We start from the raw sequence: 72,089 nt of genomic DNA on the forward strand, positions 1-72,089 counted from the left end.
GGATCGATGTGGTATACCGGGGTTGACGTGCTGTCAGTGGATTGAATCAGGGCATGTGAAGCGTCTGTGGTAAACCATGGAAAGCTGTGTAGGTATGTATATTTGCGTGTTTGGACGTATGTATATACATGTGTATGGAGGTGGGTTGGGCCATTTCTTTCGTCTGTTTCCTTGCGCTACCTCGCAAACGCGGGAGACAGCGAAAAAAAAAAATAGATGTATATATATATATATATATATATATATATATATATATATATATATATATATATATATATATATATATATGTATGTATATATATATATGTGTATATGTATATATGTATATATATATATATGTATATATATATATATATATATATATATATATATATATATATATATATATATATATATATATATATATATATATATATATATATATATTTTTTTTTTTTTTATACTTTGTCGCTGTCTCCCGCGTTTGCGAGGTAGCGCAAGGAAACAGACGAAAGAAATGGCCCAACCCCCCCCCCATACACATGTATATACATACGTCCACACACGCACATATACATACCTACACAGCTTTCCATGGTTTACCCCAGACGCTTCACATGTCTTGATTCAATCCACTGACAGCACGTCAACCCCGGTATACCACATTGCTCCAATTCACTCTATTCCTTGCCCTCCTTTCACCCTCCTGCAAGTTCAGGCCCCGATCACACAAAATCTTTTTCACTCCATCTTTCCACCTCCAATTTGGTCTCCCTCTTCTCCTCGTTCCCTCCACCTCCGACACATATATCCTCTTGGTCAACCTTTCCTCACTCATTCTCTCCATGTGCCCAAACCATTTCAAAACACCCTCTTCTGCTCTCTCAACCACGCTCTTTTTATTTCCACACATCTCTCTCACCCTTACGTTACTTACTCGATCAAACCACCTCACACCACACATTGTCCTCAGACATCTCATTTCCAGCACATCCATCCTCCTGCGCACAACTCTATCTATAGCCCACGCCTCGCAATCATAAAACATTGTTAGAACCACTATTCCTTCAAACATACGCAGTTTTGCGCTCGGAAAGAACAGTCTCGTCTTCCACACATTCTTCAACGCTCCCAGAACCTTTGCTCCCTCCCCCACCCTGCGACCCATTTCCGCTTCCACGGCTCCATCCGCTGCCAAATCCACTCCTATGCATCTGAAACACTTCAATTCCTCCAGTTTTTCTCCATTCAAACTTACCTCCCTATTGACTTATCCTTCAACCTACTGAACCTATCAATCTTGATCTTACTCACATTTACTTTCAGCTTTCTTCTCTCTCACAATTTACTAAACTCGGTCACCAGCTTCTGCAGTGTCTCACCCGAATCAACCACCAGCGCTGTATCATCAGCAAACAACAAATGACTCACTTCCCAAGCCCTCTCATCGACAGCAGACCACATACTTGCCCCACTGTCCTAAACACTTGTATTCAACTCCCTAACAACCCCATCCATACATAAATTGAACAATCATGGAGACATAACGCACCCTTGCCGCAAAACCTACACTCATTGGGAACCAATCACTTTCCTCTCTTCCTACTCGTACACTTGCCTTTCATCCTCGATAAAAACTTTTCACTGCTTCTAGCAACTTACCTCCTACACAATATACTCTCAATACCATCCACAGAGCATCTCTATCAACTCTATCATGTGCCCTCTCCAGATCAATAAATGCCACATACAAATCCATTTGAGTTTCTAAGTATTTTCACATACATACTTCAAAGCAAACACCTGATCCACACATCCTCTACCACTTCTCAAACTACACTGCTCAATACCCTCCCATATAATTTCCCAGAAATACTCAACAAACTTATGCCTCTGTAATTTGAGCACACACTCTTATCCCCTTTGCCTTTGTACAGTGGTACCATGCATGCATTCCGCCAATCCTCAGGCACTTCACCATGCACCATACATACACTGAATACCCTCATCAACCAGTCAACAACACAGTCACCCCCTTTTTTAATAATTTCCAGTGCAATACCATCCAAACCCGCTGCCTTGCCGGCTTTCGTCTTCCGCAAAGCTTTCACTACCTCTTGTCTGTTTACCATACCATTCTCCCTGACCCTCTCACTTCCCTCACCATCTCGACCAAAACACCCTATATCTTCCACTCTATCATCAAACACATTCAACAAACCTTCCAAATACTCGCTCCATCTCCTTATATCTGCCACTCTTTCATCAAACACATTCAACAAACTCAACAAACCTTCAAAATACTCACTCCATTTCCTTCTCACTTCGCCACTATTTGGTATTACCTCCACATTAGCCCCCCTCACCGATGTTCCCATTTGTTCTCTTGTTTTACGCACTTTATTTACCTCCTTCCAAGACATCTTTTTATTCTTTCTAAAATCTAATGATACTCTCTCACCTCAACTTTGCCCTCTTTTTCACCTCTTGTACCTTTCTCTTGACCTCTTGCCTCTTTCTTTTTACATCTCCCAGTCATTTGCACTATTTCCCTGCAAACATCATCCGAATGCCTCTCCCTACTCTTTCGCTAACAATCTTAGTTCTTCATCGTACCATATATATCTTTGTATCTCCCGATCATTTGCACTACTTCATCGCAAATATCGTCCAAACGCCTCTCCTTTCTCTTTCACTAACGATCTTACTTCTTCACCACACCATTCACTATCATTTCTAATCTGGAAACTCCCGCCTCTCTCACACCACATGCATCTTTTGCAAAAGCCATCGCTGCTTCCCTATATACATCTCATTCCTCACCCACTCCCCTCACGTCATTTGCTCTTATCCTTTGTCATTCTGCACTCAATCTCTCCTAATACCTCCTCACACAAGTATTTTATCCAGGCTCAACTTACTCTTACCACTCTCTTCTCCTCATTATTTTCTCTTCTTTTCTGAAAGCTTTTACAAATCTTCGCCTTCACAAGGTAGTGATCAGACATCCCTCCTGCTGCCCATCTCAACACATTAACATCCAAAAGTCTCTCTTTTACACGCCTATCAATCAACACGTAGTCCAATAATGCCCTTTGACCATCTCTCCTACTCACATACGTATATTTATGTATATCTCTTTTTAAACTAGGTATTCCCAATCGCCAGTCTTTTTTCAGCACACAAATCCACAAGCTTTTTACCATTTCTTTTTACAACACTGAACACCCCATGTACACCAATTATACCTTCAACTGCAACATTTCTAACTTTCTCATTTAAATCACCCATCACTATAACCCGGTCTCGTGCATCAAAGCTGCTAATACACTTGCTCAGCTGCTCACAAAACACTTACTTATGATTTTTCTTCTCATGACCAGGCGCACTGGCACCAATAATCACCCATCTCTCTCCATCCACTGTCAGTTTTACCAACAACAGCCTAGAATTTACTTTCTTGCATTTTATCACATACTCCCACAACTCCTGCTTCAGGAGTGTTGCTACCCCTTCCTTAGCTCTTGTCCTCTCACCAACCCCTGACTTCAATCCTATTAATTTCTCAAACCACTCTTCCCCTTTACCCTTGAACTTCGTTTCATTCAGAGCCAGAACATCCAGGTTTCTTTCCTTAAACATACCACCTATCTCTCCCTTCTCATCTTAGACACTCCAATCTGAGCCTTTGAGGAGGATGAGCACTCCCCACCTGACTCTTTCCTCTGTTTCCCCTTTTTTTAAATTCAAATACAAGGAGCGAGGAGGGGGGAGGGTTCAGCTCCCGGCTCCAGCCCTCTTAAGTCGCCTTCTACGACACGCAGGGAATACGTGGGAAGTATTCTTTCTCCCCTACCTACCCCCAGGGAGATGTATAAAGGAAAGCGGCAAGAGGTAAAGAGAAATTACCACAGTCATACACACAGCATCACTAAACTATGAACTTAAACCTATGCAATGCACTGCAGGGGCCCTAAAGAAAGAAGGTTGAGCAGCAGGTCTATGTATGAATATACTGTAGTATATACTGTTCTTTGTGTCACATACAACTTGAGATTAACGCCCCACACCATTACCATAAAAAAAGCAATAAACAAATTAATGACCCCAGATTTGGAAAAGAAAAGAATCACTCAATATCCTATACCAATAATTCATCCATTCCACTTTATGCTTCATCTGCCCAGTCTTCCAACCTCTCAAAAGCAAATAAAACAAAAGCTGCAAATTACAAAATAGTATACTCAGATAAATCACTGGCTGCCTCTCAAAAGCAAATATAAAAAAGCCGCAAATCACAAAATAGTACTGCATCAATCACCAGCTGCTTTGCAACCACTAACACCAAAAACCTTCACAAATGAGAAACAAATCCTCCTACATGCAGTTTCACCTTAACATGCTTGGCAATCAATTCTATGAAACAGCAATGGGTCTTTCACCCTTACCACTCAATAAGTAACCACCAACCACCAAAGAAAAAAGAAAAACTTGCCCCTTACCTACTCACAGATCCCCTACCCAATGATAAATACAACATTGAGAAAATACATATACACAAAAAAAAAACCCCACGAAACTAATGACCCCCCAAATCAGTCAAATGCTCCAACTCTCCAAATGTACAATCATCACAAACCATGCTCCCCACACAAACATGAGCACTCACTCCTGCTTACACTCTGGACATCATTCATCACCGCAGCAGTACAAACACAGTATCAGCACACCTCAATACCCTTCATGCCCATGATGCAACCACCATAAAGAGACAGTTCACTTACTACTCAGTTGCCCTGAACTTTCAGCACATAGATGTATACACATCTCCACAACATTCTATGACCTGTGGTCCTGACCAGTGGACATGGCCAGCTTTCCAAGTGTTGCAGTAGACTTACATGAATAGAAGACACTCTTGGGAAAACAATGCAAGGTAAGGTACTGTAGTAATTCACACACACAAGCTGCTGCTCACATTTTCATTTACTGTTGGTACCCCATAGCTCCCAATTATACCTTCAACTGCCCCATCACCTACTCTCCCATTCAGACCACATCAAGGAGGACTTTATGATGCGAATCAAAATTTCTTCAGACCTCTCTCTGCCCCTCTCAGAACAGTTCCCGTCTTCCTCACTCCTCTCACTACCACATAAATAAGTAATAATCATATACCTCTTACATTCTATTTTTATTCTCATCCACTTAAATCTAACTTTCAACTTAACTGGATATGAAAAAAAATCTAAGGGAGTTCAACACTTTAATGAAGAACATAATGGTCATAAACACATGTAATCTATCTTACAACTTTTAATATTCAAAAGTATTTGTTCTAAAAACATACTCCAACATAAAATCATATTAGTACTTTACACTACAGCTAGACTTTGATATCCTTCTACCTTTCTTCCAATAGTTAAGTAGTTATACATGAATGAGCATGACCATGTTTCCCCTCTTTTGCCAAGTAATACAGAATGGGATGAGCATGCATGTATGTGAGCAGTAACCATTTCTCCCCATCCCTAAAAATTTATACCCCTTAAATGGCCAATCACTCCCACTCGAGAAATTATTCTGGGCATCACATACAACACACGACATTCCCTCCCTACATCACAAACCAACACAAGCAAAAAAAAAAAAAAAAAAAACTAAACACCCTTAGAACATTAACTGGTACCAGATTTAAACAAGATAAAGAATCCCTTAGTATCCTCTATTGACACCTCCTTTATTCCATGATAAACAATGCCTCACCTACTGGGTTATCAATATTACTAAAAGCAAACAGAACTGGAACACACACAACTGAGTGCTCAGAACAATGACTTGCAGTCTAGCAACTACAAACTCTCACCAACTACATAGAATTAATCCAACCAATCTTTTTTCAGCAACCTATACCCAGTTCTCTCTTCCCTTATGAACACAAAACTGATATTTTTTTTCTATACTCAATTGTTGTTCCCCAAATTAGTGAGACAGTGCCAGCAACAGATGACGAAAGGCCACATCTCACATCCATCCTCAAACTGTCATGTTGTGTAATGCACCAAAACCGCAGCCCCTATCCACATCCTGGCACCACAAACCTTTCCATGGTTTACTCCGGAAGCTTTACATGTACTGGTTTGGTCCAATGTTAGCATGTCAACCCTAATATACCACATCACTCCAATTCATTATCCTGTGCATACCTTTCACCCTTCTGCATGTTCAGGCCCTCATCACTCAAAATTTTTTCACTTCAGCCTTCCATCTCTAAATTGATATCACTAAAATGCTCCAAGAACAGATGATTTGACATCCGATGGGTCATTGTACTTTACTTCCAGTTCTACTGCCTCAAGGAATCAAGGTTACTTATGATAATGCAGTCTCCAACAAAACAATTCAAATTTTGTTTTTCAGGTATTTGGTCTCAGGGTAGTTTTTAACAGGATCCAACAGGCCCCACGTTTCCCTTATTTCCATACCACAGACATTGTAGGTAATGTCATGCCTCTCATATCATACGCTCCAGTATACAGCTGTCCTCCCCACTCTTTCTTAAACACCATCCCACTAGTAATACATTACTGTTCAACCACACTTCCAGGGTATGTACAAGCTATGCTTTCTTATGAACATTCTGGACATCACCCATCCCTGCAACACTACAAGCACCAATTCAGACTATGTGAAGCCCTCCATGCCCATGATGAAACTACCATTGTGAAGATGCTGAGCACTGCCAAATTACCAGTCATACACACAGCATCACTAAACTATGAACTTAAACCTATGCAATGGACATGGGAGCCTTCCTGAGCACTGTGGGGGCCCTAAAGAAAGAAGGCTGAGCAGTAGGTCTATGTATGTATATACTGTAGCTTATGCAGCATACTCTTGACATTCATATTTTCATACATAACATTATGGCTCATTTGCCATCCAAGCACGCACAGCTGTCTTCAACTATGCTTGGCCACACAAGGACCCTAACATCTGGCAGAATAACATATCCTAAAACCCTTCAGAGAATCCAAATCCCCTTCCTACTGCCTTTTATCACCTCTATTCTCAGCACCCAAACTGAGGAAAATTTCATTAAGGTCCATTTGTAAGCAAAAAACCTGAAAATCACATCAATGCTCTGACATGCCAATAACAATGTAAAACATACAGCACTTCATTACACAATTAGAAGAATGGTCCATCAGAACAATGTCAGCATCTCCAAAGTATTCTTCATTTACAGTTTTAAACCCAGACAGGCATAAATCCAGCTCATCCTCCAGTTACTTTGAACTGGGCACGCACTAAACAAAACTCCAACTGATCTATGTGTCACACACATGAAATTCACTCCCCACACCATTACCATGAAGAAAGCAATAAACAAATCAACGCCCCCAGATTTGGAAAAGAAAAGAATCCCTCAACATCATTTAGCAATAATTCATCCATTCAACATTATGCTTCACCTGCCCAGTCTTCCAGCCTCTCAAAAGCAAATAAAACTAAAGCTGCAAATTACAAAATAGTATACTCAGATCAATCACTGGCTGCTTAGCAACCACCATCACTGAAAACCTTCACAAATGAGAAACAGATCCTCCCAGGTACAGTCTCACCTCACCATGCTTGGCAATCAATTCTATGAAACGGCAATGAGCCTTTCTCACCCTTACCACTCAACCACCGAAGAAAAAATAAACTTACCCCTTACCTATTCACAGACCCCCTACCCAATAATAAATACAACATTGAGAAAATACATATACACCGAAAAAAATAGGCACACTAAACTGGTGACCCCTCAACTCAGTCAAATGCTCCAACCTTCCAAACATACAATCACAAACCATGCTCCCCACACAAACATGAGCACTCTCTCCTGCTTACACTCTGGACATCATCCATCACCACAGCAGTACAAACACAGTATCAGCACACCTCAATTCTCTTCATGCCCATGATGCAACCACCAAAGATATGGATCACTTACTACTCAGTTGCCCTGAACATTCAGCACATAGATGTAAACATATCTCCACAACATTCTACGACCAGTGGACATGGCCAGCTTTCAGTGTGTTGCAGGAGACTTGCATGAATAGAAAACACCCTTGGGAAAGCAATGCAAGTTTAGGTAATGTAGTAATTAACACACACACAAGGAGCTGCTCACATTTTCATTTACTGTGGGTACCCCATAGCTCCTAATTATATCTTCAACTGCCCCATCACCCACCCTCCCATTCAAACCACATCAAGGTGGACTATCATGTGAATTCAAATTGCTTCGGACCTCTCTCTGCCCCTCTCAGAACAGCTCCCGTCTTCCTCACTCCTCTCTACTACATGTATAAGTAATAACAGTCATATACCTCTTACATTCTAGTTTCATTCTCATCCACTTCAATCTAACTTTCAACTTAACTGGATATGAAAAAATAAAATCTATGGGATTTCAACACTTTAATGAAGAGCATAATGGTCATAAACACATGTAATCTATCTTACAACTTTTAATATTCAGTAGTATTTGTTCTAAAACCATACTCCAACATAAAATCATATTCGTAGTTTACATTACAGCAGTTTTAAACATTGAAAATAACTTGGAAAAATATGTACTTTGATATTCTCCTACCCTCAATTATTACAATTTCATCAGCTTAAATCCATTTGCAAGTTCAGTGCATTCTTAAGCTTAAGATAACTGCAAATTAAAAAAAAATAAAATACTGCAATCTTCAGAAGTCTCAATTTTTTAACTTTAGGAGAACCTTATTTTCTGGAATACCAACAGTAGCTTCTGCCTCTTGTAAAACATCATGCATAAGTCCTGCTGCCCTTTTGACCTGAAATTATTACAAAGATTTACTTTTCTAATTGGTGCAAATACATTTACCAATTTAAAGTAAAATTACAGAAATCTTAGGATTGGAAGCTCATGCAGTGTCTTTGCCTCCCTTTTCTTCATATTATTTGGCTGACATTACATAAGCACTGCTCACATTTTCTTTGTCATAAGCCAAAGGTGATTACAATCAAGGAATCAGGAGTGTCAGCTTTTGATTTGTTACAATGAAATTTGCAAGTCTCATGTGAAGACTGGAAGAACAGAAGAAATATTACAAGTAAAATACATACTGAAGGCAAAAATTGAAAAACAATATGGATATGTGGAGGAATGATGTGAGCAAGGGTACTGTAATGGACAAAGGGAGTACGAATATGTGAAGACAAATATGTGATGGAGTGACAGTAGTACCTGAACTTGGGACTGCATAGGGACCATCCTGCTTCAAATCATATGGGTTAAGTATTGTAAATCATTCTTACCAATTAACAAATAATATCCATATTTATTTATTTTGCTTTGTCGCTGTCTCCCGTGTTAGCGAGGTAGCGCAAGGAAACAGACAAAAGAATGGCCCAACCCGCCCACATACACATGTATATACATACACGTCCACACACGCAAATATACATACCTATACATCTCTATGTATACATATATATATACACACACAGACATATACATATATACACATGTACACAATTCATACTGTCTGCCTTTATTTATTCCCATCGCCAACTCGCCACACATGGAATAACAATCCCCTCCCCACTCATATGTGCGAGGGAGCGCTAGGAAAAGACAACAAAGGCCCCATTCGTTCACACTCAGTCTCTAGCCGTCATGTAATAATGCACCGAAACCACAGCTCCCTTTCCACATCCAGGCCCCACACAACTTTCCATGGTTTACCCCAGACACTTCACATGCCCTGCTTCAATCCGTTGACAGCACGTCGACCCCAGTATACCATATCGTTCCAATTCACTCTATTCCTTGCACGCCTTTCACCCTCCTGCATGTTCAGGCCCCAATCACTCAAAATCTTTTTCACTCCATCTTTCCACCTCCAATTTGGTATCCCACTTCTCCTCGTTCCCTCCATCACCTGACACACATATCCTCTTGGTCACTTTCCTCACTCATTCTCTCTATGTGACCAAACCATTTCAAAGCACCCTCTTCTGCTCTCTCGACCATACTTTTTTAATTTCCACACATCTCTCTTACCCTTACATTACTTACTCGATCAAACCACCTCACACCACATATTGTCCTCAAACATCTCATTTCCAGCACATCCACCCTCTTGCTCACAACTCTATCCATAGCCCATGCCTCGCAACCATATAACATTGTTGGAACCACTATTCCTTCAAACATACCCATTTTTGCTTTCCGAGATAATGTTCTCGACTTCCAAACATTCTTGGAGCCTCCCAAAATTTTCGTCCCCTCCCCCACCCTATGATTCACTTCCATTTCCATGGTTCCATCCGCTGCCAGATCCACTCCCAGATATCTAAAACGCTTTACTTCCTCCAGTTTTGCTCCATTCAAACTTACCTCCCAATTGACTTGACCCTCAACCCTACTGTACCTAATAACCTTGCTCATATTCACATTTTCTCTCAACTTTCTTCTTTCACACACTTTACCAAACTCAGTCACCAGCTCCTGCAGTTTCTCATATGAATCAGCCACCAGCACTGTATCATCAGCGAACAACAACGGACTCACTTCCCAAGTTCTCTCATCCACAACAGACTGCATACTTGCTCCTCTTTCCAAAACTCTAGCATTCACCTCCCTAACAACCCCATCCATAAACAAATTAAACAACCATGGAGACATCACACACCCCTGCCGCAAACCTACATTCACTGAGAACCAATCATTTTCCTCTCTTCCTACACGTACACATGCCTTACATCCTCGATAAAAACTTTTCACCGCTAACAACTTGCCTCCCACACCATATATTCTTAACACCTTCCACAGAGCATCTCTATCATATGCCTTCTCCAGATCCATAAATGCTACATACAAATCCATTTGCTTTTCTAAGTATTTCTCATACATTCTTCAAAGCAAACACCTGATCCACACATCCTCTACCACTTCTGAAACCACACTGCTCTTCCCCAACCTGATGCTCTGTACATGCCTTCACCCTCTCAATCAATACCCTCCCATATAATTTACCAGGAATACTCAACAAATTTTTACCTCTAATTTGAGCACTCACTCTTATCCCCCTTGCCTCTGTACAATGGCACTATGCAAGCATTCCGCCAATCCTCAGGCACCTCACCATGAATCATACATACATTAAATAACCTTACTAAACATATTTGACAATTGTTATTTGCACAGATTAACCATACATACTGCCCATGTGAAGAAGGATAAAGAGAAAATGAGAATTAAAAGTACAAAGAAGGGAAAGAAAAAGAGACAAAGAAAACTGACCTGCATGTAGTAGGCACGGAGAACTAGAAGGAAATAAGTCTCAAAGTATAAGACTACAACAATGAACAAGAGTGCTCCAAATGCTGCTGCTCCACTGACAAAGGTGGCCAGCATGATTATGAATGATAACCCAGTAACCAGTGCAAATACAAGTTGGATCAGGAGCAAGACCATCATAGGAATCATCAGATTTGTCATGTTCTGAAAGTAAGATTGGTTTTATGGTAAGTTATTATTGCTCTAACATGAGAATGAACATCTTAAGTTACTATTGCTCTAATCTGAAATGGAACATTTTAAATACTATTTGAAATAAACATATAATAACCAGTAAATTATATGAATTGGCATCAAGAAACTTGGAGACACGAGTTAAAGCAAACGTCTGTGTGAGGTGTACATTATATAAAAAATAATATATAGTCATTACCCAATCAGTTGGGCCAAAAATTTTAGAAAATGGTCACCTGAATCAAGACAGACATGATAGACCAACTTTTTTTGCACCTGTATCTACAATTGAAGATACAACCCATGTCCCAAAAGCAGCTCTGTTGCTAAGAAAACATTTTGTAACATGTAGAAATAAAAATTGGAGATATCATCAGCGCTATATGGAATTGAAGTAAATGGATTGGCTGAAAAGTGTTATACGAGGATAGTGAAAGACATGATTTTTAAAATGTCCTCTCTACTTAATCTCCCTGGTGCTGAAGTTTCAATGTCTTCCACCATGAAAACACTTCAACATTTTATTTGGTTCCTTAAGTATCCTTACATCATCCTCTAAAATTTCTGCCCATACTTCCTTTAGCCTGATTAGCTGTTTCTTGATTGACAACTGATGAATTTAGAGAAAAGTTTTGGATTCTTTCCTTTGTCTACAACATTCTTTTCAGAGCTTCTTTGTTCCCTCTCTCATTTTGCTGTACTCATTCCTTGCATTCTTATACCTTGCAGAAGCTAGCTGGCTGGAGTGTCATCTATACATTCAACAATATAAATCTCTATGCTCCTTTGTTTTTTAATACATTTCATTAAACAATTCTTTCCTGCTTCATTAAATTCCCTGTATCCAAAGCTTAAGGTACCCATCTCTACTCCTTCACTATAAATTTCACAAATTCTCTACAAAGCCCTGGTTCCTGGTTACCTAACTTTATTTCCTAACCAACATTCCTACAGGAATTATTGTGGTTTGTGTAGTTTCTAGAATTATATCACTACATCTCGTCTCCCCTCAGTATTTTTAATGCTCTGTTTACCACAAAATTCAGCATTGTGTGTTCACTTTTTCCAACTGGAGCATCACATATATTCTCAGTATTCATGGTAGAAGGCATGAAGATAAGAACTAGCACTGATGTATTATTCTCTCTCATAGTATGTTCACCGATATGTCGTTTTATTTAAGAAATTTCCAGTACATACAAAAAACCTGCATCTCCACAACTCCCTATCACCATGAGAATCTCAATTTCTCAAAGTCTAAATGCAACTGACACTCCCCATTATTAGTACTTCATCATTTCAATTATTAAGCATTTCACTGCTTCATGTTCCATCCTGAATGTTCCTTCACTGTTACTGTATTATATATGTTCTGGACCACTGCAATTCTTTAAGAGTATTATACAATAACACCACTATGCACTTCTTCCTACAGTTACTCTTCCCATTATATTTTGTCCGAATGGTCCAACTTCTACAATTTTCTTGAATCTTAAGGCTATCTTTTATCAAGATGGCCAATCCTTTGCCTTCTCTATCCATACTTATCATGATGTACCCTTCTGGGCAGAATAAGCGAGATCTATCTACCTCTATCTCTGATGCAAATTTCCTTTGGGAACTCCCTAAAGGGGATAGCCAGGGGAAAGGTGTTTCCATATCTGTTGAACTCCAAAGCTGCCTCTTAGCCTCTGGTGACTCACCCTTAACAGGCTGTTGATAGAGGGTAACTCTAGGGCAGAGTTTTCAGAAGCTCCTATCCGATGTTCCTTATGTACCTGTCTAATGTTCCAACCTACTACTTCTACCTAATGTTTCTATCTAACATTCCTACCAACTATATATATTTGTTGTTCCTACCACTTCGCCAATAGGCAGGAATAGCACGGAATAGCACACAGCACTCAACAGGAAAATCTAGAGTTGCTAAGAACAAGTTGAGTGGATCAAGAGTAGTGTCACAAGGAGATACTGTATGTTTGTGGACAGAATGCCAGCTGTTTAAGTGTGGGTGAGGCAGGGAAAAAAAGACAGCTACCTAGGTCAAAGGAGTGCAACTTGACAACTACTCAAGTGCTAGCTCACTACACAGTCATCACTAACCCTCCAAATACTTGGGCAGATAGTATGGATAATGTACTTACCTGGTCCATGTCTTGCTGCCTATCCATTACTACCTTGGATCTTTTCTCATTAGTCAGCTTTGTTTCCACAACTTTAACAATATCAAGGTGCACTTTCCTTTAAACAATCCTTTAATTCCAGCTCTTCACCATTATTTATTTATTTATTTATTTTCCTTTGTTGCTGTCTCCCGCGTTTGCGAGGTAGCGCAAGGAAACAGACGAAAGAAATGGCCCAACCCACCCCCCTACACATGTATATACATACACGTCCACACACACAAATATACATACCCATACATCTCAATGTACACATATATATACACACAGACACATACATATATACACATGTACACAATTCACACTGCCTTTATTCATTCCCATCGCCACCTCGCCACACATGGAATAACATCCCCCTCCCCCCCTCATGTGTGCAAGGTAGCACTAGGAAAAGACACTCAGTCTCTAGCTGTCATGTAATAATGCCCAAAACCACAGCTCCCTTTCCACATCTAGGCCCCACACAACTTTCCATGGTTTACCCCAGACGCTTCACATGTCCTGATTCAATCCAGTGACACCACGTCTACCCCGGTATATCACATCGATCCAATTCACTATTCCTTGCCTGCCTTTCACCCTCCTGCATGTTCAGGCCCCGATCACAAAATCTTTTTCACTCCATCTTTCCACCTCCAATCTGGTCTCCCACTTCTCCTCGTTCCCTCCACCTCCGACACATATATCCTCTTGGTCAATCTTTCCTCACTCATTCTCTCCATGTGCCCAAACACCCTCTTCTGCTCTCTCAACCACGCTCTTTTTATTTCCATACATCTCTCTTACCCTTACATTACTTACTCGATCAAACCACCTCACACCACATATTGTCCTCAAACATCTCATTTCCAGCACATCCACCCTCCTGTGCACAACTCTATCCATAGCCCACGCATCGCAACCATACAACATTGTTGGAACCACTATTCCTTCAAACATACCCATTTTTGCTTTCCGAGATAATGTTCTCGACTTCCACACATTCTTCAAGGCTCCCAGGATTTTCGCCCCCTCCCCCTCCCTATGATTCACTTCTGCTTCCATATCCACTCCCAGATATCTAAAACACTTTACTTCCTCCAGTTTTTCTCCATTCAAACTTACCTCCCAATTGACTTGAATCTCAACCCTACTGTACCTAATAACCTTGCTCTTATTCACATTTACTCTCAACTTTCTTCTTTCACACACTTTACCAAACTTAGTCACCAGCTTCTGCAGTTTCTCATATGAATCAGCCACCAGCACTGTATCATCAGCAAACAACAACTGACTCACTTCCCAAGCTCTATCATCCCCAACAGACTTCATACTTGCCCCTCTTTCCAAAACTCTTGCATTCACCTCCCTAACAACCCCATCCATAAACAAATTAAACAACCATGGAGACATCACACACCCCTGCCACAAACCTACATTCACTGAGAACCAATCATTTTGATCTCTTCCTACACGTACACATGCCTTACATCCTCGATAAAAACTTTTCACCGCTAACAACTTGCCTCCCACACCATATATTCTTAGTACCTTCCACAGAGCATCTCTATCAACTCTATCTTATGCCTTCTCCAGATCCATAAATGCTACATACAAATCCATTTGCTTTTCTAAGTATTTCTCACATACATTCTTCAAAGCAAACACCTGATCCACACAACCTCTACCACTTCTGAAACCACACTGCTCTTCCCCAATCTGATGCTCTATACATGCCTTCACCCTCTCAATCAATACCCTTCCATATAATTTACCAGGAATACTCAAACTTATACCTCTATAATTTGAGCACTCACTCGTATCCCCTTTGCCTTTGTACAATGGCACGAAGCAAGCATTATGCCAATCCTCAGGCACCTCACCATGAATCATACATACATTAAATAACCTTACCAACCAGTCAACAATACAGTCACCCCCTTTTTTAATAAATTCCACTGCAATACCATCCAAACCTGCTGCCTTGCCAGCTTTCATCTTCTGCAAAGCTTTTACTACCTCTTCTCTGTTTACCAAATCATTTTCCCTAGCCCTCTCACTTTGCACACCACCTCGACCAAAACACCCTATATCTGCAACTCTTTCATCAAACACATTCAACAAACCTTCAAAATACTCACTCCATATCCTTCTCACATCACCACTACTTGTTACCACCTCCCCATTAGCCCCCTTCACTGAAGTTCCCATTTGCTTCCTTGTCATACGCACTTTATTTACCTCCTTCCAAAACATCTTTTTATTCTTCCTAAAATTTAATGATACTCTCTCACCCCAACTCTCATTTGCCCTCTTTTTCACCTCTTGCACCTTTCTCTTGACCTTCTGTCTCTCTTTTATACATCTCCCACTCATTTGCATTTTTTCCCTGCAAAAATTGTCCAAATGCCTCTCTCTTCTCTTTCACTAATAATCTTACTTCATCCCACCACTCACTACCCTTTCTAATCAACCCACCTCCCAAGCTTCTCATGCCACCAGTATCTTTTGCGCAAGCCATCACTGCTTCCCTAAATACATCCCATTCCTCCCCCACTCCCCTTACCTCCTTTGTTCTCACCTTTTTTCCATTCTGTACTCAGTCTCTCCTGGTACTTCCTCACACAAGTCTCCTTCCCAAGCTCACTTACTCTCACCACCCTCTTCACCCCAACATTCTCTCTTCTTTTCTGAAAACCCATACAAATCTTCACCTTCGCCTCCACAAGATAATGATCAGACATCCCTCCAGTTGCACCTCTCAGCACATTAACATCCAAAAGTCTCTCTTTCGCACGCCTGTCAACATGTAATCCAATAATGCTCTCTGGCCATCTCTCCTACTTACATACGTATACTTATGTATATCTCGCTTTTTAAACCAGGTATTCCCAGTCACCAGTCCTTTTTCAGCACATAAATCTACAAGCTCTTCATTTCCATTTACAACACTGAACACCCCATGTATACCAATTATTCCCTCAACTGCCACATTACTCACCTTTGCATTGAAATCAACTTAACTATTAATCCAACAATATTTGAATATATCACTTTGTCAGACATTACCATTTCATAACACTTCAGCCATCTCTGCAATGCTGGCAGGGTTGCTCTATCCTTGTCACATGTAGCATCTTCAGTTTTTTGTCTTCTGACTGCGCTCTTAGCTTTTCTCACTATCTCCATTTGATACCCTAATGAATACCAATTCATCTTCAAAGTTTCCAAGGTTTCTTAAGTAACTACTGGTTAGATGAGAGTATCCAGCAATCTCTTAATAAGCTCTTCCTCATTCTTATTCCTTTCTACCATATCTGGTGTATGATTACTACCCAAGCCAAAAAATAATCGGTTACATACATCTATCAACCTCCCACTCTACTACCTTTATAATTTTGGTGCAACCCACTTTTTACACCCTGATCCTTCACTGTAGGAGAGTCAACCTTGGTTTGTCTAACTAATCTCTTTTTAGTTAGCAAGCACTGGTTCTGCATGCTCTGCACTTTTCAAAGTCTTTAATCAGTAACACAACCACATGACCATGACAGCTAGAAACTTTGTATGTTTACCAAGAGGACCCCAGAAGTATGCATCTGGCTCCAAATCTTTACAACCTGGGTAAATAAAAGCATTTACAAAGATACTGTAAACCTTAAATACTGATATAATCTCGTGTAAAGTTAGGAACTTTAGCTAGTTTAGAAAAATTTTTTTTCACCATAAAAGGAACAAATTTGAAGTCATGGCACACTCAAGTTTAAGATTCATCATCTTCACAAATTTCTTTTTCCAGTAAGTTTTACAAAATGTAAGCCACAATACCATATTAAGCCTGAAATGGTTAACAGTATTAAATTTCTCCGCAAGTGCAAATTGTCATGAGGAGACACGGATACATTTTGGATCCTCATCAACCAACTTCTACAATATGCCTTCCCTTGGATTCCATTCCAATATCTTTAAGATCCCTGACTTCAGTCAGATTCTGCAACTGCCGCAATTATCGGGACTATGGAAATATCATTGCTGTTCATAAGAATAAAGAGTTCATTATTTTTTCTTTCATACTTGATCACCACTTCCAGCATTGGCGAGGCTGCACTAGGAACAAAAGAAAGGCCACCACCATTCATGTCCATTCTCGTGCAATGCACAAAAATCCACAGCCCCCATCCATGACTGAGTCTCGCAGACATTTCCATGGTCTACCCCACATGCTTCACACAACCTGGTTCAGTCCATCGACATTCATTGCATGTAATTTTTTTCTTTTATGGAATTTTCCATATATAACCATAATATATAAATGGAGAAGTGGGAAGACAGTGACTACTGGTGGCCAGTAATAATCAGTTCTACCAAGCACTTTATATTGGTTCTGGTGCATCCCTGATTCTTAGTATTCAAAAAAATCTCACAATGACATGCCTAGCTACTCTGGACACTGCTCCCACGAGAATCAAAAATGCCCTGCTCGCAGCTGTAGCATATGAAGACATGATGACAGTTTGTGGAAACAAATCTGTAAATAGCAAGAGGGGCACTGGGTTCCATTTAAAGGTAAAACATTATCACAAAGTTTTAGTCTCAAGACTACTGTATACGCATCAGAACAAGAACAAATGAAAAATAAAGCTGATAAGTTGCTCTGAGTGGCTTCTCACAGCAAAAGACATGGGACTTGAAAGAGTTATAAAAGAAGAAAATGTTCTGCATCAAGATTATTCATCCCACTCTCCCCTACAGACAAAGCTGTTTAAGATGAGTATGCCCCTAAGAAAACTGTTGATCTGGCTATGTGGCACCAATGGCCCACTTGGCGATGTGGCACCAGTGACCCACCTGACCATGTGGAACCAATGTCCCACCTGACCATGCGGCACCAGTGGCCCACCTGACCATGTGGCACCAGTGGCCAACCTGACCATGTGGCACCAGTGGCCCACCTAACCATGCAGCAACAGTGGCCCACCTGACCACACGGCAACAGTGGTCCACCTGACATGTGGCACCAGTGGCCTGCCTGACCATGTGGCACTAAAGGCAAGAGGACTAACAAATTCATTCTCCACCAGCAATTCTTAGAATTAGGTTTCATCCAATCTGACCCACTGATAAACTTTGGAGAATTCTTCTCAGGGTCAAATCTACAAAGTTCATATTCTAGGTAAACTTTGTTTATGGAAATCAGTTTAAATAGCTACATGTGCTGAACATTTCATTGATGCCATAAACCACTGAAAAATCTGTGACACACACACATTTCCTTCAGTATAATTCTAAATACACCAGTATATATTCAAATTCCTTTGTTCAGGAAGCATTTACCATGTACAGGACAGATTTTGAAAACACACTCATTTGGCAAGTCACCCAAGATGTTTTATAGGCAAAATCAAAATAATGGTAAATGGTATAAGGCAGGATTTCTGTCATCCACTGAGGAGATACAATGACCTATGTATACAGCTAAATAGTACAAATGCCTTCCATTACATCACTTGTTCTGCTATCCTCTTAAAAGCTACTTCGAAATGTAACTGCAGAAACAGTGATATTCAAAATGAGACTATACCTCAAAACAACTCACCTTCGTGATACCAAAGATCATAAGGCTGCTGCAGATCATCTTTATGACACTCATTATCATCTGGGTTGTCAATAAGCCAGTCACTGGAATAATAGCAATATTAGGTGGCATGAAGCTGACTTTTATAACAGGTTACACTGCACATTGTGAGCCTAATACCTGTACCCAAATTGTGTGTTCTTGATTCCAGGAGCAGCCTCTCAAGCTAGTGTAAGGACAGAGTTAATTCCCAACTGTCATTTAGTCTTAAGACAGCCAGGAGATTCTGCCCAAATGACATGGTTTTGTTACTTTCTAACAGGTCATCAGTTATTCCATGGCAACTTTGATTTAACAGTTACAGTTACATGTCAACATAAAACAGTGATATGCTTTACAAGCTCACAACTAGTCTTATGTGATAACCTGAACAAAGTTACAAAAGCTTTTTATTCCAAGTGTGAAGCTTTTCCACTTGATACTCTGCAAGAACACTAAGATATGAACAGGTAACTGACTAATTTGTAAAAGCTAAAATCTACAGGTTATTCAGTACTAAAAACTATTAGTAAAATTATATAAAATATACTTTGGCCTTCTTAAGTTACTAAAACTTTAAAGAATGATAAATTTGGCTTTCAAAAAATATCTATTTCACTTTACAAGAAAAACTATTTTTATTACACAATTCATATTCAACACGATTCGTACATTTATGGCATTCTAATATGTAAATTGTTTACACACTGGCTTCCTTGAAAGAACATCAGTATCTAATTATGTCAAAAACTTACAAAACTTTTTATTTCTTCTGTTATTACATAATACATACTCCACTCAAGCCTTCTATATTTCTGGCATTCCAAGAAGACTTTTTAATCTTCAGTAGTGTGTTATTCCACCGGGCATGCCATCAAACAATTATTAAATTGGCACACAAGGTATACAAATATAACTACACAAATGAAGATTACTAGATCTGGCTGCTTTAGTCTCAGCATCTGCCATTTCATTACACTGGTACAAACATGTTCAAGACATCAATTGAAATCTGTATACAAGCTTATGCTTTAAAAGGATTCTTAAAATCCAATACTAGACTTCTGAGCTATGGGATGCATTGGGCTTGGTGTGATTTAGCTTAAGAGACTCTCTGGGAACAATACTGGATTGTTAAATTTAATATTTATTAAGTGGGAGATTCCTCAATTTCAGTGCACCATGACTATGCACCATATAGTTTTGCAGTAAGAATGGAGATTCTTTGGTTAGTTTTATCATACAAATTCATTGTTAAATAACCACATGAAAACAAAGCTTCTCATTTTGAGCCAACAATAATTATCTTAATTCTATTGTTTCATTTCTTTTTATTATAATTAATAGCCATTTCTCGCGTCAGCAAGGTAGCGCAAGGAAACAGACGAAGAATGGTCCATCCACTCATATACACACATATATATACATAAACTCCCATACACGCACATATACATACATATTCATTTCAAATTTTTTTTATCATACCTTGTCGCTGTCTCCTGCGTTAGTGAGGTGGCGCAAGGAAACAGAAGAAAGGCCCAACCCATCCACATACACATGTATATACATACACGTCCACACACACATATACATACTTATAACTTTCAACGTATACATATATATACATACACACACATACATACACATGTACATAATTCATACTTGCTGCCTTTGTTCATTCCCGTCGCCACCTCTGACACATGTGTCCTCTTTGTCAATCTTTCCTCACTCATTCTCTCCATGTGAACAAAATTTCAAATTACCCTCTTCTGCTCTCTCAACCACACTCTTTTTATTACTACACCTCTCTCTTACCCTTTCATCAACCTCCTCCGCACATCCCTATCTATAGCCCACGCCTCGCAACCATATAACATTGTTGTAACCACTATTCCTTCAAACATACCCATTTTTGCTTTCCGAGATAATGTCCTCGTCTTCCACACATTTTTCAACGCTCCCAGAACTTTTGCCCCCTACCCCACCCTGTGACTCGCTTCCGCTTCCATAGTTCCATCCACTGCTAAATCCACTCCCAGATATCTAACACTTCACTTCCTCCAGTTTTTCTCCATTAAAACTTACCTGTCTCTCAACTCTACTGTACCTAATATCCTTGCTCTTGTTCATATTTACTCTCAGCATTCTTCTTTCACACACTTTACCAAAGTCAGTCAACAGCTTCTGCAGTTTCTCACACGAATCAACCACCTGCACTATATCATCAGCGAACAACTAACTCACTTCCAAAGCCCTCTCATCCACAACAGACTGCATACTTGCCCTTCTTTCCAAAGCTCTTGCATTCACCTCCCTAACAACCCCATCCATAAACAAAGTTAACAACCATGGAGACATCATGCGCACCCCTGCCGCAAACCGACATTCACCGAGAACCAATCGCTTTCCTCTCTTCCTACTCGTACACACCCCTCACATCCTCGATAAAAACATTTCACTGCCTAACAACTTGCCTCCCACACCATATATTCTTAATACCTTCCACAGAGCATCTCTATCAACTATCATATGCCTTCTCCAGATCCATAAATGCTACATACAAATCCATTTGCTTTTCTAAGTATTTTTCACATACATTCTTCAAAGCAAACACCTGATCCACACATCCTCTACCACTTCTGAAACCACACTGCTCTTCCCCAATCTGATGCTCTGTACATGCCTTCACCCTCTCAATCAATACCCTCCCATTTAATTTCCCAGGAATATCCAACAAACCTATACCTCTGCAATTTGAACACTCACCTTTATCCCCTTTGCCTTTGTACAATAGCACTATGCATGCATTCCGCCAATCCTCAGGCACTTCACCATGAGCCATACATACATTACATATCCTTACCAACCAGTCAACAACACAATCACCCTCTTTTTTAATAAATTCCACTGTAATACCATCCAAACCCACTGTCTTGCCAGCTTTCATCTTCCGCAATGCTTTCACTACCTCTTTGTTTACTTAATCATTCTCCCTAACCCTCTCACTTTGCACAACACCTTGACCAAAGCACCCTATATCTGCCACTCTATCATCAAATACATTCAACAAACCTTCAAATTACTCGCTCCATCTCCTCATCACCACTGCTTATTACCTCTCCATTAGCCCCCTTCACTGATGTTCCCATTTGTTCCCTTGTCTTACGCACTTTATTTACCTCCTTCCAGAACATCTTTTTATTCTCCCTAAAGTTTAATGATACTCTCACCCCAACTCTCATTTGCCCTCTTTTTCACCTCTTGCACCTTTCTCTTGACCTCCAGCCTCTTTCTTTTGTACATCTCCCAGTCATTTGCACTATTTCCCTGCAAAAATTGTCCAAATGCCTCTCTCTTCTCTTTCATGAATAATCTTACTCCTTCATCCCACCAATCACTACCCTTTCTCATCTGCCCACCTCCCATACTTCTCATGCCATAAGCATCTTTTGTGCAAGCCATCACTGCTTTCCTAAATACATGCCATTCCTCCCCCACTCCCCTTTCGTCCTTTGCTCTCACCTCCTTCCATTCTGCATTTCAATGTATTCATACATATATATACACAGACATGTGCATATATACAAACGTACATATTCACACTTGCTGCCTTCATCCATTCCTGTCACCACCCAACCACACAGGATATAGCATCCCCCCCACCTCCAGCGAGGTAGTGCCAGGAAAAGACAAAAACGCCTCATTCATTCACACTCATAGTCTCTAGTTGTCATGTCATGCACCAAAACCACAGCTCCCTTTCCACATCCAGGCCCCACAGTCTTTCCCATCGTTTAACCCAGACGCTTCACATGCCCTGGTTCAATCCACTGACAGCACAACAACCCCAGTATACCACATTGTTCCAATTTACTCTATTCCTTGCATGCCTTTCATCCTCCTGTATGTTTAGACCCCGACAGCTCAAAATCTTTTTCACTCCATCCTTCCAACTCCATTTTGGTCTCCTGCTTCTCCTTTTTCCCTCCCCCTTTGACATACATCCTCTTTGTCAATCTTTCCTCAGTCATTTTCTCCATGTGTCCAGACCATTTCATCACAACCTCTTCTGCTCTCTCAACCACACTTTATTATCGGACATCTCTCTTACCCTTTCATTACGTACTCAATCAAACCACCTCACCACGTACTCAAACATTTCATTTCCAACACATCCACCCTCCTCCGCACAACCCTATCTATAGCCCATGCCTCAACCATATAATATTGTTGGAACCACTATTCCTCCAAACATACCCATTTTTGGTCTCCTTGATAATGTTCTCGCCTCCCACACATTCAACGCTCCTGGAACCTTCACCCCCTCTTCCACCCTGTGACTCGCTTCCATGGTTCCCAGCAAAAATTGTCCAAATGCCTCTCTCTTCTCTTTACTAATAATCCCACTTCATCCCATCACTTGCTACCCTTTCTAATCTGCCCACCTCTCACCTTCCTCATGCCACATGCATCTTTTGCACAAGCCATCACTGCTTCCCCAAATACAATCCATTCCTCCCCCACTCCCCTTTCATCATTTGCTCTCACCTTTTGCCATTCTTCACTCAATCTCTCCTGGTACTTCCTCACACGAGTCTCCTTTCGAAGCTCACTTACTCTCAACACTCTCTTCTCCCCAACATTCTCTTATTCTGGAAACCTCTACAAATCTTCACCTTCACCTCCACAAGATAAAGATCAGACATCCCTTCAGCTGCCCCTCTCAGCATATTCACATCGAAAAGTCTCTCTCACACACCTATCAAGTAACACATAATCCAATAACATCCTATGACCATATCTCCTGCTCACAAACGTATACTTATGTATATCTCTTTTTTAAACCAGGTATTCCCAATCACCAGTCCTTTTACAGCACACAAATCCACAAGCTCTTCACCATTTCCATTTACATCACTGAACACCCCATGTACACCAATTATACCCTCAACTGCCACAATACTCACCTTCACATTCAAATCACCCATCACTATAACCCAGTCTCATGCATCAAAGCTGCTAACACCTTGCTCAGCTGCTCCCAAAACACTTGCCTCACGATCTTTCTCCTCATGACCATGTGCACAGTCACCAATAATCACCCATCTCTCTTCCTTTCACTTTCAGTTTTACCTACATCACTCTAGAATTTACTTTCTTACACTATCACATACTTCCAACAACTGCTTCAGGAGTAGTGCTACTCCTTCCATCGCTCTTGTCCTCTCACCAACTCCTGACTTTACTCCCAAGATATTCCCAAACCACTCTTTCCCTTTACCCTTGAGCTTCATTTCACTCAAGAGCCATAACAATAAGGTTACTTTTCTCAAACATACTACCTATCTCTCCTTTCTTCTCATCCGGGTTACATCCACACACATTCGGACACCCTAGTCTGAGCCTTCAAGGAGGATGAGCACTCCACGCTTGACTCCTGTTTCCCCCTTGTATCAACTGAAATGTGAGGGGGGGGGGGGGTTTCCAGCCCCCTGCTCCTACCCCCTTTAGTCGCCTTCTATGACACATGGGGAATACGTGGGAAGTATTATTATTTCTCCCTTATTCCCTATTCTGTGGACATGAATACAATCATGCTGAAGAACTTTACCTTGTCATTTTAGAGGCAATAATTAGTAACTACTATCCAGTCCCAGGAAAGCTTGATCTCTGGAACTTCATGGGACGGAATAACCCTACTTCTTAAAATGTGTTTTATGTCCAAACCATTGAAAAACTACACTGATCAATAACCTCAGTCCTCTCAGCAGCAAAATCAAAGGGTTAGACAGTGTACATTTAAGCCTAAATAAATACTTTAAGCAAATTATGCAATTCAAATCAATAGGGAGCTAACCACAATTTATGTAAGAACTTGCATTTTTCAAGGATCTGAATGCTTGCAGGTATTCTAATACCACTATAAAGGATTTCATCAAAAGTTGTCACAATATCAGTGGTCAATGAATATACCTGGCAATTTTAGTCCAGTTTCAACCTAAAGAATGACTCTCAACCTCTGCATGGATTTTGTAGCTGCTCCCTTGGGACAGTGAGAGTTCTTTCAGAATGTTTATAAGACTATCATTCTAGGGTTTCAACAAATGGGGCCTATGTCACATAACGGTGTTAAAAAATAATGTCCAAAAAATTTTGCTCCATCCCTATGTGGAACAAGAAAGCCTTAAAATTACATAGAGAACTGCATACCTTTTAATTGATCTTTATATCCTAAATGCTTAGATATAGCTTGTTGTTCGCTGATGACACAGTGCTGGTGGCTGATTCATGTGTGAAACTGCAGAAGCTGGTGACTGAGTTTGGTAAAGTGTGTGGAAGAAGAAAGTTAAGAGTAAATGTGAATAAGAGCAAGGTTATTAGGTACAGTAGGGTTGAGGGTCAAGTCAATTGGGAGGTGAGTTAGAATGGAGAAAAACTGGAGGAAGTGAAGTGTTTTAGATATCTGGGAGTGGATCTGGCAGCGGATGGAACCATGGAAGCGGAAGTGGATCATAGGGTGGGGGAGGGGGCGAAAATTCTGGGGGCCTTGAAGAATGTGTGGAAGTCGAGAACATTATCTCGGAAAGCAAAAATGGGTATGTTTGAAGGAATAGTGGTTCCAACAATGTTGTATGGTTGCGAGGTGTGGGCTATGGATAGAGTTGTGCGCAGGAGGATGGATGTGCTGGAAATGAGATGTTTGAGGACAATGTGTGGTGTGAGGTGGTTTGATCGAGTGAGTAACGTAAGGGTAAGAGAGATGTGTGGAAATAAAAAGAGCGTGGTTGAGAGAGCAGAAGAGGGTGTTTTGAAGTGGTTTGGGCACATGGAGAGGATGAGTGAGGAAAGATTGACCAAGAGGATATATGTGTCGGAGGTGGAGGGAACAAGGAGAAGAGGGAGACCAAATTGGAGGTGGAAAGATGGAGTGAAAAAGATTTTGTGTGATCGGGGCCTGAACATGCAGGAGGGTGAAAGGAGGGCAAGGAATAGAGTGAATTGGAGCGATGTGGTATACCGGGGCTGACGTGCTGTCAGTGGATTGAATCAAGGCATGTGAAGCGTCTGGGGTAAACCATGGAAAGCTGTGTAGGTATGTATATTTGCTTGTGTGGACGTATGTATATACATGTGTATGGGGGGGGGCGTTGGGACATTTCTTTCGTCTGTTTCCTTGCGCTACCTCGCAAACGCGGGAGACAGCGACAAAGTATAAAAAAAAAAAAAAAAAAAAATAAAAAAAAATAGCTTTTTTGTTGAGAAATTGAAACCAACCATATGCCCAACTGATAATCTTAGCAGCCTGCAATGAAGATATATGTACAATACAGGAAATAGCCAAATCAACAACTAAAGGGGATAACATAATACTACCTATGGCAGCAATGAAGCAGGCCATCATAATATGATGCCCTGTGACACACCTTGTGGGAATACTCTCGAGTATTCATCAACCCATGCCTTTAATTTTCCATCTTTCAAAACCTGTTGTATAAACCTCAATATATGTATTTTTCAAAAGTCTTTTGTGGAAATGCCTTACACCACCACATGAAATATCATGAACTGTAAATACAGAGCATCTTAATGATACTTGGATATGAATAATCCCCACCTTATTGGAGTGGATCCAAGACTGACCAAAAATAAACGAAGAAAAACCTCACTGCTGCCTCAATGATGCAAGCCCTCACAGAAAACCATCATCCAGTTTCATGTCCTACAGGGAGATTATATTGTTCTTTTACTCTACACTCTACAATATACCTCTAAATAAGAAAGTTTCAGACTTTCACATGGTTTCGTTACATCTTAGGAGACCATGCGACTGTCTGGCAAGTCTTCCACAGAGGTTCACAACACATGCAGAACACTTCCTGCAATTTTCCAAACCTGTACTCTCCCTTAATGTTCAATGGAGAGATCTACATTATCGCTCAAAGGAAAGTTCTCTCTCTATTCCACAAAGGTATTCAACAATAAAACCCCTAGAGGACACACCTCTCTGAACATCAGAGGTCCAGATTACCTTGGCAACAGAGGCCCAGCCACCCACTGCACCAGAATAAACAAGTCTTCCCATTCACATCTGCCCAAGTGCTTAGCACAGAGAATGAAATAATTGGCAAATGAACAAGGAATGGGATAACAACGATTGTAAGAGCTCAAGCTCTTGTATATTCAATTAATGGTGAACTTAAAAACTAAACCTTGCCACCACCAACTATAGAATACATGCCAAAAAATTTATCCATATAAATGTGAATAAGTGGTTTCAAATGCCCACCTGTTTGCTTCTTAAATGAGGTTGGCGACAATTTCTACCAGTTATCTTCCTGTGCTTATGCTGTGTATTTCAGTTTTGCCTTGTCAGTGCCCTGGACATGCAATAATTACAAAGAGCCAAGAGATGTACCATTATCAGAGTGCCAACAAGCATACAGTGTCATTACATTTATTTCTCTGTTGTCCAACATTGACAGCACCCCATCTCAGGATAACCTTTGTGACAATCAAGAGCTCTACTTAGGCCTACTGCTTTCATTCTTGATCCATTACTGTACTATCACCTATTTGATCTTGAGAAAGCTTCACATTCATGTCTGTTACTTGTATGATCATTGGTGATACACAATTCCTGTGCAAGGAGTGTGAATTTAGGTTTTCTGAAACCATTGCCGAGACCATGCAGATGAATTTACACTAATATCCTCACATAAATTACCCTCAAAAAGGATACAGGTTTATTTGTATATTTGATAAAATATTAGTACAGAAGACACACAAAATCAAGACTGCTGCTGTTCATTTTTTGTCATAAACTGAACAGCAGCAGTCTTGAGTTTGTGTATGTCTTCTATACTAATATCTTATCAAATATACAAATAAACCTGTATCCTTACTAAGCTACACACAGCGACCCATTTATCACAACCTATTGTTTAAAGTTACACAATAAGTAGCATGTGCTACAGTTGTAGCTTTCACTGAAGGTCACAGGACAAAAAAAATTTAAAAAACTTCAATGCTACCATTTTCATTGCATCCAGTACAAGACATTGGATGAATAGTCAGCCGAGTGACATCTTGCTCTACTAATGACTTCCATGTCATTTTATATAACATTGTCAAAGTACTTGAATACTGTCTACTTTCACTTCCTTTTAGTTGGTTAACCTCTTTCTATAGAGTATCTTTTAGGGTTGCTCTAACATTTTTGTATAAAACCATTCTGGCAAGGAGTGGAATCAGGCAAGGTCAACTCATGATGTTGAAGGGGCAACACTTTAGATATGATACAAAATAATATCTATACCAAGCATGAAAATAAGATACATGAGCCAGAGATTATGATACTGACATTGCAATCTAACAGAACTAAGCTGAGGCTTCTAAGATTCTTATGGTAACTTACTTTAAATCTTCTTTCAGTCAATCAAGGCAATCAGGGTACAATAAAATCCATAGTTTCCTTAAGCTAAGGTACATATTTATCTATAAAAAATGGTAAAACTGGGATAAAGTACCAGAAGCTATTCCAGTTAACCCTTGTTCCATGGTCAAAAAGTGAACTGGTCAAACTGCAGAATCTAGTTGGAAAGCCATCAATAATGACTCCATAATGAACAAGGAACCTGGACATTGTGGCATACTAAATTCCTGGGTAAATCAGTTTCACCCAACCGTTACTGGTGCATTTAATTCAAATTCTGTCCATAACACATTGGATGCACATTAATACAACGGTCAAGTAAGTCACACCTTTGGCACCATGAATAGGCATTTTTCAGGGCTGCATACCATCGAGGTTTGCTTTGACATGTCACCTCTAATGCAAACTCAGAACCTTGTGCAGTTTGAGCAGTATTCTGTGTATGGATACTAACATACCAAATAACTAGCACCATCACAGCAGGTAAAAATGTTCATATGCAGATTTCATTTGAAAAGCTTGAGAAAGTTGACTTTCTGTTACAAGGCAGGGCACCCAAAAAGTACTGACCAGCAAGTGTTTCAATTCTCAGAAATGCAGCACAAACTAGTCTTTTCAAGCCCACACAAGAAATTAAAAGGTCTGTGGCAGTCTGACCTCATTAAAGGTTGGTTAATAAATTTGGTACCTGGCTAGGATATATATATTTATATTAAGCTTAATCGCTATTTCCCACGTCAGCAAGGTAGTGCCAGGAAACATAGAATGGCTCATCCACTTGTATAAATAAATGCCCATACATTCACATATACTTAACATATACATACACAGACATATACATACATACAAATACAAAGACATATACATATCTACATATGTACATATACTTCTTTGCCTTCATCCATTCTGTTGCTACCAAGCCACACAGGAAATAACATCGCTACCCTCCGCTTCAACAAGGTAGCATCAGGAAAAACAGACAAAGGCCACATTCGTTCACACTGTCTCTAGTTGTCATGTGAAATGCACCAAAACCACTGCTCCCTATCCACATCTAGGCCCCACAGACCTTTCCATGGCTTACCCCAGATGCTTCAAATGCACAGGTTCAGTCCATCAACAGCATGTCGACCCAGGTATACCACATCGTTCCAATTCACTCTATTCCTTGCATGCCTCTCACCCTCCTGCACGTTCAAGCCCCGATAGCTCAAAATCTTTTTCACTCTATCCTTCCACCTCCAATTTGGTTTCCTGCTTCTCCTTGTTCCCTTTGCCTCTGACACATACATCCTCTTTGTCAATCTTTCCTCATTCATTCCCTCATGTCCAAACCATTTCAACATAACCTCTTCTGCTCTCTCAACCACACTATTTCCACACATCTCTTACCCTTTCATTACTTACTTGATCAAACCACTTCACACCAAATATTGTCCTAAAATCTCATTTCTAACACATCCACCCTCCTGTGTACAACCTTATCTATAGCCCATGCCTTGCAACCACATAACATTGTCGGAACTACCATTCCTTCAAACATACCCACTTTTGCTCTCCGAGATAACATTCTCAGCAACACATTCTTCATCACTCCCAGAACCTTTGCCCCCTCCCCATACTGTGACTCACATCCGCTTCCATGGTTCCATTCGCTGCCAAGTCCACTCCCAGATATCTAAAACACTTCACTTCCTCAAATTTTACTGCATTCAAACTTTTATCCCAATTAACTTGTCCCTCAACCCTACTGAACCCAATAACCTCGCTCTTATTAACATTTACTCTCAAGTTTCTCTTTTCACACACTTTTCCAAACTCAGTCACCAACTCCTGCAGTTTCTCACTCGAATCTGCCACTAGAGCTGTATCATCGGCGAACAACTGACTCGCTTCCCTCTCATCCCCAACAGACAGCATGCTCGCCCCTCTCTCCAAAACTGCACTTACCTCCCTAACCACCCTATTCATAAACAAATTAAACCACCATGGGAACATCACATACCCCTGCCACAAAACAACTTTTACTGGGAACCAATCACTTTCCTCTCTTCCCACTTGTACACATGCCGTACATCCTTGGTAAAAACTTTTCACAGCTTCTAGCTAACTTACCTCCCACACCATACACTCTTAAGACCTTCCACAAAGCATCTCTATCAACTATATGATGACTTACCTCCCACACCATACACTCTTAAGACCTTCCACAAAGCATCTCTATCAACTATCATATGCCATCTCCTGATCCAAAAATGCTACATACAAAGCTATCTTTTTGCAAAGTATTCTCACATTCTTCAAAGCAAACACCTGATTGACAAATCCTCAACAACTTCTGAAACCACACAGCTCTTCCCAAGTCTGATGCTCTGTACATGCCTTCACCCTCTCAATCAATAACCTCCCATATAATTTCCCAGGAATATTTAAACTTATGCCTCCATAGTTTGAACAACCACCTTTATCCCCTTTGACCATGTACACTGGCACTATGCATGCATTCCACCAATCCTCAGGCACTTGAACATGATCCATACATACATTGAATATCCTTACCAACCAATCGACAACACAGTCACACCCATTTCTAATAAATTCCACTACAATACCATCCAAACCCGTCGTCTTGCCGGCTTTCATTTTTCTACAAAGTTTTCACTCCCTCCTCTCTTTTAAACAAACCATTCATCTTGGCCCTCTTACTTTGCATACTACCTCTACCAAAAGACCCTTCATCTGCCACTCCATCAAACACATTCAATAAACCTTCAAAATATTCACTCCATCTCATCACTACCTGTTATTACTTCCCTGCTTAGCCCATTCAACTATGTTCCTACATGTTCTCATGTCTCATGCACATTATGTACCTCCTCCTAAAGCATCTTTTTATTCTCCCATAAGTTTAATGATACTCTCTCACCCCAACTTGCCCTTTTTTTTTTTTAACCCTTGCACCTTTCCCTTAACTTCCTGCCACTTTCTTCTATACATCTCCCAGTCGTTTGCACTCCTTTGTTGCAAGAACCATCCAACTGCCTCTCTTTTCTCTTTAACAACTTTACTTCATCTTTTTAATCTGCCCACCTCCCACGTTTCTAATGCCACATGCATCTTTTGCACAAGCAATCACTGCAGCCCATTCCTCACCCACTCCCCTCATGTCATTTGCTCTCAAATTTTGCCATTCTACATTAAATCTCTCCTGGTACTTCCTCACGCATGTCTCCTTTCCAAGCTCATGTACTCTCACCACTCTTTTCCCCAACATTCTCTTCTTTTTTGAAAACCTCTACAAATCTTCACTTTCGCCTCTAATTTAGTGATCATACATCTCTCTAGATTCCCCTCTCACCACATTAACATCTAAAAGCCTTTTACACGTCTATCAATTAACACAGTCCAATAACGCCCTTTACCCATCTCCCCTACTCACGTACATATACTTATCTCTCTCTCTTTAAACCAGATATTCATAATCACCAGTCCTTTCTCAGCACAAAAATCCACCAGCTTTTCACCCTTTCCATTTACAACACTGAATACCATGCACACCAATTATCCCCTCAACTGCCACATCACTCACCTTCGCAATTAAATCACCCATCACTAAAACCCGGTTTCGAGCATCAAAGCTGCTGACACACTCAGCTGCTCCCAAAACACTTGCGTCTCATGATCTTTCTTATGACCAGGTGCATAAGCACCAATAATCACCCATTTCTCCATCCACTTTGTTTTACCCACATCAATCTAGAATTTACTTTCTTACACTATCACATACCCTACAACTGCTTTAGGAGTAGTGCTACTCCTTCCGAGCAATCTTGGCTACATGAAAAAATATAAGACTCAGCTATGAATATAGGAATTATTCAAGAGGACTAGTATTCTAACATATTTCACACATATAAAGATTTCGGAATCAACAAACATCATAATGAGGGAACCAAAAATGCTTCATCTGGCATAAATTTCTCATTTATCTATTAATAAACTTACCCAACTTCTTCATTCTCATTTTGCAATCACTATCATCTGGGACCTCCCTGGAGCAATATTCACCAATTACCTTAACCAGTTTATCATTGTTGTTCAGTGAATTCCACGAGATGTACAAGTTCAAAGCACAACCTATCTGTAATTAATATGAGAAGGCATTCACAAAATTAGCTTATACAAAAACGTTAGCATTTAACTTTCTCATAAAATCTTAATAAATCCTGCAAAAATTGTATCTTAACACTGTAAACAGACTATATTACCTTTATCATGCAATCTAAACATTCTGTAAACTGACTATTACCTAGATCATGCAACATTCTATTCGATATACCTTAGAAACAAGAACTGTCAAATTTTAGCATCACAATCAACGATGTATGAATGTTCCACGATCATGTACTACCACTGTATTCCGAAATTAGTCAATTATCAATCAACTTCGGTAGACTTGAGGCTGCTCTATTTCCTTTTACCTTTAAGACCCTCTCAAGACAATTATCATCATAGAGCTTTAACTCTCTAAAAGGTTATATATAGTTATGCAAATCTTCATAGTACAGTCGCCCTTCACATCAAAGTATCTAGTAATTTTCTTATCCAAACACTTTCTATACAAAACACAAAAACGGTAATGAATAATTTTAGACAAGTATCGCTACCAAACAGTACTAAGCCTGCGTTTAACCACCTACTATTATCATAAGGGGAGGGAAGTTTCCCTCGTGGGGCGCATCTGGAACTTTTTCTTCTATAATCTATCTTTTTTTATGCTGTCTACATTTACCGTCTCATAACCAAGTTCATTCCATTAATCCACTACTACTTATAAAAGTACTTCTTGTGACTAAAATTTGCTTCTTGCTCGCTTTCATGTTGTGGCCTCCAGTTCGATCCTAAATTTTTAAACTGTTCACATCAAGTCGATTTTTTAACTTGAAAAATTATCAGGTCACTTTTCACTCTCCTCTAGCATGATCTTTTTGTTATTAGTCTCTTGATTCTGGTACCATATTTGTTGCCCTCTTCAGGAGTATGCACCTACTCGAATAGTTCTTTGCGCTTAAGTGCAGTGACTGAACTTGAGAAGCATATTCTAGTTTAGACCTAATGTATGACGTAAATAGCTTGCTGAATATATCATTTATGTACAGGTAGCCATACATATACCTATAAATGGATAGTACATTGGAAATATGGCACAACATGGTTGTATACATAAGAGTATGTGGAATACCGTTTTGACAACCTCTCAAAAGTGGCCAGATTGTTACGGTAAGCATGCATCTCAATGAATGCTGGTATTTCCTTTTGCGTAAGTTAGGTCACGAGGGTACTGGCAACTCTCAGGATAGGAAAATGTTTTCGATGGTGGTGAAGACTGCGAAAAGAAATGGGAGTATCAATGACAGGAGCAGATATGAAGGTAACAGGCAAGGAGTTGAAGAGATGGAGTGAGCACTGGGTTCGTGCCAAACGTGGCAGTTGTGGTGTGTAAGGAATGTGCAAAGTGAAAGCGTCGTGGAAAGCGGTATGGTGACAAGAGAAGAGGTGGTTGTATGGTGACAAGAGAAGAGGTGGTTGAAAGCCCAAGACAAAGCTGGGCAAGGCAGTTGGTATACGTAGTGTCAACTGAACTACGTAGTGTCAACTGAACTCGAGAGAATCAACTGTTTATTTGGGTTTTTAGCGTCTCAAGTTGAAGACTGGCAGATTGCTTGTGTAGTACCGCTGAATAAATGCAAGGGAGACAAATATGAAGATACAAGTCTGTCGCGTGTATCTGGTGATGAGTAATTAGTTGGGAGGTTAGTGCCATCCACAGAACATCAGACTGGGAAAGAACTGTGGTTTCAAGAGTGGCTCAGGTGTCCGAAGAATCTGTGAGGAATAGTTACGGAAACAAAAATCTATCCGATGTGGCATTTATGGATCTCAGGAAAGCATATGCTTTGTGGAAGTTGTTACAAATGTGGTGTGAGAATGAAGTTACTTGTATCAGCGTGTTTTTACAGAGATTTATTTAGACTTGCGTGCGTGCAGTAAGAGAGAACGACGAGTTGTTTCTGGCAAGGGTGTGGCTGCAGCAGGGGTTTGTGATATGGCAGTTTATTCCAATTATTTATGGAGTGGTATAGGGTCTGTACAGCTTGGAGTGGGGAGGCATAGGAAGTGATCCAGTTTGTTGACAGCTCATGTGAAAACTCTTCTTTAAAAAAAGAAACTGCAGATTCCGATCTATGAGTTTAGAGAAGTGTGTGACACGAGAAAGAGAATGTGGATGAATGTAAGGTTATCAAGTTCAATAAGGAAGAGATGCCAGTTGAAGTGCGCGACTGCTTGGAGAGAACCAGAAATGGAGTTTTAGATATGGGTAATGGACATGGCAGTGAATGAAACAATTAGGGCTGAAGCAAGCCATCAGCTGTGTCCATTAAGTATAAGTGGAAACGGAGGTCACCGAGGATAGAGATGGGTATGTTTGATGGTATAGTTACGGTGGTACGTATGAGAGGGGAGGGACTTAAATGATCAAGTGCGGAAATGGTCAAGGACAAAATGTTGTGAGAAGAAGGTTGATCAAATAAAGTATGAGGGAGGTGCGGGAATGGGAGCACATAACTCCTTCCCTTGGCCAAGCATTTCAGTGTACTTAGTATCTTACCAGTATGAAAGAACATAGGATGAGACTCCCTGTACGCAGACTGAAACAAAAGCAGCATCCTGTAGGCTCCCACAGCTTCATCTCTGGAAGAAAATTTAACAATCAGCAGAACAAGAAATAAATTTTCAACGCCTAAAAAAGTTATATGATACTCCATCATGATATGGCCCATTATGTCGTAGCAGACAAAACTGAAGAAACGAGGATAAGCTTCCCATCACGAACCATGGTTCGTAGAAGACAATACTATCAGGGAGTTTGCAAAAATTTCTTGAGAAGTCCTACCCAAATCACTTGAAATGGGGAAGGCACCATGATTAGATAGAAAAATACTTTTACTAGAAACCCTGTGTGATAACTTACTGTCGTTGGATTTACTAGATTTACTCAGAGCCACACATCACTACAGAACGAAAACTTATAATTTTCATAAACTTTTGGAGTATATCATTCTAATTTCTTCAATTTAAAACTTCCATCAGATTAATTAACACGCCTAATTTTCTAACTAATACAAATCAACTTACTTATCTCGTTACTACAACATTATTACAAACGTCATGCCGCGCTGCAAGTACATTTAATCAAACAATAGCTATTGTGCATCTACATGAATGAACCCTTTACGGTAATTTATAAGTTTAGTGGACCCCTAAAATAAGTTTTGCTATTAATTATGTTCAGCAATATCTGTAGTTTAAATATGAGCTGGATATGTCTTGGAGCATTACATCTCGATACAAAGCAGATTAGAAAACCTGAGTTCTCAAAATCAAGGGAGATAGGTAACAATTAATAGTTAAACTATCAGAGCAACGGAAGGCTTGAAAACACCCTGACCTCCTCTAACAACAGGTCTTTATAATACACACTCCCAGCATGATCATGGTCTTCTACTGGATACCACGAGTAATGGCTGCTGATGTTCAGCGATGGCTACCACAGGCCCACCGTGTTTAAATTCTGGCATTTGGCGCATTGCTTAAATACTGGTATATGTTACATTTAGTCTGGAATACTATAAACATACATACATCTCAGCTGATAAGAAGGTTAGATGAGGTTTTTACAAGCTTTTTTTCACTTCATTTTACAAACATTTTCCCCATTCATTGCTTTTATCAAACATCAAGAGTCTACAGAGCCCTGAATAACTCATAATTCTTATAATCTGTAAACACACATTATCATAGAACAAAATTATTTCGATGCATGACTAAACAAAAATTACACTATCCTCATTATCTTGCACAATTTCAATTTCCAAACTCCGGAAACTTTTATGAAAGGTAACTGGTCTAATGCTAGACCTAAGTGCGGGAAAAATAAGTCTACATCGAATGATCTAAATCTCCCGTTGTACAATTTTAAGTGAATTCCGTAATACGATGAGCCTTAAGTTTCAGGCAAGATATCTTCAGCTATAAACTGACACTAGATCTGAATATTAGTACAAGGTAATTTTGTTCTGTGGTCCTAACGTTATAAGGATACATTATACTTCTCAAACGTGATTTTTGGCTTCATTTTAATATTCACTATCATCTAAAAGTGATATTTCCAAGGCTTACGATTGTCAGGAAAACTGTAAAAGTTAAACTTGTGAAAACAGAACCTGTGAAAGCCCTACTTAACCATGGAAACGAAAGTGAATCATGGTGGTGGTGGGGGGGAGGGTGGTTATGGGAGCACTGGACAATGTGCAGAAAGAGATCGTTATCTGGAAAGACAAAAATGTATATGTTTGATGGTACAGAAGTCTCAACGACAGTATATGGATGCAAGGTATAGGGTATATAATATAAACAAGGGTGTGCATAGGGTGGATGTATTAGAAATAAAATGTTTGAGGGAGATATATAGTGCGAGGTGGTTTGATTAAGTTAAGAAAGAAAAAGAAGTGTCAAAAATAAGAACGGAGTAGATAGAGCCGAAGAGGGTGTGCTGAAATGGTTTGATATATGAAAAGAGAGAGGAAAGGCTGATAAAGTCGATAAAGGTGTCAAAAGTGGAAGGAACAAGGAGAACGGGGAGACCAAATTGGAGTTGGAAGGATGGCGCGAGATAAATCCTGAGCGATCGGGGCCTGAACATGCAGAGGGCGAGGTGTGCACAGGGTAGAATGAACTGAACTATGCTATATCTATAGAGGCCGACGCTTCACATAACCCGGGAATGTGAAGCGTCCGGAAGCCGTAGTTTCAGTGCTTTACACACGATAACCAAAGAAGGGATATAAGCGGGTAGGGCCTTCGTATGACTGTCGCTACCTCGCTAACGCGGGAAACTGTGATTGTGAAAAATAGATATGTATTATTACCGTTTCGGAATTCCAGTGAATTTTAGGTATGTTAGGTTTCCTTTGATTGAATTTGTATTTGATATCTTTTGAATGATCCAAATCATTGCTATCGCAAATCACTAGTGGTTTCCCGCTTCCAAAACTACGGTTCCAAGGTAAATGTCCAAAACGGATGAAAATCAAATCCATATATAATAGTTCGCGGCCGTAAATATTAATCGTAACGATAGGTAATGCATTACTATATGCTGTAATTATTAATCGTAATACGTAATATCTTACGTACAAGAACGAAAAGAGGTGTAACCGTTACAAGTTACATCCCTAGTTGGCAAAAACATGCCAGTATCAGTATCCCCTAAACACCCATGCGCCGTACATTAAGCTTAATCAGCAAAACTAAACAAAAAATACGAGTGAAATAAGCCTTTATCTTGGGGGAAATATATTTGTGTTGGGAGCGTATTGACCAAATTGTGGTGAGCGCATAGTTCCGGATTTTTTTTTTTCATGTAATCCATATATTACATACCATCACAAAGTGATAGCATGGCCTGTTGTATAGATAATATTACTGCAATACTCTGTAAAAACTACCACATATGCAACTAAATATATATAACATTTACCGGTTCTTCTAGCCGCCTACCGTACAAGCTACTAGCCGTCACGCAACCTACATACTCCTGCCACGGAGCCACTTCGTGAAATATAATGTTCAAATTCATGCACCACAACTTTTACTGTATTCCTTAAACACTACACATACAATGCACAATAATCAGTATCAAAAGCTAGCAGAGTGCGGAGCTAAACTAGACATTTACTTTATTTTTGTTCAAGTGGTGCAGACTAATCTGTAAAACATGAAATTCAATTTGCATGCAAACTCGATAACAAACATTGTTCCAAACCCACTCACCCCTAAACTCAGCTTTACAATGACAATTTACCCGTTCCATAGAGCCTATGTTACATGCTAGCTATATAAAGAAAACCAAAAATATTCATAAAGTTCTGTCTGACGAAACTTTGGAATTCCTTCCTTGTAATATCCATCCACCCTCTATACAGATAAACGTATTCCATTTAAATCATCGACTGTCTGACCAAATATGAATCATGTTCGGTGCTACCGTTCAGCAATGCACGATCAAGATTTCCTTTCAGAAACTTTCCAATCTGTCTTTAGGTTACGAAAGTAACCCGATAGTGCCATTTGTCATTTTTACTGGCGTCTTTCAGTTACTCCACCCATCCAGTCTTAAACACTCATCTCAGCAGTTCTACGCCTATATAAACTATGAGAATAGCAACACTTCCATGGAGAGCGGCCAACATTTTAATCTCTAACGAGTTTTTCATTTTATTGCCGGATGGTTGTTTAAATTAGTAACGAACAATCCTATGAAAAGCAAAATTTACTTCGATACAAGAGCTTTACCCTTAATACGAAGGGGAAAAGCTTAATTATCTAATCACATGAAATAAATCAATTGCTGGCAGGAGGTGAAGGATACGAATGAATTGTATAAACATTAAAACATTCGAATAATGTATGTTCTCAAATCACTAAACACCAAGCTAGACAAAATGATATGCGTGAACTTATACGTAATGAAATTTTGAGACAATATTATGAAATACTCGAAGCTTCAACTTACTTCAGAGTATCACAGTGAGAATAAAACAACACAATACAGAAGAAAACTTATGGGACGTCCAACTCCTTCCCAAGTCGTGGAGGAACTGCGCAGGTTTCATGCTCCCGGTGTTGCTGAACTAGTGCCGTTGCTTGTATGTTTCTTAATTTCCAATTTTTTGGATGATTAAATTTTATCATATTGAATGTAGGTAGGTCTTTTGGAACTACATGCAATTAGAGTAGGTCAAATTATATTGGTTAATATTAATATGTCGGTAAAATACTGCCGATATGTATGTAACATGGTAAGTGGCAGTTGCAGTATCTGTAACCAGGAGGTTGAATTTCCGAGTTGATTTTGTCATATCAAAGCGTTTGCTTGTTAAGCATGCGTTTGTCTTACTTATCTGGTAACAGATGTTGACTTCTCTCTGCACTACATTTCTTTATTCAGTACGAAATTTGTATCTAAGTTATTATTTCTATAGCTTCCGCGAAACCGCTAATCCGCTAAACATGTCTCTTTTTTCCAGTCCTCTCTTTCATACTACTAGTATACCTTTTTCTTTATCAAATACTCCAATATTGCGCTTATTTGAAATTTTTATGCATCTTCCACATCTCTTACTTCAAGAGATCTTTCTCAGTCATTCGCATTTTCCTTTGCTTCAATTTCAGAAGCATGGAGACAGTCTTTGACATACTTATTAGTTTAGTATTCATATTCAACGTAGGTTCTCCCTACAAGTGAAAGGTTTTCGACTTAACAAGCCATTTATGATAATCTGAAATGTTATAATACTTCCCAGATGGTATGGTCAGTGTCCTCACACGTAGGTCTAAAAATAGCCGGTCACCAAATCATACACCCCCATCTCCTACAGAAATCAATCGAAGAAAGAAAATGGACTTTACTTGAATACACCATCCATTCGAAACAAAGTAGTGAATTGCATTGCTTGGTAAACAGTGAACACGTAAATATCATTGGTTTATTTTATATATTTCTGAACTCAAGAAATAACGATCTGACTATAATAACTACAATCTACCACTCTACAAATTATTTGTAAGGGAAAGAGACGGTCGAGGAGGTGTAACCGCACTTATTGTAAAATTTTACTGAAACCCCATCGAAATTCATACTATAACATCTGCTGCTGCTGAAAATTTGTTTGTTTAGATTAGCACAGAATCTTCCCAGCTTTATAAAAACGTCATTTATAGATGCCCTAGTCAGCAAGCAGATGTTGACGTTTCACGTACGAGAGTTTTCAGCGAGCAATACAGGATAGACTCGATCACTCTTGATGATTTCAATCTTCCAGAAATCAACTGGCAAACTAACTCAGGTGTAGAGAGTGAATCTGCTAGACTTATCAGCTTTGTCGAAGACAATTTTCTGTACCAAACCATCACTTGGGCCGACGTGAGAAGCTAATATACTTGATTTAGTTCTTGCATCCCAGGAGTTTTCCTTAACTAATACCCGTGTTGGAGAACATCTAGGCACCAAAACATGGTTAGGATTGACGTAGATATTAAAACCGACTCCACTAAAACCAGTAATTCTACCCTTATCTTTAAATGGAAGATTTTAATGGGCTGCGCGACGCATTAAAGTTTCTCACCCTGGTTGGTTCATACCCGACGGAATTATGGCCCATTTTTAAGTCAGCTTATTCACCTTGAAGGCACATTCATTCCCATGAACGACAGAAAAATCAAGCCAACAACAAGCCTGAATGGTACACCCAAGATATTGCAAGAGCTATATGGCGCAGAAATGATACGATCTAGAAATCAGACAATGATCCAAATATTGCAACACAATACAACATTCAGAAGACAAGTGAAAGTCCTTATCAAAAATGTCAAGTGGGAATACGAAGTGAGTATTGCAAGAGATAGTAACAGAGATCCTATATCAATAATAAGAAACATATAAGGAGTGGAACAGGAACCTTAATAAATGAAGAAGGGGAACCCAATGGGGACAATAAAGTCATAGCAAAAACTATGAGCAAGTTTTTTAGTTTTCTCTGTACACTAGAAAGCAACGGCACGAATTTAAGACATAAATAGCACTCACACGACACAAATATTTACCGTCAAAATTAGAGAAGCACTAACAAAGATAAATTGAAGACTATTTAAAGCCCAGGTCCTGATCGTTTCTTTCCACGAGGCAAACACGAAATTGCCTGACCATTAACCCATATTTTCAATAGATCTCTCCGGGATGGAATAATTCCACAGGGCTGGAGACTGAAAATCGTCACTTCTGTATACAAAAAGGGAAACCGCGAATTGCTTAGTCATTACCGTCCTATTAGCTTCACATCAATTGTATGTAAATATCTGGGGTCGATTATTACGGATAAAATCGTAGCCTATGTGGAACAACACAGCTTGACCAGTAACACACAACATGGTTTGAGAAGACGCAGATCACAACGGCCCTCCTTGAATTTTATCATAGATCATTCAATATCCACACGACAACGAAAGTAATGATGTAACATTCTTGGACTTCCAGAAATCATTTGACAAGGTCCCCAAGTTAAACTGATGCGAAAAGTCCATGCTTCGGGGATTCTTGGTTGCATAGGAAATTGGATACAAGTCTAGTTAAGTGATAGGAAAAATATTCTTTATGAATGGGGAATCATCCCCGTGGTCACCTGTTATTAGTGGAGTACCCCAGAGATTCGTACTTAGGCCTAACTTTTCATAATTTCTATTAACGATATCATCGTAGAACTAAATAACCTAGACTCCAATTTGCAGATGATACAAAGATCGGCAATGCCATATTAACTGAAGATGATGATATTACAAGAGGATCTAGTTAAATCGCTGAATGGTTTAGTAAATGGCAAATGCCGTTTGACGTCATTAAATGTCAGCTGTTACAAGCAGAAAACCTATAAAAAAAGATTATGTATAAATGGGCCACAAGATAAAGGACACCCCTAATGTGAGATATCTAGGGGTCACAGTCTCCAATAACTTCAAATTCTCCTAGCTTTGCAATGTTGTTGCCCAGAAAACAAATAGAATGTTAGGTTCTATAAACAGAGGCTTTACTTACACAAGCAAGGATTTGATAGTGTCACTATACCTAGGTCTAGTTAGACCAAACCTGGTAAATGCAGTGCAGTCTTGGGCCCCCACTAAGTAAGGACTATCTTAGATTGGAGGCAGTGCAACGAAGAGCAGCTAAATTGATTCCTTTCTTGCGTAACACACCATATGAGGGGAAACTACGAGAATTCTGAACATTTCTTTGGAGTAGCACTAATATTACCAGAGAAAAAATGGATTAAGACTTAAAGGTCACCGAGTTAATCTGGATGCATGAAATATTTTCTTACCATCGACATTATTGATGCATGGAATAAGCTTCTAGAAAATGTTGTTTACAGCAACATCCTTAATGTTTTCTCAAAATTAAGCTTGATCATGACTTTCTCTCCGGTAATGAATAATTCATTTCATCAGTCATCATAACGCGTTGGTATATCATGCTACCTTCTCAACCACTGATCTCTCCCTGGCCATGTTGCGGTATCATACTGACATTAACCCATGGCACCTGCTTTGAGAGAGTAATTAAGATTACTGTATCATTCTTCAACATAAGGAATGATATAAGCATGGCAAGCTGAGAGGCTCTGGAGTTCAAGGCTATCCTTAGCATTGTCTTTATAACAAGAAGTGGTGGGATGCATGTCGTTGGTGATAGGATGCATGGCATATTCATGTTCATTTTACCTTATGACTTCCTTATAAAAATTTCCTCAGGCTTATTAATCCTGCAAGGTATTTTCCCTCTTGTTTCCCTGCCTGCGTGTGCAGGAGAGAATGGAGGATGGGAAGAGAGCCTTACTTCTGCTTCTTAAAAGGGAGACTTTTTTTTTCTTTAAGGCCATACCACCTTCCTTGGACCTTGGGTCTTTGTATTTATGTAACTCTCTCTCTCTCTCTCTCTCTCTCTCTCTCTCTCTCTCTCTCTCTCTCTCTCTCTCTCTCTCTCTCTCTCTCTCTCTCTCTCTCTCTCTCTCTCTCTCTCTCTCTCTCTCTCTCTCTCTCTCTCTCTCTCTTATATATATATATATATATATATATATATATATATATATATATATATATATAGTGTGGGAGGCAAGTTGTTAGAATCAGTGAAAAGTTTTTATCGAGGATGTATGGCATGTGTACGTGTAGGAAGAGAGGAAAGTGATTGGTTCTCAGTGAATGTAGGTTTGCGGCAGGGGTGTGTGATGTCTCCATGGTTCTTTAATTTGTTTATGGATAGGGTTGTTAGGGAGGTAAATGCAAGAGTTTTGGAAAAAGGGGCAAGTATGAAGTCTGTTGGGGATGAGAGAGCTTGGGAAGTGAGTCAATTGTTGTTCGCTGATGATACAGCGCTGGTGGCTGACTCACGTGAGAAACTGCAGAAGCTGGTGACTGAGTTTGGTAAAGTGTGTGAAAGAAGAAAGTTAAGAGTAAATGTGAATAAGAGCAAGGTTATTAGGTACAGTAGGGTTGAGGGTCAAGTCAATTGGGAGGTAAGTTTGAATGGAGAAAAACTGGAGGAAGTAAAGTGTTTTAGATATCTGGGAGTGGATCTGGCAGCGGATGGAACCATGGAAGCGGAAGTGGATCATAGGGTGGGGGAGGGGGCGAAAATCCTGGGAGCCTTGAAGAATGTGTGGAAGTCGAGAACATTATCTCGGAAAGCAAAAATGGGTATGTTTGAAGGAATAGTGGTTCCAACAATGTTGTATGGTTGCGAGGCGTGGGCTATGGATAGAGTTGTGCGCAGGAGGATGGATGTGCTGGAAATGAGATGTTTGAGGACAATGTGTGGTGTGAGGTGGTTTGATCGAGTAAGTAACGTAAGGGTAAGAGAGATGTGTGGAAATAAAAAGAGCGTGGTTGAGAGAGCAGAAGAGGGTGTTTTGAAATGGTTTGGGCACATGGAGAGAATGAGTGAGGAAAGATTGACCAAGAGGATATATGTGTCGGAGGTAGAGGGAACGAGGAGAAGTGGGAGACCAAATTTTAGGTGGAAAGATGGAGTGAAAAAGATTTTGTGTGATCGGAGCCTGAACATGCAGGAGGGTGAAAGGCGTGCAAGGAATAGAGTGAATTGGATCGATGTGGTATACCGGGGTTGACGTGCTGTCAGTGGATTGAATCAGGGCATGTGAAGCGTCTGGGGTAAACCATGGAAAGCTGTGTAGGTATGTATATTTGCGTGTGTGGACGTATGTATATACATGTGTATGGGGGTGGGTTGGGCCATTTCTTTTGTCTGTTTCCTTGCGCTACCTCGCAAACGCGAGAGACAGCGACAAAGCAAATATATATATATATATATATATATATATATATATATATATATATATATATATATATTTTTTTTTTTCATACTGTTTGCCATTTCCCGCGTTAGCGAGGTAGCGTTAAGAACAGAGAACTGGGCTTTAGAGGGAATATCCTCACCTGACCCCCTTCTCTGTTCCTTCTTTTGGAAAATTAAAAAAAAAAAAACGAGAGAGGGGAGGATTTCCCGCCACCCACTCCCTCCCCTTTTAGTCGCCTTCTACGACACGCAGGGAATACGTGGGAAGTATTCTTTCTCCCCTATATACATATATATATATATATATATATATATATATATATATATATATATATATATATATATATATATATAAGATGCAATGGTGAAAAAGAGGGCAAATGAGAGTTGGTGTGAGAGAGTATCATTAAATTTTGGGGGGAATAAAAAGATGTTTTAGAGGAGGTAAATAAAGTGCGCAAGACTAGAGAACAAATGAGAACAGACGAAAGAATGGCCCAACCCACCCACATACACATCTATACAAACACGTCCACACACGCACATATACGTACCTATACATTTCAAAATATACATATATATATATATATATATATATATATATATATATATATATATATATATATATATATATATATATATATATATATATATATACAGACATATTCATATATACACATATACATAATTCATACTTGCTGCCTTTATTCATTGTCGTCGCCACCCCGCCACACATGAAATGACAACCCCGTCCCCCAGCATGCGCGCGAGGTAGCGCTAGGAAAAGACAACAAAGGCCACACTCGTTCACACTCAGTCTCTAGTTGTCATGTGTAATGCACCTAAACCACAGCTCCGTTTCTACACGCAGGCCCCACAAAACTTTCCATCGTTTACCCCAAACGCTTCGCATGCCCTGGTTCAATCCACTGACAGCACGTCGACTCCGGTATACCACATCATTCCAGTTCACTCTATTTCTTGCGCGCCTTTCACCCTCCTGCATGTTCAGGCCCCGATCACTCAAAATCTTTTTCACTCCATCCTTCCACCTCCAATTTGGTCTCCCACTTTTTCTCGTTCCCTCCACCTCTGACACATATATCCTCTTTGTCAATCTTTCTCCACTCATTCTCTCCACGTGACCAACCCATTTCAAAACACACTCTTTTGGATCTCTCAACCACACTCTTTTTATTACCACACATCTCTCTTACCCTTTAATTACTTACTCGATTGAACCACCTCACACAACATATTGTCCTCAAACTTCTCGTTTCCAACACATCAACCCTCCTCCGCACAACTATATCCCACGCCTCGCAACCATATAACATTGTTGGAACCACTATTCCTGTAAACATACCCAGTTTTGCTTTCCGAGATAATCTTCTCACCTTCCACACATTCTTCAATGCTCCCAGAACTTTCGCTTCCTCCCCCACCCTGTGACTCACTTCCGCATCCATGGTTCCATCTACTGGTAAATCCACTCCCAGATATCTAAAACACTTTACTTCCCCCAGTTTTTCTCCATTCAAACCTACCTCCCAATTGACTTGTCCCTCAACCCTACTGTACCTAATAACCTTGCTCTTATTCACATTTACTCTCAGCTTTCTTCTTTCACACACTTTGCCAAACTCAGTCACCAGCTTCTGCCGTTTCTCACCCGAATCAGCCACCAGCGCTGTATCAATAGCGAACAACAACTGTCTCACCTCCCAAGCCCCCTCAACCACAGCAGACTGCATACTTGCCCCTCTCTCCAAAATCTTGCATTCACCTCCCAAACAATCCCATCCATAAACAAATCAAACAACCATGGAGACATCACGCACCCCTGCTGCAAGCCGACATTTACTGAGAATCAATCAATTCCCTCTCTTCCTACTCGTACACATGCTTTACATCCTCGATAAAAACTTTTCACTGCTTCTAGCAACTTGCCTCCTACACCATATATTCTTAATACCTTTCACAGAGCATCTCTATCAACTTTATCATATGTCCTTCTCCAGATCTATAAATGCTACATACAAATCCATTTTTTTTTTTTTTATGTATTTCTTCCATACATTCTACAAAGAAAACACCTGATCCACACATTTTTCGAAGCAAACACCTGATCCACACATCCTCTACCACTTCTGAAACCACACTGTTCTTCCACAATCTGATGCTCTGTACATGCCTTCTTCCTTTCAATCAATATCCTCCCATATGATTTCCCAGGAATACTCAATAAACTTATACCTCTGTAATCTGAACACTCACCCTTATCCCCTTTTCCTTTGTACAATGGCACTAAGCCTACATTCCGCCAATCCTCAGGCACTTCACCCTGAGCCATACACTCACCAAATATCCTTACCAACCAGTCAACAACACAGTCACTCCCCAATTTAATAGATTCCACTGCAATACCATCCAAACCCGCCGCCTTGCCGTCTTTCATCTTCCGCAAAGCTTTCACTACCTCTTCTCTGTTTACTAAATCATTCTCCTTAACCCTCTCACTTTGCACACCACCTCGATCAAAACATCCTATATCTGCAACTCTATCATATAACATATTCAATAAACCTTCAAAATACTCCATCTCCTTCTTACATCACCGCTACCTGTTATTACCTCCTCATTAGCACCCTTCACCGATGTTCCCATTTGTTCTCTTGTCTTACGCACTTTATCTACCTCCTTCCAAAACAACTTTTTACTCTCCCTAAAGTTTATGATACTCTCCCAACCCAACTTTCGTTTGCCCTCTTTTTCACCTCCTGCACCTATCTCTTGACCTCCTGTCTCCTTATTTTATACAGTTCTAAGACATTTGCACTATTTTCCTGCAAAAATCGTCCAAATGCCTCTCTCTTCTCTTTCACTAATAATCTTACTTCTTCATCCCACCACTCACTACCCTTTCTACTCTGCCCACCTCCCACGCTTCTCATGCCACAAGCATCTTTTGTGCACGACATCACTACTTCCCCAAATACATCCCATGCCTCCCCCACTCCCCTTACGTCCTTTGCTCTCACCTATTCTTATTTTGTACTCAGTCTCTCCTGGTACTTCCTCACTCGAGTCTCCTTCCCAAGCTCACTTACTCTCACCACTCTCTTCATCCCAACATTCTCTCTTCTTTTCTGAAAACCTCTACAAATCTTCACCTTCGTCTCCACAAGATAATGATCAGACATCCCTCCAGTTGCACCTCTCAGCACATTAACATCCAAAAGTCTCTCTTTCACGCGCCTATCAATTAACACGTAATCCAATAACGCTCTCTGGCCATCTTTCCTACTTACATAGGTATACTTATATATATATCTTTCTTTTTAAACCAGGTATTCCCGATCACCAGTCCTTTTTCAGCACACAAATCTACAAGCTCTTCAATATATATATATATATATATATATATATATATATATATATATATATATATATATATATATATATATATGTACATTTATTTATTTATCTATTTATTTATTTATTTATTTATTTATTATTTATCTATTTTGCTTTGTCGCTGTCTCCCGCGTTAGCGAGGTAGCGCAAGGAAACAGACGAAGGAATGGCCCAACCCACCCGCATACACATGTATATACATACACGTCCACACACGCAAATATACATACCTATACATCTCAATGTATTATTGAGAGGGTGAAGGCATGTACAGAGCATCAGATTGGGGAAGAGCAGTGTTGTTTCAGAAGTGGTAGAGGATGTGTGGATCAGGTGTTTGCTTTGAAGAATGTATGTGAGAAATACCTAGAAAAGCAAATGGATTTGTATGTAGCATTTATGGATCTGGAGAAGGCATATGATAGAGTTGATAGAGATGCTCTGTGGAAGGTATTAAGAATAAATGGTGTGGGAGGCAAGTTGTTAGAAGCAGTGAAAAGTTTTTATCGAGGATGTAAGGCATGTGTACGTGTAGGAAGAGAGGAAAGTGATTGGTTCTCAGTGAATGTAGGTTTGCGGCAGGGGTGTGTGATGTCTCCATGGTTGTTTAATTTGTTTATGGATGGGGTTGTTAGGGAGGTAAATGCAAGAGTTTTGGAAAGAGGGGCAAGTATGAAGTCTGTTGGGGATGAGAGAGCTTGGGAAGTGAGTCAGTTGTTGTTCGCTGATGATACAGCGCTGGTGGCTGATTCATGTGAGAAACTGCAGAAGCTGGTGACTGAGTCTGGAAAAGTGTGTGGAAGAAGAAAGTTAAGAGTAAATGTGAATAAGAGCAAGGTTATTAGGTACAGTAGGGTTGAGGGTCAAGTCAATTGGGAGGTGAGTTTGAATGGAGAAAAACTGGAGGAAGTGAAGTGTTTTAGATATCTGGGAGTGGATCTGGCAGCGGATGGAACCATGGAAGCGGAAGTGGATCATAGGGTGGGGGAGGGGGCGAAAATCCTGGGGGCCTTGAAGAATGTGTGGAAGTCGAGAACATTATCTCGGAAAGCAAAAATGGGTATGTTTGAAGGAATAGTGGTTCCAACAATGTTGTATGGTTGCGAGGCGTGGGCTATGGATAGAGTTGTGCGCAGGAGGATGGATGTGCTGGAAATGAGATGTTTGAGGACAATGTGTGGTGTGAGGTGGTTTGATCGAGTGAGTAACGTAAGGGTAAGAGAGATGTGTGGAAATAAAAAGAGCGTGGTTGAGAGAGCAGAAGAGGGTGTTTTGAAGTGGTTTGGGCACATGGAGAGGATGAGTGAGGAAAGATTGACCAAGAGGATATATGTGTCGGAGGTGGAGGGAACAAGGAGAAGAGGGAGACCAAATTGGAGGTGGAAAGATGGAGTGAAAAAGATTTTGTGTGATCGGGGCCTGAACATGCAGGAGGGTGAAAGGAGGGCAAGGAATAGAGTGAATTGGAGCGATGTGGTATACCGGGGTTGACGTGCTGTCAGTGGATTGAAGCAAGGCATGTGAAGCGTCTGGGGTAAACCATGGAAAGCTGTGTAGGTATGTATATTTGCGTGTGTGGACGTATGTATATACATGTGTATGGGGGTGGGTTGGGCCATTTCTTTCGTCTGTTTCCTTGCGCTACCTCGCAAACGCGGGAGACAGCGACAAAGTATAATAAAAAATATAATATAAAAAAAACATCTCAATGTATATATATATATATATATATATATATATATATATATATATATATATATATATATATATATATATATATATATATATATATATATATGTACATATATATATATATATATATATATATATATATATATATATATATATATATATATATATATATATATATATATATATATGTACATATATATATATATATATATATATATATATATATATATATATATATATATATATATATATATATATATATATATATATATATATATATACACACAGACATATACATATATACACATGTACATAATTCATAGTCTGCCTTTATTTATTCCCATCGCCACCTCGCCACACATGGAATAACAACCCCCTCCCCCCTCATGTGTGCGAGGTAGTGCCAGGAAAAGACAACAAAGGCCCCATTCGTTCACACTCAGTCTCTAGCTGACATGTAATAATGCACCGAAACCACACTCCCTTTCCACATCCAGGCCCCACAGAACTTTCCATGGTTTACCCCAGACGCTTCACATGCCCTGGTTCAATCCATTGACAGCACGTCGACCCCGGTATACCACATCGTTCCAATTCACTCTATTCCTTGCACGCCTTTCACCCTCCTGCATGTTCAGTCCCCGATCACTCAAAATCTTTTTCACTTCATCTTTCCACCTCCAATTTGGTCTCCCACTTCTTGTTATCTCCACCTTCAACACATATATCCTCTTGGTCGATCTTTCCTTACTCATTCTCTCCATGTGACCAAATCATTTCAAAACACGCTCTTCTGCTCTCCCAACCACACTCTTTTTATTTCCACACATCTCTCTTACCCTTACATTACTTACTCGATCAAACCACCTCACACCAGACATTGTCCTCAAACATCTCATTTCCAGCACATCCACCCTCCTGCGCACAACTCTATCCATAGCCCACGCCTGCAACCATATAACTTGTTGGAACCACTATTCCTTCAAACATACCCTTTTTCGCTTTCCGAGATAATGTTCTCGACCTCCACACGTTCTTCAACGCTCCCAGAATTTTCGCCCCCTCCCCCACCCTATGATTCACTTCCGCTTCCACGGTTTCATCCACTGCCAAATCCACTCACAGATATCTAAAACACTTCATTTCCTCCAGTTTTTCTCCATTCAGACTTACCTCCCAATTGACTTGACCCTCAACCCTACTGTACCTAATAACCTTGCTCTTATTCACATTTACTCTTAATTTTCCTCTTTCACACACTTTACCAAACTCAGTCACCAGCTTCTGCAGTTTCTCACATGAATCAGCCACCAGCGCTGTATCATCAGCGAACAACAACTGTCTCACTTCCCAAGCCCCCTCAACCACAGCAGACTGCATACTTGCCCCTCTCTCCAAAATCTTGCATTCACCTCCCAAACAATCCCATCCATTAACAAATCAAACAACCATGGAGACATCACGCACCCCTGCTGCAAGCCGACATTCACTGAGAATCAGTCACTTCCCTCTCTTCCTACTCGTACACATGCTTTACATCCTCGATAAAAACTTTTCACTGCTTCTAGCAACTTGCCTCCTACACCATATATTCTTAATACCTTTCACAGAGCATCTCTATCAACTTTATCATATGTCCTTCTCCAGATCTATAAATGCTACATACAAATCCATTTTTTTTTTTTTTTTTATGTATTTCTTCCATACATTCTACAAAGAAAACACCTGATCCACACATTTTTCGAAGCAAACACCTGATCCACACATCCTCTACCACTTCTGAAACCACACTGTTCTTCCACAATCTGATGCTCTGTACATGCCTTCTTCCTTTCAATCAATATCCTCCCATATGATTTCCCAGGAATACTCAATAAACTTATACCTCTGTAATCTGAACACTCACCCTTATCCCCTTTTCCTTTGTACAATGGTACTAAGCCTACATTCCGCCAATCCTCAGGCACTTCACCCTGAGCCATACACTCACCAAATATCCTTACCGACCAGTCAACAACACAGTCACTCCCCAATTTAATAGATTCCACTGCAATACCATCCAAACCCGCCGCCTTGCCGTCTTTCATCTTCCGCAAAGCTTTCACTACCTCTTCTCTGTTTACTAAATCATTCTCCCTAACCCTCTCACTTTGCACACCACCTCGATCAAAACATCCTATATCTGCAACTCTATCATATAACATATTCAATAAACCTTCAAAATACTCCATCTCCTTCTTACATCACCGCTACCTGTTATTACCTCCTCATTAGCACCCTTCACCGATGTTCCCATTTGTTCTCTTGTCTTACGCACTTTATCTACCTCCTTCCAAAACAACTTTTTACTCTCCCTAAAGTTTATGATACTCTCCCAACCCAACTTTCGTTTGCCCTCTTTTTCACCTCCTGCACCTATCTCTTGACCTCCTGTCTCCTTATTTTATACAGTTCTAAGACATTTGCACTATTTTCCTGCAAAAATCGTCCAAATGCCTCTCTCTTCTCTTTCACTAATAATCTTACTTCTTCATCCCACCACTCACTACCCTTTCTACTCTGCCCACCTCCCACGCTTCTCATGCCACAAGCATCTTTTGTGCACGACATCACTACTTCCCCAAATACATCCCATGCCTCCCCCACTCCCCTTACGTCCTTTGCTCTCACCTATTCTTATTTTGTATTCAGTCTCTCCTGGTACTTCCTCACTCGAGTCTCCTTCCCAAGCTCACTTACTCTCACCACTCTCTTCATCCCAACATTCTCTCTTCTTTTCTGAAAACCTCTACAAATCTTCACTTTCGTCTCCACAAGATAATGATCAGACATCCCTCCAGTTGCACCTCTCAGCACATTAACATCCAAAAGTCTCTCTTTCACGCGCCTATCAATTAACACGTAATCCAATAACGCTCTCTGGCCATCTTTCCTACTTACATAGGTATACTTATATATATATCTTTCTTTTTAAACCAGGTATTCCCGATCACCAGTCCTTTTTCAGCACACAAATCTACAAGCTCTTCAATATATATATATATATATATATATATATATATATATATATATATATATATATATATATATCTTCTGTTTCCCATTTTAGAAAGTGTATGTACATGTGTATGGGGGGGGGGTTGGGCCATTTCTTTCGTCTGTTTCCTTGCGCTACCTCGCAAACGCGGGAGACAGCGACAAAGTATAAAAAAAAAAAAAAATATATATATATATATATATATATATATATATATATATATGTATATTTATTTATTTATTTATTTATTTATTTATTTATTTATTATTTATCTATTTTGCTTTGTCGCTGTCTCCCGCGTTAGCGAGGTAGCGCAAGGAAACAGACGAAAGAATGGCCCAACCCACCCGCATACACATGTATATACATACACGTCCACACACGCAAATATACATACCTATACATCTCAATGTATATATATATATATATATATATATATATATATATATATATATATATATATATATATATATATATATATATATATATATATATATATATATATATATATATATATATATATACACACAGACATATACATATATACACATGTACATAATTCATAGTCTGCCTTTATTTATTCCCATCGCCACCTCGCCACACATGGAATAACAACCCCCTCCCCCCTCATGTGTGCGAGGTAGTGCCAGGAAAAGACATCAAAGGCCCCATTCGTTCACACTCAGTCTCTAGCTGACATGTAATAATGCACCGAAACCACACTCCCTATCCACATCCAGGCCCCACAGAACTTTCCATGTTTTACCCCAGACGCTTCACATGCCCTGGTCCAATCCATTGACAGCACGTCGACCCCGGTATACCACATCGTTCCAATTCACTCTATTCCTTGCACGCCTTTCACCCTCCTGCATGTTCAGTCCCCGATCACTCAAAATCTTTTTCACTCCATCTTTCCACCTCCAATTTGGTCTCCCACTTCTTGTTACCTCCACCTTCAACACATATGTCCTCTTGGTCAATCTTTCCTTACTCATTCTCTCCATGTGACCAAATCATTTCAAAACACGCTCTTCTGCTCTCCCAACCACACTCTTTTTATTTCCACACATCTCTCTTACCCTTACATTACTTACTCGATCAAACCACCTCACACCAGACATTGTCCTCAAACATCTCATTTCCAGCACATCCACCCTCCTGCGCACACCTCTATCCATAGCCCACGCCTCGCAACCATATAACTTGTTGCAACCACTATTCCTTCAAACATACCCATTTTCGCTTTCCGAGATAATGTTCTCGACCTCCACACGTTCTTCAACGCTCCCAGAATTTTCGCCCCCTCCCCCACCCTATGATTCACTTCCGCTTCCACGGTTTCATCCACTGCCAAATCCACTCACAGATATCTAAAACACTTCATTTCCTCCAGTTTTTCTCCATTCAGACTTACCTCCCAATTGACTTGACCCTCAACCCTACTGTACCTAATAACCTTGTTCTTATTCACAATTACTCTTAATTTTCCTCTTTCACACACTTTACCAAACTCAGTCACCAGCTTCTGCAGTTTCTCACATGAATCAGCCACCAGCGCTGTATCATCAGCGAACAACAACTGACTCACTTCCCAAGCTCTCTCATCCACAACAGATTGCAACTTGCCCCTCTTTCCAAAACTCTTGCATTCACCTCCCTAACAACCCCATCCATAATCAAATTAAACAACCATAGAGACATCACACACCCCTGCAGTAAACCTACATTCATTGAGAACCAATCACTTTCCTCTCTTCCTACACGTACACATGCCTTACATCCTCGATAAAAATATCTCACTGCTTCTAACAACTTGCCTCCCACACCATATATTCTTAATACCTTCCACAAAACATCTCTATCAACTCTATCATATGCCTTTTCCAGATCCATAAATGCTACATACAAATCCATTTGCTTTTCTAAGTATTTCTCACATACATTCTTCAAAGCAAACACCTGATCCACACATCCTCTACCAGTATGAGTCCACGGGGAAAATGGAACACGATAAGTTCCCAAGTGCACTTTCGTGTAATAATCACATCATCAGAGGAGACACAAGAGAGAAATATGTCAGTTGATATACATCGAAGAGACGAAGCTAGGACGCCCACCTCTACAACCACACAACTACAATCACCATCACTGGCTCTCCCAGCCATCAAGACCTAGTATCCCAGATCTGTCTCTCCCTCACTGGTCACCTGACTAGTGGTGGTGGTGGTGGTAGTGAGGTGGGTTGGGTTAGGAACCTCCTGCAGGTTGGATGATGGGGACCAGGAACCCCCCCCTCCCCAGGCTCCGTGGGTTCAGCCACAGCTGTGTGAGGTACCACACGTGGTCGTCATGCACGTCACTGCAGCCTTCACAGCGCCTCCTCCCTGCTGTGCACCACGGTGTATACACTACCTCTGAGAGCTTTCTTGATACACTCATGTCCCACAATACACTACCCTTCTATACACACCTCACACGACCAGTATGCCTACTGCACATATCAAGGTGGAATCGGGACCCGACAGCTTGGATGTAGGTGGGGAGAGCCGAGTTGGGGGAGGGGAGGGTACTTGAAAATGAGACAGTCTGTTTTTTCTTACCCTTTAACGGGTTAGGAATATGAAACGATCCAAGTTTCCTTACATCATCCCAGGCTTATATAGTTATGGGACCTTGGAAATGAGAAGATACGAGTTCCCTCAAGTTCTGTTAGAGGGTTTGTCTTTCCATAGATTATCCTGGGTCCCAGTAATTTTGGGGGCCCCCCCAAATACCTCCTCCTCATAAAGGGGAACAATAATATTTTGTCCCCAAAGCCCAAAAGTCTTTAATATGCCACTGCTTACATGTATTCACATGCCCACCACACACACGAGCTTCTCCTACACACTCATCTTCCTCATGACCCCGTTGTCTACACGCTCACGTCTTCTACCACCTTCATCGTACCCCACTAAACACACACACACACACACACACACACACACACTCCGGAAGCACTCATCATTACTCCCTCACTATCACTACCACTAAAGACTCACGTGTTGCCACCACCGACCACCTCGGGTTATGATGAGGTGAGGGTGGAGTGTGAACATACCGCTCAGACGTACCGCTTGACGTACGAGGGGTGACTACGGCTGGAGTGCACGTGAGGTTTGTGCGGAGGTGTCGCGTTGCGCGAGGCTTGGCCGAGAGACACGGGATATTGTGTGGTTACCTGCACGACAGGGTATGTTTTCCAGACTCATGTCGGCTGGACGGGTCCTGGTACAGCGGTCTGTCCTTCATTTGTCTATGCATTATTTCCTGCTTCAGGAACCTTTTCTTAGGAGCACCTGCAGCGCTCAGAAATTTGGCCAAGCGGTGATGTTTGTATGTCTGTGTGGGGCGAGCATAGGGCAAGCAAGGAATAACTTCGGTGTAGTCCATAGACAGGTTACATCTTAGGCATGATGGGCTTTGTGATACAGGGAAACGAGATGGTCTTCTGATATAGGGGAACGAGATAGGCCTTCTGATATAGGGGAATGAGATGTGTCGTCTAATATAGGGGAACGAGATATGTCGTCTGATATAGGGAAATGATGTTTGTAATGATGGGGAAATGGGTTGTGTGCAGAACGTGGCTCAGAATGTAACTCAGCTGGGGAGCCTTGTTTCAGATGGATATGTCTGATAGGTGGTGAATAAGTTGGGATGGCGGTTGTTTAGTGCTGTTCGAGTCATTCTAGGATACATATGCTGGGAGAAGGGAAGTGAGTATAAGTTCCTGGAATGTGAGGTAAGGGTAATCTTTTTGACGTTGGAGGCTCCAGTCACGGACAAAAGTCCACATTAAAGTCTGGCCATGATTGAGATACGAAAAGGATTATGAAAGGGGAAAAAGAATAGACAAAGGAAAGTATTTGCGAATTTTGGAGGAAGTGAAAAACAGGTCTTTTGAAATGTGTCAGGTCATAGTTATTGGGAAAGACATGAGAAGGCAGAGAGTCCCAAAGCTTCAAGTTGTAGGGAAAGAAACAGTTATCTAAACGGCCCACCCTTGAGTTGCTAACGGTCACACAGTAATCATGTGACACAGCAGCTTGCAGAGTATTGCGTATTCTAGCTAGTAGAGGGGGCACACAGGCAGCCAGATCTCGGGAGCAAAAACCAAAGTAATACCTGTAGAAGAGGAAAAGTGAACCGACAGTGCGGCGTAGGGCAAGGGGGTCAAGTTTGAAAGTGAGCCCGTGAGAGTTTATAAGTCGATCCGCTTTCGACTCAACTCTGTCAAGTAAGGATGCAGAGCTAGAACCACCCCAAATGTGAGAGCAGTACTCCATACAAGGACGAGTCAATCCCTTGTATAAACTGAGCAACTGTTCAGAAGGAAAGAAATTTCGATATCTAAACAGGACCCCCAGTATCTTAGATGGAGGCTTAGAAATTCCGTAATAAGAGTTTTCCAAGAATGAGATGGAATTACAGAACAGTCAAAGAAGAGACGAAAGTTGTGAGAAGTTTTCGATGGAGAGATGAATAGAAAAAGGGTCCTGGATGCATTAAACCTGATTAGATTTCGTCTACCCCACTGATATGTCCTGTCCAAGAGTCAACCGAGGAAGCTATGTCAAGACGAGATGCAGATCGAGCGAGAGGAACAAAATCGAGTGATATGGAGGAATTTAGTGTTGAGTCGTTAGAGAATGAGTGCATTTGATTATTTGTGGAAAATAGGAAATCGCTGATGAAAAGGAGAAAATGTGTAGGGGATAGGACAGAATCTTTAGGGACACAGTTGCTCTTAGGGAAATGGAGAAGGCTGATCCATCTACAACCACAGAAATAGATTGGCCGTAAGAACAAAGTGAGAGAGCGAAGCCAAAAGAGGGGAGCCTAGAAGATGAGACGCCGATGCTACACTCTATCAAAAGTTTTGACTCTGTCGAGGGCAACTACACATGATTCCCCGGAATCTTGCAGCGATGATGACCAGACATTAGTAAGATAGGAAACAATATCAACAGTGGATCTCGTTTTACGGAAGCCATACTGGTGATCAGAGAGAAGACTGATTTTCGAGATGTTTAGGGATACGGGAGTTGAGGAGGAATTCAAACACTTTGGAAATAGCAAATTTCAAAGCTATAAGACGATAGTTAGAGGGGTCAAACGGTCACCATTCTTAGAGATGAGATATATCAACGTATGCTGCCAAGAAAAAGGAAAGTTTTGGTTTTTACACAGAAACGGAACAGACGAGCAAGCACTGGTGCAACTTCAAAGGCACACTCTTTCAGTACACGGGGTATGGATGCCATCAGGACCATAAGCCTTACTTGGGTTAAGAGAGAGAGGCGTTTCGTGGACAGTCGGAAGGGCATACGGTTAGGAGGGGCATACGGTTAGTAAGAGGTGCGTCAAGGGATAGAGAAATGTTAGAATCATCCAAGGTGGAGTTAGAGGAGAAATGGGAACCAAAGAAAGTTGCTTTGTCTGCGGGAGAGACAGCTATAGTACTGTTAGAACGGAAAAGTGAAGGAAAGGTAGAGCGACAGAAGTTGTAAGAGATGGCCTTAGCTAAAGACCAGAAAGACCTATCAGTGGATTACAAGGAGACGTTATCTCACTTCCTTTGAATAAAGAAACGCTTAGCCTGACAGTTAACGTACTTGCAATGATTACGGACAGTGATAAAACCTGAATGAGAGCCAGAGGAAAGATTTTTTTTTTTCACCAAGCCCGATATGACTGATCTCTTGCCTAAATGTCCTCAAACCAGGAACAGTTGAAGGATGGATTGGATGAAGAAGTCGTCTTGGAGGAAAAGGGGATAAATGCTTCCATTCCCGTAAGAATAACCTCTGTTGTGCGTTTGGTGAAGACAGAAGCATCACCACATAAGAGACAGTAATCTACCCAAAGAAATGCAGAAAAGAAGTTACGTAAATTATTCCGGTTAGCTTTGTTGAGGTGACAGTATTTACGCTTAGAATGAGCTGCTGTAGGGAGAAGGTGCCATTAAGATACGCACATTTATTAGAGTGTGATCAGATGAACCAAAATATATAGATGTATATATATATATATATATATATATATATATATATATATATATATATATATATATATATATATATATATATATTTATTTATATTTATTATACTTTGTCGCTGTCTCCCGCGTTTGCGAGGTAGCGCAAGGAAACAGACGAAAGAAATGGCCCAACCCCCCCCCATACACATGTATATACATACGTCCACACACGCAAATATACATACCTACACAGCTTTCCATGGTTTACCCCAGACGCTTCACATGCCTTGATTCAATCCACTGACAGCACGTCAACCCCGGTATACCACATCGCTCCAATTCACTCTATTCCTTGCCCTCCTTTCACCCTCCTGCATGTTCAGGCCCCGATCACACAAAATCTTTTTCACTCCATCTTTCCACCTCCAATTTGGTCTCCCTCTTCTCCTCGTTCCCTCCACCTCCGACACATATATCCTCTTGGTCAATCTTTCCTCACTCATCCTCTCCATGTGCCCAAACCACTTCAAAACACCCTCTTCTGCTCTCTCAACCACGCTCTTTTTATTTCCACACATCTCTCTTACCCTTACGTTACTCACTCGATCAAACCACCTCACACCACACATTGTCCTCAAACATCTCATTTCCAGCACATCCATCCTCCTGCGCACAACTCTATCCATAGCCCACGCCTCGCAACCATACAACATTGTTGGAACCACTATTCCTTCAAACATACCCATTTTTGCTTTCCGAGATAATGTTCTCGACTTCCACACATTCTTCAAGGCCCCCAGAATTTTCGCCCCCTCCCCCACCCTAGGAGTTGTGGGAGTATGTGATAGAGTGTAAGAAAGTAAATTCTCGATTAATATGGGTAAAACTGAAAGTTGATGGAGAGAGGTGGGTGATTATTGGTGCATATGCACCTGGGCATGAGAAGAAAGATCATGAGAGGCAAGTGTTTTGGGAGCAGCTGAATGAGTGTGTTAGTGGTTTTGATGCACGAGACCGGGTTATAGTGATGGGTGATTTGAATGCAAAGGTGAGTAATGTGGCAGTTGAGGGATTAATTGGTATACATGGGGTGTTCAGTGTTGTAAATGGAAATGGTGAAGAGCTTGTAGATTTATGTGCTGAAAAAGGACTGATGATTGGGAATACCTGGTTTAAAAAGTGAGATATACATAAGTATACTTATGTAAGTAGGAGAGATGGCCAGAGAGCGTTATTGGATTACGTGTTAATTGACAGGCGTGCGAAAGAGAGACTTTTGGATGTTAATGTGCTGAGAGGTGCAACTGGAGGGATGTCTGATCATTATCTTGTGGAGGCTAAGGTGAAGATTTGTATGGGTTTTCAGAAAAGAAGAGTGAATGTTGGGGTGAAGAGGGTGGTGAGAGTAAGTGAGCTTGGGATGGAGACTTGTGTGAGGAAGTACCAGGAGAGACTGAGTACAGAATGGAAAAAGGTGAGAACAATGGAAGTAAGGGGAGTGGGGGAGGAATGGGATGTATTTAGGGAATCAGTGATGGATTGCGCAAAAGATGCTTGTGGCATGAGAAGAGTGGGAGGTGGGTTGATTAGAAAGGGTAGTGAGTGGTGGGATGAAGAAGTAAGAGTATTAGTGAAAGAGAAGAGAGAGGCATTTGGACGATTTTTGCAGGGAAAAAATGAAATTGAGTGGGAGACGTATAAAAGAAAGAGGCAGGAGGTCAAGAGAAAGGTGCAAGAGGTGAAAAAAAGGGCAAATGAGAGTTGGGGTGAGAGAGTATCATTAAATTTTAGGGAGAATAAAGAAGATGTTCTGGAAGGAGGTAAATAAAGTGCGTAAGACAAGGGAGCAAATGGGAACTTCAGTGAAGGGCGCAAATGGGGAGGTGATAACAAGTAGTGGTGATGTGAGAAGGAGATGGAGTGAGTATTTTGAAGGTTTGTTGAATGTGTTTGATGATAGAGTGGCAGATATAGGGTGTTTTGGTCGAGGTGGTGTGCAAAGTGAGAGGGTTAAGGAAAATGATTTGGTAAACAGAGAAGAGGTAGTGAAAGCTTTGCGGAAGATGAAAGCCGGCAAGGCAGCAGGTTTGGATGGTATTGCAGTGGAATTTATTAAAAAAGGGGTGACTGTATTGTTGACTGGTTGGTAAGGTTATTTAATGTATGTATGACTCATGGTGAGGTCCCTGAGGATTGGCGGAATGCGTGCATAGTGCCATTGTACAAAGGCAAAGGGGATAAGAGTGAGTGCTCAAATTACAGAGGTATAAGTCTGTTGAGTATTCCTGGTAAATTATATGGGAGGGTATTGATTGAGAGGGTGAAGGCATGTACAGAGCATGAGATTGGGGAAGAGCAGTGTGGTTTCAGAAGTGTAGAGGATGTGTGGATCAGGTGTTTGCTTTGAAGAATGTATGTGAGAAATACTTAGAAAAGCAAATGGATTTGTATGTAGCATTTATGGATCTGGAGAAGGCATATGATAGAGTTGATAGAGATGCTCTGTGGAAGGTATTAAGAATATATGGTGTGGGAGGAAAGTTGTTAGAAGCAGTGAAAAGTTTTTATCGAGGATGTAAGGCATGTGTACGTGTAGGAAGAGAGGAAAGTGATTGGTTCTCAGTGAGTGTAGGTTTGCGGCAGGGGTGTGTGATGTCTCCATGGTTGTTTAATTTGTTTATGGATGGGGTTGTTAGGGAGGTAAATGCAAGAGTTTTGGAAAGAGGGGCAAGTATGAAGTCTGTTGGGGATGAGAGAGCTTGGGAAGTGAGTCAGTTGTTGTTCGCTGATGATACAGCGCTGGTGGCTGATTCATGTGAGAAACTGCAGAAGCTGGTGACTGAGTTTGGTTAAGTGTGTGGAAGAAGAAAGTTAAGAGTAAATGTGAATAAGAGCAAGGTTATTAGGTACAGTAGGGTTGAGGGTCAAGTCAATTGGGAGGTGAGTTTGAATGGAGAAAAACTGGAGGAAGTGAAGTGTTTTAGATATCTGGGAGTGGATCTGGCAGCGGATGGAACCATGGAAGCGGAAGTGGATCATATATATATATATATATATATATATATATATATATATATATATATATATATATATATATATATATATATATATATATATATACAAAGGCAAACGGGATTAGAGTGAATGCTCAAATTACAGAGGTATAAGTTTGTTGAGCATTCCTGGGAAATTATAAGAGAGGGCATTGATTGAGAGGGTGAAGGCATGTACAGAGCATCAGACTGGGGAAGAGCAGTGTGGTTTCAGAAGTGGTAGAGGACGTGTGGATCAGGTGTTTGCTTCGAAAAATGTATGTGAAAATTACTTATAAAAGGAAATGGATTTGTATGTAGCATTTATGGTTCTGGAGAAGGCATATGATAGAGTTGATAGAGATGCTCTGTGGAAAATATTGAGAATATATGGTGTTGGAGGTAAGTTGTTAGAAGCAGTGAAAAGTTTTTATCGAGGATGCAAGGCATGTGTCCGTGTAGGAAGAGAGGAAAGTGATTGGTTCTCAGTGAATGTAGGTTTGCGGCAGGGGTGTGTGATGTCTCCATGGTTGTTTAATTTGTTTATGGATGGGGTTGTTAGGGAGGTAAATGCAAGAGTTTTGGATAGAGGGGCAAGTATGAAGTCTGTTGGGGATGAGAGAGCTTGGGAAGTGAGTCAGTTGTTGTTCGCTGATGATACAGCGCTGGTGGCTGATTCATGTGAGAAACTGCAGAAGCTGGTGACTGAGTTTGGTAAAGTGTGTGGAAGAAGAAAGTTAAGAGTAAATGTGAATAAGAGCAAGGTTATTAGGTACAGTAGGGTTGAGGGTCAAGTCAATTGGGAGGTGAGTTTGAATGGAATGGAGAAAAACTGGAGGAAGTGAAGTGTTTTAGATATATATATATATATATATATATATATATATATATATATATATATATATATATATATATATATATATATATATATATATATATATATATATATATATACGAAGACAAACGGGATTAGAGTGAATGCTCAAATTACAGAGGTATAAGTTTGTTGAGCATTCCTGGGAAATTATAAGAAAGGGCATTGATTGAGAGGGTGAAGGCATGTACAGAGCATCAGACTGGGGAAGAGCAGTGTGGTTTCAGAAGTGGTAGAGGATGTGTGGATCAGGTGTTTGCTTCGAAAAATGTATGTTAAAAATACTTAGAAAAGGAAATGGATTTGTATGTAGCATTTATGGTTCTGTAGAAGGCATATGATAGAGTTGATAGAGATGCTCTGTGGAAAATATTGAGAATATATGGTGTTGGAGGTAAGTTGTTAGAAGCAGTGAAAAGTTTTTATCGAGGATGCAAGGCATGTGTCCGTGTAGGAAGAGAGGAAAGTGATTGGTTCTCAGTGAATATAGGTTTGCGGCAGGGGTGTGTGATGTCTCCATGGTTGTTTAATTTGTTTAAGGATGGGTTGTTAGGGAGGTGAATGCAAGAGTTTCGGAAAGAGGGGCAAGTATGCAGTCTGTTGTGGATGAGAGAGCTTGAGAAGTGAGTCAGTTATTGTTTGGTAAAATGTGTGGAAGAAGAAAGTTAAGAGTAAATGTGAAAAAGAGCAAGGTTACTAGGTACAGCAGGGTTGAGGGACAAGTCAATTGGGAGGTAAGTCTGAATGGAGAAAAACTGGAGGAGGTGAAGTGTTTTAGATATCTGGGAGTGGATTTGGCAGCGGATGGAACCATGGAAGCGGAAGTGAATCATAGGGTGGGGGAGGGGGCGAAAGTTCTAAGAGCGTTGAAAAATGTGTGGAAGTCGAGAACGTTATCTTGGAAAGCAAAAATGGGTATGTTTGAAGGAATATTGGTTCCGACAATGTTATATGGTTGCGAGGCGTGGGCTATGGATAGAGTTGTGCGGAGGAGGGTAGATGTGCTGGAAATGAGATATTTTAGGACAATATGTGGTGTGAGGTGGTTTGATCGAGTAAGTAATGAAAGGGTAAGAGAGATGTGTGGTAATAAAAAGAGTGTCTTGGAGAGAGCAGGTGAGGGTGTTTCGAAATGGTTTGGTCACATGGAGAGAATGAGTGAGGAAAGATTGACCAAGAGGATATATGTGTCAGAGGTGGAGGGAACAAGGAGAAGTGGGAGACCAAACTGGAGGTGGAAAGATGGAATGAAAAAGATTTTGAGTGATCGGGGTCTGAACATGCAGGAGGGTGAAAGACGTGCAAGGAATAGAGTGAATTGGAACGATGTGGTATGCTGGGGTCGACGTGCTGTCAATAGATTGAACCAGGGCATGTGAAGCGTCTGGGGTAAACCATGGAAAGTTGTGTGGGGCCTGGATGTGGAAAGGGAGCTGTGGTTTCGGTGTATTATACATGACAGCTAAAGACTGAGTGTGAACGAATGTGGCCTTTATTGTCTTTTTTTAGCGCAATCTCGCGTACATGCTGGGGGAGGGGGGTTTCATTTCATGTGTGGCGGGGTGGCGACAGGAATGAATAAGAGCAGACAGTATGAATTATGCACATGTGTATATATGTATATGTCTGTATGTGTATATATATATATATATGTATGCGTTGAGATGTATAGGTATGTATATGTGCGTGTGTGGACGTTTATGTATATACATGTGTATGTGTGTGGGTTGGGCCATTCTTTCGTCTGTTTCCTTGCGCTACCTCGCTAACGTGGGAGACAGCGGCAAAGTATAAAAAATAAAAAATGAGATATATCTTTTTAATCATCTATTATACTTTGTCGCTGTCTTCCACGTTAGCGAGGTACCACAAGGAAACCTACGAAGGAATGGCCCAACCCAACCACATACACGTGTATATACATACACGTCCACACACGCACATATACATACCTATACATTTCAATGTATACATATATATATATACATACACAGACATATACATATGTACATAAATCATACTTGCCTTAATTCATTCCCGTCGCCACACCGACACACATGAAATGACAACCCCCTATCCCCGCATGCGCACGAGGTAGCGCTAGAAAAGACAACAAAATCCACATTCGTTCACACTCAGTCTCTAGCTGTTATATATAATGCACCGAAACCACAGGTCCTTTTCCACATTCAGGCCCCACAAAACTTTCAAGGGTTTACCCCAGACGTTTCACATGCCCTGGTTCAATCCATTGACAGCACGTCGACCCCGGTGTACCACATCGTTCCAATTCACTCTATTCCTTGCACGCCTTTCACCCTCCTGCATGTTCAGGCCCCGATCACTCAAAATCTTTTTCACTCCATCTTTCCACCTCCAATTTGGTCTCCCATTTTTCCTCTTTCCCTCCACTTCAGACACATATATCCTCTTTGTCAATCTATCGACACTCATTCTCTCCATGTGACCAAACCATTTCAAAACACCCTCTTCTGCTCTCTCAACCTCACTCTTTTTATTACCACACATCTCTCTTACCCTTCCATTACTTACTCGATTAAACCACCTCACACCACATATTGTCCTCAAACATTTCATTTCCAACACATCCACCCACCTTCGCACAACTCTATCTATAGCCCACGCCTCGCAACCATATACCATTGTTGGATCCACTATTCCTTCAAACATACCCGTTTTTGCTTTCCTAGATAATGTTTTCGCCTTCCATACATTTTTAACGCTCCCAGAACTTTCGCCCCCTCCCCCACCCTGTGACTCACTTCCGCTTCTATGGTTCCATCCGCTGCCAAATCCACTCCCAGATATCTAAAACACTTCATTTCCTACAGTTTTTCTCCATTCAAACTTACCACTCACTTGACTTGTACCTCAACCCTACTGTACCTAATAACTTTGTTCTTATTCACATTTACTCTCAGCTTTCTTCTTTCACACACTTTACCAACTCAGTCACCAGCTTCTACAGTTTCTCACCCGAATCAGCCACCAGCGCTGTAACATCAGCGAACAACATCTGCTTCACTTCCCAAGCTCTCTCATCCACAACAGACTGCATACTTACCCCTCTTTCCAAACCTCTTGCATTCACCTCTCTATCAACCCCATCCATAAACAAATTAAACAACCATGGAGACATCACGCACCCCTGTCGCAAACCTATATTAACTGAGAACCAATCACTTTCCTCTCTTCCTACTCGTACACATGCCTTACATCCTCGATAAAAACTTTTCACTGCTCCTAAGAACTTGTCTCCCACACCATGTGCTCTTAATACCTTCCACAGAGCATCTCTATCAACTCTATCATATGCATTCTCCAGATCCATAAATACTACATACAAATCCATTAGCTTTTCTAAGTATTTCTCACATACATTCTTCAAAGCAAACACCTGAGCCACACATCCTCTACCACTTCTGAAACCACACTGCTCTTCCCCAATCTGATGCTCTGTAGATGCCTTCACCCTCTCAGTCAATACCTCCCCATATAATTTCTCAGGAATACCCAAGAAACTTATACCTCTGTAATTTGAGCACTCACCTTTATCCCCTTTGACTTTGTACATTGGCACTATGCATGCATTCCGCCAATCCTCAGGCACTCACCATGAGCCATACACTCACCAAATATCCTTACCAACCAGTCAAGAACACAGTCACACCCTTTTTTTTTTTTTTAATAAATTCCACTGCAATACCATCCAAACCACCAGCCTTGCCGGCTTTCATCTTCCGCAAAGCTTTTATTATCTCTTATCTATTTAACCAAATTATTCTCCCTAACCCTTTCACTTTGCACACCACCTCGACCAAAACACCCTATATCCACCACTCCATCATTTAACACACTCAACAAACCTTCAAATTACTCACTCCTTCTCCTTCTCACATCACCACTACTTGTTATCACCTCCCCATTAGCCCCTTTCACCGATGGTCCAATTTGTTCTATTGTCTTACGCACTTTATTTACCTCCTTCTAAAACATCCTTTTATTCTCCCTACAATTTAATGATACTCTCTCACCCCAACTCTCATTTGCCCTCTTTTTCACCTCTTGCACATTTCGCTTGACCTCCTGCCTCTTTCTTTTATACATCTCCCAGTCATTTGCACTATTTCCCTGCAAAACTCGTCCAAATGTCTCTCTTTTCTCTTTAATCAATTATCTTACTTCTTCATCCCACCACTCACTACCCTTTCTAATCTGCCCACCTCCCACGCTTTGCATGCCATAAGCACATTTTGCGCAAGCCATCACTGCTTCCCTAAATACATCCCATTCCTCCCCCACTCTACTTACTTCCATTGTTCTCACCTTTTTCCATTCTGCACTCAGTCTCTCCTGGTACTTCCTCAAACAAGTCTACTTCCCAAGCTCACTTACTCTCACCACTCTCTTCACCCCAACATTCTCTCTTCTTTTCTGAAAACCTCTACAAATCTTTACCTTCACCTCCACAAGATGATGATCAGACATCCCTCCAGTTGCACCTCTCAGCACATTAACATCCAAAAGTCTTTCTTTCGCGTGCATATCAATTTACATGTTATCCGATAACGCTCTCTGGCCATCCCTCCTACTTACATGCGTATACTTACGTATATCTGTCTTTTTAAACCAGTTATTCTCAATCACTAGTCCTTTTTCGGCACGCAAATCTACGAGCTCTTCACTATTTCCATTTACAGCACTGAACACCCCATGTATACCAATTACTCCCTCAACTGCCACATTACTCACCTTTGCATTCAAATCACCCATCACTATAACCCGGTGTCGTGCATCAAAACTACTGCCACACTCACTCAGCTGCTCCTAAAACACTTGCCTCTCATGATCTTTCTTCTCATGCCCAGGTGCATAGGCAACAATAATCACCCATCTCTCTCTATCCACTTTCAGTTTTACCCATATCAATCTAGAGTTTACTTTCTTACACTCTATCACATACTCCCACCACTACTGCTTCAGGAGTAGTGCTACGGCTTCCATTGCTCTTGTTCTCTCACTAACCCCTGACTTTACTTCTAAAACATTCCTAAACCACTCTTCCCCTTTACCATTGAGCTTCGTTTCACTCAGAGCCAAAACATCCAGGTTCCTTTCTTCAAATATACTACTTATCTCTCCTTTTTTCTCATCTTTGTTACATCCACGCACTTTTAGACACCCTAATCTGAGCGTTCAAGGAGGATGAGCACTCCCCGCGTGACTCCTTCTTCTGTTTCACTTTTTAGAAAGTTTGAATACAAGGAGGGGAGGGTTTCTAGCCCCACACTCCCGTCCCCTTTAGTCGTCTTCTACGACATGTGAGGAATATGCAGGAAGTATTCTTTCTCCCCTATATATATATACATATATATATATATATATATATATATATATATATATATATATATATATATATATATATATATATATATATATATATATATATATATATATATATGTATATAACTGTTGGTAAACCCGTATCTTTATACCTCATATTATTAGTTTTTAGAGGATACTTTATATACTTCTGTATTGTTGACTGGTTGGTAAGGTTATTTAATGTACGTATGATTCATGGTGAGGTGCCTGAGGATTGGCGGAATGCTTGCATAGTGCCATTGTACAAAGGCAAAGGGGATAAGCGTGAGTGCTCAAATTACTGGGGTATAAGTTTGTTGAGTATTCCTGGTAAATTATATGGGAGGGTATTGATTGAGAGGGTGAAGGCATGTACAGAGCATCAGATTGGGGAAGAGCAGTGTGGTTTCAGAAGTGGTAGAGGATGTGTGGATCAGGTGTTTGCTATGAAGAATGTATGTGAGAAATACTTAGAAAAACAAATGGATTTGTATGTATCATTTATGGATCTGGAGAAGGCATATGATAGAGTTGATAGAGATGCTCTATGGAAGGTTTTAAGAATATATGGTGTGGGAGGCAAGTTGTTAGAAGCAGTGAAAAGTTTTTATCGAGGATGTAAGGCATGTGTACGTGTAGGAAGAGAGAAAAGTGATTGGTTTTCAGTGAATGTAGGTTTGCGGCAGGGGTGTGTGATGTCTCCATGGGTGTTTAATTTGTTTATGGATGGGGTTTTTAGGGAGGTAAATGCAAGAGTTTTGGAAAGAGGGGCAAGTATGCAGTCTGTTGTGGATGAGAGAGCTTGGGAAGTGAGTCAGTTGTTGTTCGCTGATGATACAGCGCTGGTGGCTGATTCATGTAAGAAACTGCAGAAGCTGGTGACTGACTTTGGTAAAGTGTGTGAAAGAAGAAAGTTAAGAGTAAATGTGAATAAGAGCAAGGTTATTAGGTACAGTAGGGTTGAGGGTCAAGTCAATTGGTAGGTAAGTTTGAATGGAGAAAAACTGGAGGAAATGAAGTGTTTTAGATATCTGGGAGTGGATCTGGCAGCGGATGGAACCATGGAAGCGGAAGTGAATCATAGGGTGGGGGAGGGGGCGAAAATTCTGGGAGCCTCGAAGAATGTTTGGAAGTCGAGAACATTATCTCGGAAAGCCAAAATGGGTATGTTTGAAGGAATAGTGGTTGCAACAATGTTGTATGGTTGCGAGGCGTGGGCTGGCTATGGATAGAGTTGTGCGCAGGAGGATGGATGTGCTGGAAATGAGATGTTTGAGGGCAATATGTGGTGTGAGGTGGTTTGATCGAGTAAGTAATGTAAGGGTAAGAGAGATGTGTGGAAATAAAAAGAGTGTGGTTGCGAGAGCAGAAGAGGGTGTTTTGAAATGGTTTGGTCACATGGAGAGAATGAGTGAGGAAAGATTGACCAAGAGGATATATGTGTCATAGGTGGAGGGAACGAGGAGAAGTGGAGACCAAATTTTAGGTGGAAAGATGGAGTGAAAAAGATTTTGAGTGATCGGGGCCTGAACATGCAGGAGGGTGAAAGGCGTGCAAGGAATAGAGTGAATTGGAACGATGTGGTATACCGGGGTTGACGTGCCGTCAATGGATTGAACCAGGGCATATAAAGCGTCTGGGGTAAACCATGGAAAGTTGTGTGGGGTCTGGATGTGGAAAGGGAGCTGCGGTTTCGGTGCATTATTACATGACAGCTAGAGACTGAGTGTGAACGAATGGGGCCTTTGGTGTCTTTTCCTAGCGCTACCTCGCACACATGAGGGGGGAGGTGGATGTTATTCCATGTGTGGCGAGGTGGCGTTGGGAACAAATAAAGGCAGACAGTATGAATTATGTACATGTGTATATAGGTATATGTCCGTGTGTGTATATATATGTGTACATTGAGATGTATAGGTATGTATATTTGCGTGTGTGGACGTGTATGTATATACATGTGTATGTGGGCGGGTTGGGCAATTCTTTCGTCTGTTTCCTTGAGCTACCTCGCTGACGCGGGAGACAGCGACAAAGCAAATTAAATGAAATGAATAATACATATATATATATATATATATATATATATATATATATATATATATATATATATATATATATATACGAACAAAGCGCATAGGAACGCGTACCTTCATAGAACATACGAACCTCTAACAGCCAGGATCGAACCCGGGACCCCTGTGTAAGAGACGGGAATGCTACCGCTAGGTTTTGGGCCTGGCTGATAGGAAATAACTATTCGAATACTATATACTCGAATACCCTTCGTCTCACGTTGGTAAGCAACGGGGGTCTACTCTTTTGGGAAATGGCTGATGTAGACCCCCGTTGCTCACCAACGTGAGACGAAGGGTATTCGAGTACATAGTATTTGAATAGTTATTTCCCACTAGCCAGGTCCATAGCCTAGCGGTAGTATTCCTGCCTGTTACACAGGGGTCCCGGGTTCGATCCTGGCTGTTGGAGGTTTGTATGATATATATGTATATATATATAAATATATATATATATATATATATATATATATACATATATATTGGAAAGGATCACAGTTTTGCGCCTGATCAAGTATATTCCTATGAGTCCACGGGGAAAATGATACACAAGTTCCCAAGTGCACTTTCGCGTAACAACCAGAGAGAGAAATATAAGTCAGTTGATATACAACGAAGAGACGTAGCTCGGACGCCATTCGGTAAATTTGCGATTGTCCAAGAAAGACAACGAAAGTATCATAAACTTAATATGTGGACAAGAAGGTGAATTGTTTACAAATTTTTTGAACAGTAAAGTTATCCAACCTATACAGACCATCACTACTATCAAGATTATAATTCTTTGTGTATTTAGTAATAGAAGTTTCATTGATGTTTTTCGTGGTACTGGAGTTAGACAACCATGGAGACATCACACACCCCTGTCGCAAACCAACATTCACTGAGAACCAATCACTTTCCTCTCTTCCTACACGTACACATGCCTTACATCCTCGATAAAAACTTTTCACTGCTTCTAACAATTTGCCTCCCACACCATGTACTCTTAATACCTTCCACAGAGCATCTCTATCAACTCTATCATATGCCTTCTCCAGATCCATAAATGCCACATACAAATCCATTTGCTTTTCTAAGTATTTCTCACATACATTCTTCAAAGCAAACACCCGACCCACACATCCTCTACCACTTCTGAAACCACACTGCTCTTCCCCAATCTGATGCTCTGTACATGCCTTCACCCTCTCAATTAATACCCTCCCTCATAATTTCCCAGGAATACTCGACAAACTTATACCTTCTGTAATTTGAGCGCTAACTTTTATCCCCTTTGCGCTTGTACAATAGCACTATGCAAGCATTCCGCCAATCTTCAGGCACCTCACCATGAGTCATACATACATTGAATAACCTCACCAACCAGTCAACAATACGGTCACCCCCATTTTTTTTTTAAATAAATTCCTCTGCAATACCATCCAAACTCGCTGCCTTGCCGGCTTTCATCTTCCGCAAAGCTTTTACTACCTCTTCTCTGTTTACCAACTTATTCTCCCAAACCCTCTCACTTTGCACACCACCTCGACCAAAACACCCTATATCTGCCACTCTATCATCAATCACATTCAACAAACCTTCAAAATACTCACTCCATCTCCTTCTCACATCACCACTACTTGTTATCACCTCCCCATTAGCCCCCTTCACTGAAGTTCCCATTTGTTTCCTTGTCTTACGCACTTTATTTACCTCCTTCCAAATTATCTTTTGATTCTCCCTAAAATTTAATGATACTCTCTCACCCCAACTCTCATTTGCCCTCTTTTTCACCTCTTGCTCCTTTCACTTGACCTCCTGCCTCTTTCTTTTA

At 40.6% G+C, this 72,089-nt stretch overlaps 1 protein-coding gene across 1 annotated transcript; it reads right to left on the reverse strand.

Annotated features, from left to right (window-relative positions):
- Positions 1-8,436: 8,436 nt before the first annotated feature.
- Positions 8,437-39,540, reverse strand: LOC139755476 (uncharacterized). The gene is made up of 6 exons (XM_071673815.1): positions 39,388-39,540; positions 35,422-35,504; positions 32,757-32,892; positions 19,301-19,383; positions 11,312-11,512; positions 8,437-8,837 (listed from the first exon to the last, which is right to left on the reverse strand). Exons 2-6 carry the CDS (start codon positions 35,500-35,502, stop codon positions 8,739-8,741), a joined length of 600 nt encoding a protein of 199 aa, XP_071529916.1. The 5' UTR covers positions 35,503-35,504; positions 39,388-39,540; the 3' UTR covers positions 8,437-8,738.
- Positions 39,541-72,089: the final 32,549 nt, after the last annotated feature.

This window comes from Panulirus ornatus, chromosome 19 (assembly GCF_036320965.1).
Source record: "Panulirus ornatus isolate Po-2019 chromosome 19, ASM3632096v1, whole genome shotgun sequence".
In the NCBI taxonomy this organism is placed as follows: domain Eukaryota; kingdom Metazoa; phylum Arthropoda; class Malacostraca; order Decapoda; family Palinuridae; genus Panulirus; species Panulirus ornatus.

Excerpts from the sequence above, each read along its gene's own strand:
- LOC139755476 (XM_071673815.1), bottom strand. The coding sequence starts at position 35,502 with ATGAAGCTGTGGGAGCCTACAGGATGCTGCTTTTGTTTCAGTCTGCGT. Across the intron at positions 32,893-35,421 it reads TCCTATGTTCTTTCATACTG|ATAGGTTGTGCTTTGAACTT; the intron begins GTAAGATACTAA and ends TATTAATTACAG. Across the intron at positions 11,513-19,300 it reads TGATCTTTGGTATCACGAAG|AACATGACAAATCTGATGAT; the intron begins GTGAGTTGTTTT and ends TCTTACTTTCAG.